This window comes from Phoxinus phoxinus (assembly GCF_949152265.1).
Source record: "Phoxinus phoxinus genome assembly, chromosome: 9".
NCBI classification, from domain to species: domain Eukaryota; kingdom Metazoa; phylum Chordata; class Actinopteri; order Cypriniformes; family Leuciscidae; genus Phoxinus; species Phoxinus phoxinus.
The window spans coordinates 16,006,633-16,078,581 of record NC_136884.1 but is presented as its reverse complement, the minus strand read 5'-3'; the positions used below and the strand labels follow the sequence as shown (position 1 = coordinate 16,078,581).

Here is a 71,949-nt window from a genome sequence, read left to right as displayed (position 1 = left end):
TGTGTTTACCTGTGTCAGCTGTGTTGTGTATTTACCTGTGTCAGCTGTGTTGTGTAATTACCTGTGTCAGCTGTGTTGTGTGTTTACCTGTGTCAGCTGTGTTGTGTATTTACCTGTGTCAGCTGTGTTGTGTAATTACCTGTGTCAGCTGTGTTGTGTGTTTACCTGTGTCCGCTGTGTTGTGTGTTTACCTGTGTCTGCTGTGTTGTGTGTTTACCTGTGTCAGCTGTGTTGTGTGTTTACCTGTGTCAGCTGTGTTGTGTGTTTACCTGTGTCAGCTGTGTTGTGTGTTTACCTGTGTCAGCTGTGTTGTGTATTTACCTGTGTCAGCTGTGTTGTGTAATTACCTGTGTCAGCTGTGTTGTGTGTTTACCTGTGTCAGCTGTGTTGTTTGTTTACCTGTGTCAGCTGTGTTGTTTGTTTACCTGTGTCAGCTGTGTTGTGTATTTACCTGTGTCAGCTGTGTTGTGTGTTTACCTGTGTCAGCTGTGTTGTGTGTTTACCTGTGTTGTGTGTTTACCTGTGTCAGCTGTGTTGTTTGTTTACCTGTGTCAGCTGTGTTGTGTGTTTACCTGTGTCAGCTGTGTTGTGTGTTTACCTGTGTCAGCTGTGTTGTGTATTTACCTGTGTCAGCTGTGTTGTGTGTTTACCTGTGTCAGCTGTGTTGTGTATTTACCTGTGTCAGCTGTGTTGTGTATTTACCTCTGTCAGCTGTGTTGTGTGTTTACCTGTGTCAGCTGTGTTGTGTGTTTACCTGTGTCAGCTGTGTTGTGTGTTTACCTGTGTCAGCTGTGTTGTGTATTTACCTGTGTCAGCTGTGTTGTGTTTACCTGTGTCAGCTGTGTTGTGTGTTTACCTGTGTCAGCTGTGTTGTGTGTTTACCTGTGTCAGCTGTGTTGTGTGTTTACCTGTGTCCGCTGTGTTGTGTATTTACCTGTGTCAGCTGTGTTGTGTGTTTACCTGTGTCCGCTGTGTTGTGTATTTACCTGTGTCAGCTGTGTTGTGTGTTTACCTGTGTCAGCTGTGTTGTGTGTTTACCTGTGTCCGCTGTGTTGTGTGTTTACCTGTGTCCGCTGTGTTGTGTGTTTACCTGTGTCAGCTGTGTTGTGTGTTTACCTGTGTCAGCTGTGTTGTGTATTTACCTGTGTCAGCTGTATTGTGTGTTTACCTGTGTCCGCTGTGTTGTGTGTTTACTTGTGTCCGCTGTGTTGTGTGTTTACCTGTGTCCGCTGTGTTGTGTGTTTACCTGTGTCCGCTGTGTTGTGTGTTTACCTGTGTCCGCTGTGTTGTAAATAATAAATAATAATAATTCATTACATTTATATAGCGCCTTTCTGGACACTCAAAGCGCTTTACATAGAAGGGGGGAATCTCCTCGACCACCACCAATGTGCAGCATCCACCTGGATGATGCGACGGCAGCCATATTGCGCCAGAACGCCCACCACACACCAGCTTACTGGTGGAGAGGAGACAGTGATGAAGCCAATTAGTATATATAGGAGGATGATTAGGAGGCCATGATGGACAGAGGCCACTGGGCAAATTTGGCCAGGATGCCGGGGTTACACCCCTACTCTTTATCGAAGGACATCCTGGGATATTTAGTGACCACAGAGAGTCAGGACCTCGGTTTAACGTCTCATCCGAAGGACGGCGCTCTTTGTCAGTATAGTGTCCCCGTCACTATACTGGGGCATTAGGACCCACACAGACCACAGGGTGAGCGCCCCCTGCTGGCCACACTAACACCTCTTCCAGCAGCAACCTGTTTTTTCTCAGGAGGTCTCCCATCCAAGTACTAACCAGGCTCAGCCCCGCTTAGCTTCAGTGGGAAACCAGTCTTGGGTTACAGGGTGATATGGCTGCTGGTTGTGTGTTTACCTGTGTCCGCTGTGTTGTGTGTTTACCTGTGTCCGCTGTGTTGTGTGTTTACCTGTGTCCGCTGTGTTGTGTGTTTACCTGTGTCAGCTGTGTTGTGTGTTTACCTGTGTCAGCTGTGTTGTGTGTTTACCTGTGTCAGCTGTGTTGTGTGTTTACCTGTGTCCGCTGTGATGTGTATTTACCTGTGTCAGCTGTGTTGTGTGTTTACCTGTGTCAGCTGTGTTGTGTGTTTACCTGTGTCAGCTGTGTTGTGTGTTTACCTGTGTCAGCTGTGTTGTGTATTTACCTGTGTGAGCCGTGTTGTGTGTTTACCTGTGTCAGCTGTGTTGTGTGTTTACCTGTGTCAGCTGTGTTGTCGATGCCTCGAGAGAAAAGAAAGTGCAGAGCGCGAAAGCACCAAAGTGACTGAAGGATTGCCGTAAAGCATTATCTCTGGTCGTACGATGTGTATGACGTCATTGACATTTTAAAATGCTTTTTAAAGCAAATAAGTGACTCTAAAAAATCTAACACCCAGCAATGTGTAATTTTTTTTGCATCTCCTTTCGAATGCAACATTCAAATTATTAGACAAAAAATTATATCCTGAGAAAAGTGGATTTTGAGGGGTATAGCTCCATAGACCTCCATTCATTCTGCACTCGTCATGTGAGCGCCCTCATATGGAACCAGGGGCGCCGCTAGAAATTTTAGGCCCTATGAAAGAATATGAGGTTGGGCCCCCCCACCGCACCTATTCCATTAATAAAATCAATCTCTGGGGGCCCCAAAAGTGCGTGGGCCCTTAGAATCGTCCTAACTTTTCCCCCCTTAGCGGCGCCCCTGTATGGAACCAGAGTGGAACTGCAACCAGTTCAGAAGCCGGAAGTTTACTGAGAGTGGCAGTTCTCCCCTTATTAGACATTCTCTGGTTTTAGCCTTTTATGTTCAAACCGGAGTCAGACAATGATGGAGAGACTCAAGAAGAAGTGACAACATGAAGCAACGGGACATTTCTGAATGGTTAGTTGATGAATTTATGTAGCTTATGTGTAGTTATCTTCTAGTCATTGATTTGCATATTCTGTCTTGATAATCTATAAATGGTGTTCCCGGGGGCGGGGTTTATGTAAATTTTAGGGTTGGTGATGTCACTAACCCAGGAGGAATGTCGTGTAGTCCCTACCAGCCGTTTGTTGTAGTCCTTAAAAAGCGATTTCTTTCAAATAAAATATCTCCCTTTGCTTTGAGCGTTGTAACTTTGCAGATGTTGTTTGCTCAAACAGCAACATTACACACTAACTGAAGTCAGAAAAGTAAAATCATACTCAACCATCCCTTTAAATCTTTTTATACAGATTGTGCCAGATTTGGCATCTGTGATTACAATTGTGTTGGTTCTGGCATATCTTCTAACGGAAATATTTGTAATGAATAGCAAATAATATTTTGATGTTTTTCCCCACACCAAACAATATGGCTTCAGATTGGAGCCAAATGGACCACTTTTTTTGGAACTCAAAATAATCAAATCAACCCTTAAGCCCATTTTTATCTTTTAGCATCTGTCTTTGACATCTCCTCTCAAAGCCTCCACATACTTCTCTCTGGACTAATAGTGCATCTTGAAGACCAAAAATGCTGAAATCTGCAAGCCATTTTCTGAACGTGAATTGAATTGTGTATTCATGTTGCTTTAACATTTTCTCCATGGAGAACAAAAATAAAATAAAATAAACTTGCATCATATACAGTGAAAGTGGATGGGAACCATGACTATTTAAGGGAAAAAAAGCTGTCTCCAAAAAGTGCTTAAAATACAGCAGTTCTGTGTGTCACAAGTTAATAAATATGAAATTAGTCTTTGTTTGAAATTGAATGGAGAATGGCTTTGTATGAAAAAGCAGCATGAACATTCCGTTTAATAACTCCTTTCATAAAATACTTTTTTCATATAATGATGCTAATAATTATAATTATTATTAATTATATTTCTGAAGTTATTCAATATTAAATTAGTCTCTGAGCTTGCATCCAATTTCATTGCATGGAAAAGAGCGGCATGAACATTCTGCTTAACTCCTTTTTTCCCAGTATTAATAATAACAATCATCATTACAATCATTATTTTTTTTTAAGCCATTAAATATTAAATGACTCATAGTTTGAGCATGATAGACAGACCCCATCCAATTTCATAACAATTTTTGGGAGAATTATGATTTTTTTTTTTTTTTTTTTTTTTGGTGATGGTGGTTTTCTGTTGCTCACGTGAAATATTACGTACTATTTTTAGATGATTACTTAAATCTATTTTTTAATGCAGACTATTTGACTCCAAACCTAAACACCTGATTATTGTGACCTCTTTAACTTTTCAAAACCTTGTCTACAAAATAATTACTTGAGATATTTTATACGAAAATTATCCCTTTAAAATATGCACGCATCTATATTGTTCAGCTCTCTTCCATCGATGGAAGTTTTCAAGATGTTTCTTCATGTTTGATCAGGTTGATAAATGCGCACACACCTACAGGCACAGTCCTGAAGTGAAGCTTTGCTTGATTCTTTTTCCATGATGAGTCATTTCACACAATGTCAAAGATATAAATATGACTAATAATTATGCCTTTGCATTTTCCAAAAGCCCATTTTTATTTGAATGCATGTGTTTTTTCCCTCCAGATCTAAAAAGGGACAAGGAACAAGGGTTATTACATTCACCTGTTATTAAACTGAAATAAATGTGATGCAAAGGCTGACCTAGAACCAGCAACAAGTGCATAAAGGCATCAATTATAGAGAGTATTCTATAGATACTCTATAGGATTACAGATTTCCATAGCAGCGTGTTTAACTCGATGTTTGACGCTGATATACGAACACCCTAGCAACACCCTAGCAACCATTTAGAACACATTTGGAAAGTATCAGTTCCGATTGCACAAGCTTTCTGTTTGATAAAAAATAATAATAATCCGATTAACTTGGGTTTAATTCAGTTATAACACTTTATAAAAGAGCTTAACTGTACTGTATCTGTACAGACTGTGACCTGTAAACTCGGGTAATTATGGTTTATTTTAGTGTTGCGCTTTATTTTAGTGTTGCACAAAGTCAGCTCTGCGTGCATTAGGCTTCCTACACCGTAAACTAAACACAGTAACAAACAATGACGATTTTACCATATCAATCCGAGCGCGAATCCGATGATGAAACACTAGAAAAACTAGTTATTCAACCCGAACCTCCATCGCAAGGACGACCCGAGCAGGACGTTTCAGTGATACGCTACTCAGTTTGAGGTACATTATGAGATGTTGCAATTCCTCACCATCAGCATTAACAAGTGCATGTCCATCAACCGATTATTTTACTTGTACTCATTTATTTACAGAGTATGTTTCAAATATATTGCGGTGAACACGTGGAAACTGTATCAACAGTGCATGTATGCAATGTATCCGTTAGCCGAGCTCTAGCGTGAATGACTGACTGATGTGACATAAACATTGGTAAAACAAATCTTGCTCCATGCTTAATCTTTCCTTAAAGTAGTGAGAATGACAGACAATAATCTGCATTAATAGACAGAGTTTTATGTAATAGTCAGTTAGCAGGAGACCTACACAATGTAAAACTCCAAACTAATATTTTGAACACTGTCTTTCAAGAGCAAGCGGTTTGCGAATCCTGCATTGAACTCCGAGATTTGAGAAGCAGTCTTCAGTAAAATTAAGGGAACACAGCAAAAGTTTAGGAAGATTAATTTTAACCATTGATTCTTCACATGCTCGTCCTTGGGCAGTGAAAAAAAAAAGTATTTACCGTCACATTGTAGAGCACAGCATCTCCTCGACATGATGCTGTCCAGTATCCACAGGAATCAGCGGCCGGTTTGAGGTTTAAGTTTCCCTGGTGTCTGCGCGCGCAATAAGTGGACGGGCTAATGTTACATTTTGACGTCACGACGAAACGGCTTATGACTCGTTTGAAAAACAATTCATTTCATTGATTCTTGAAAGACTTTTGAAAGACAATAACTTTATATACGGTGCACTTTCAGATTTAAAACTTGTTTTTACAGATGTTTTTATTCACTTAGAGCTATGTTACACACTACATGAAAGGTCATTTTCAAAAATCCACAATAGGGGCCCTTTAAAAATGTCAAATGCAGTTGAGATTAGTGACATCTACAGGACATTGGTATTGGATTAGTTAAGAGGATGATTGCAGTTAATGAAAAAATATATATATTTTACCCCCCACCACTTTGCGTTTGCTTGCAAAACATTTGCGTTCGCTCGCAAAGAGCTCAAAAAGGTAAACGCAGGGTTTCTTGGGGGAATGGAAATATTTTACAAGCAAACACAAAGTTCCTCGATGGAATGGAAATATTTTGCGAGCAAACGCAAAGTTTCTCGAGGGAACTCAAATGTTTTGCAAGCGAACGCAAAGTTTTTCGACGGAATTCAAAATGGTTTGCGAGCTAACGCAAAGTTTCTGAGGGGAGCGCAAACATTTTGCAAGTAAACACACAATAACTTAAGTGAAATGCAAAGGTTTTGCGAGCGAACGCAAAGATTCTGCGAGTGAATGCTTTTGCAAGCAAACATAACGTTTCTTGGAGGAACGCAAATGTTTTGTAAGCAAACGCAAAGTTTCTGCGAGTGAACGCAAAGTTTCTTCAGGGGAATGCAACTGTCCAACTTGATCTCACGGGAAGACATAACTATGTTACGAGATAGTAATGTTAGTTGTACAAAAACATACGATCATTAGAAAAAATATGCAAAGAAAAATATGCATGACGGACCCGCTCCTAAACATACCTATCACTGGCACGTAAGCAGATCATATGAATGAGATTGTACGAATTCGGCAAAACTGAAAAAATATTGCCATAAAATTGTTTTAAAGTCAGTAAGGAGTACGCTCATCATAATGACCGTATGAATGAGATTGTACAAATTGTTACAAATTAGCCACCAATTTACCAAAATGTAAAATAGTTACAAATTGCCATGAGAATGTGTTGCAATAATAATCATATTACTTTATAAGCAGACTTTTATTGCCACCAATAGATTTTAGCGAGTACATTTCAACATTAAAACAGGCAAAATATTAAGCACTCATGGAAATGCATTTCATTTCAAAGCAGGTGTGTAGGTCTGTTTCGTTTTTATTGCACCTTTTAACTCCATTGCGGTAAAAAATAAGTAGAGAGAGTCGTCCTTGAAGCTTTATCTTGATTTCCGATTGCATGCAAAATGTGCAAGTCTTAAAAGGAAGCTTATTTCAAAGGAGAAACAGCAGCCAACAATTCAAAACTAGCCCCCGTCACCCCCCCTGAAGGTCCTACGTGACCCAGTTTCAGGTGTGTTAGTATGAGAATCAGCTTTGCGGTTAACACATGCAAGCAGCTTTTTTTTTCTTTTTTTTTACTCACACAGGCACACATACACAGTATCGTGTGCTCCCAACCCCTGATAGTATCTGTATAGACTGACTCATACTCATAATCACACACATAGTATAACAACGCCAATCTTACAGAATAGCTAAGTCAGCAATGGCGGACCACAAAGAAACCTCATGGGTTTAATGAAAAGCTTTAAACAGACAGGTGTTTAAACGTCCATAATGCACTGATATTGGAGTCCAGTTAGCATACTGGTATTATATAGGTTGAGGATAACTTGCAGATGTTTTTTTTTTTGTTTGTTTTTTTCTGTGACTGTACAAGCACCTGCTACAACATAAAGTATGAACAACGTCAGCGCTCAACACTTTAAGTTTGAAACCCCTTTTGTAAAGTTTTTTTTTTTTTTTTTTTACAGAATGTGAACTTAGTTGTCTAAAAAATGTGTAATATGAGGTTACTGCATGGGTTAATATTAGGTTTAGAGGTAGATATCTAGTTATTACCTAGTTATTATTACTAGTAATTACTACATATAATGTACATGTTGAACTGGACTGTATAATAAAGCTCTACCCTGTTTGCTGAAAACTTCCAACAACAAGTTCCAGGATTGTGTGCAGAACTGAATTAAGAATGCCTATTAAGTTCCATTTAACAATTCTGAATTCAATTTAAATTGAGGTAGTGAACAAGATATAGATTTGCATATAAGGAAGTAGAGTCATAGTAAATTCCAAGCAATTCACACAGCTGTAATTTTTGCAACCTAATTTCGATTACATTTCAATTACAAACTGCCGCGATATGTAACACCAACGTAATAAAGCATTGCCAGAATTTTTTGTTCTGAGTTGAACGAAAGAGAGACTGTAAATTCAAACCTGATGACCTGACAAAGTCTTTGTTTTAGTGTTTTGAAAAAAGTTAAAGCTAAATGAATACGTTTAAAAAGGATAAAATGTTTATAGTCCTGATGGATAGTTAGATGGATGGATAGAGGGATGGTTGGTTGGTTGTATGGTTGGTTGGTTGGTTGGTTGGTTGTATGGATGGTTGGTTGGTTGGTTGGATAGACAGATGGTTTGTTGGTTGGTTGGTTGGTTGTATGGACGGACGGATGGATGGTTTGTTGGTGTGATGGATAGATGGATGAATGGATGGATAGATAGATGGATGGATAGAGGGATGGTTGGTTGGTTGTATGGTTGGTTGGTTGGTTGTATGGATGGTTGGTTGGTTGGATAGACGGATGGTTTGTTGGTTGGATGGGTTGGTTGGTTGGTTGTATGGACGGATGCATGGATGGTTGGTTGGTTGGTTGTATGGACGGACGGATGGATGTTTTGTTGGTTGGTTGTTCGGTTGGTTGGTTGTTTGGTTAGTTGGTTTTATGGACAGATGGATGGATGGTTTGTTGGTTGGTTGGTTGGATGGATGGATGGTTGGTTGGTTGGTTGGTTGTATGTATGGACGAACGGACAGACAGACAGCAATAGAGTGTGCTCTAAAATTCCTTTAAATGAGAATATAATCATTAATGAAAATGAGACCTGATTGGCTGAATGGGCGAGTACTGAAAGGTTGTATTTTTCAATTGACTGGAGTTTGTTTAAAAACAAGAACAGTACTAACCTTAAGGAGGATATCCACAACCGTTTCCATAAACAAAAAAGAAAAGAAAAAAATCTGCAGCTTAACAGTTAAGTGACCCATAGTGCTGACGTCTATAAATGCATTGAAAGGGTTTTATGAGGCTTCTGATAAATACTGTGAGTAATAATTTAGATCCATTGCAATGTACATAGAAAAAAATCTGAAGATACTGATGACGCAGTGTTAAGTATTAACATGACCTGTGTTTAATTTAGTTGCTGAACAGACTCATTTGGTGGATAAAAGATTTCCTCTCTTATTGTCCTCAAAGAGTGGTTGTCAATGGCAATAAAATACAGGCCCCATAAAGAACAATTTTATCACCTGTACTTTTTTCTTTGTAAATTAATGAGTTAAAAAAAATGGTTTTTGAAATGCGGTTTTAGATTTCTCACAAATGTTCATGTGGGCCTCTCAACCATCAGAAATATATCTCGATTATGGTCAGACACATCACTGGTGAAGCCACGTACAGCATACCTTTGAAATGACGTTGCCTGGCAACCAAAGGTTCACAGCCAGACTCAATAGAAAACACTTAATGGTCATAATGTCACGCTTCATGAAATATGAAAAAGATCATTTATACAATTTACGCAGTGCAATGAATGATTTCTCGCTTACAGCAGTTCTCCTTATGGCTGGTCTAATGTAGATTCTGGGCCAGGCGATGTGTGGGTTCCCAACATGTTTAACACAATGTGCAAAGATCATTTCTGGTAATGAACTGTGAAGATTTATGATAAATATATCTAAAGTGTCTAGACCCATTTTGTATGTTACAACATAGCAATATTGATATAAGAACCTAATTGGATGAATATCACATAACCTCTCAAGAACATACCAGGTTCATGTTTTACACCAAAATCAAATAAAGAAAGAAAAATTAAATATATTTTGCTGAAAGAACTCAATACCCATTTTCAGTAGCATTATGTTTTTTTTTTTTTTGTATTGTGACATCAAGCATAAGCACATTTGATCACAATTCTCATTACCATGATGAAAAAATTGCATATTTAAAGTGCACTTTTTTCTTTTTGGAATTGTCACACTACTTGCACTATTTATACTACAAAACGACATAGAATAGTGCATAATACGTGAAATTAAACGATTATTTAATAAAAAATAAAAAAATGTATTTGCTAGTTTAAACAAAATTGTGCTATAATCATGTTTATGGCATAAAAATTAATAAAGAATCTGAGAACAATCAATGGGAATCCCAAAGTTTGAAAAAGTCTGGACACTTTAATGAGGATTGTTGGAGAAAGTGTGCTTAAATGTCAAGATCATAATGTCACAATGGGGGAACAAAAATGTTTTTTTCTTCTTCTAAAAATAGTAGTGAAAAGTTCCCTTTTAATATCTTTAGTAATTCTTATGAATAAGGCCAGAAACATACTATATACAAGAATGCAGATGCAACTGATTAGCCAATGCATACTAAGTGTGCTGTCCTGTCATGCATACTTAACTTGCATACTTGTACATACTTAATGTAATTGTACTCATGTGGTTAATAGAGGTATACTATATCCATCATGTAGCCCCGCCCCTTTTCAGCTCTGTGCTCGTTGTGTTCTGTCTTCTGGTTTGTATTTACACAGCATGAAGGTAAGATCTTCCGGATTTTTGAATGAACCGCTCTTCCAATCTAGTGACATTTGTAATGACTTCCGCTTCAAACATTATCGTGCTCATGATAACTTTAGTTAACTCTACAATAAGTAAATACACTTCACAAGCTAATTACTCTTCAACAGCAATGTCATGGAAATATACAGAGCTACCGCAAAACCGGAAGTTCAAGACAAAATTTTAAAGATGGTTGCCCGCTTGTTTCTCTGGCTCATAAGGTCTATATGTACAAAAGTATTGGGACACCTGAACATTACACCATCAGGGACTGTAATGGCATCACATTCTAAATATACAATAGTATGGAGTTGGCCCCCTCTTTGCAGCTACAACAGCTTCCACTCCTCTGGGAAGGCTTTCCACGTGATTTTGGAGTCTTTCTGCGGGATTTTTTTCCACATTCATCCAGTAGAGCACTTGTGAGGTCAGGTACTGATGATGGACAAGAAGGCCTGGCTCGCAATCTCCATTCAAGTTCACCTCAAAGGTGTTCGATGGGGTTGAGGTCAGTGCTTTGTGTGGGCCAGTCAAGTTCTTCCACACCAAAATCACCCAACCATGTCTTTATAGACCTTGCTTGAGCTGAGGCACAGCCATGCTGGAATAGAGCAGGGCCTTCCCTAAACTGTTCCCACAAAGTTGGAAGCATAGCATTGTCCAAAATGTCTTGGTATTGATTAAATATTTATTCATCCTAAAACAATTGTAGAACTAGTCGTGAAAGAATGAGACTATTATTAAGAGGTGTGAAATAAAAATGTCACTTAGAGGCTTCTTGTCTCTGGAAAAGAGTTGATTCTCCTTGGAAAATGTTACATCTTGCCTCTGAGAAAGGGTTGACCAATCAATTGGCAGGATTCCACAATTGGAGAGAAAGGCGAGGGAAGTACAACTTAATTGTGGGAAACAGGAAGGGGGAATCTTACCAGAACATTAAGTCACTTGGTTATTGTGAAATAGCAGATAAGAAAAATGTATAAGAATAGTGCCCTGGCCAGAGACAAGTTCAGATGTCCTGCAGGCATCTCGGCTTTGTTCAATAAAGTCTGAACTGAATTTTGAACTGATTCTGCGAGCTTTATTTGCAAGAAAGAGATGACTTTTCTTCACAACAGTATGCTGAAGCACTGGAAGTAAGGGGCTTATAGCCCAACCACTGAAAAACAGCCCCGTACCTTTATCCCTCCTCCACCAAACTTGACAGTTGGCACAATACAGTCTGACAGGTAACGTTCTCCTGGGATCTGTCAAACCCAGACTCGCCATCAGAGAAGTGCGATTCATCCCTCCACAGAACACGTTTCCACTGCTTCAGAGTCCAGTAGTGGCGTGCTTTACACCACTCCATCCTACGCTTGACATTGTACTTAGTGATGTGAGGCTTGCATGCAGCTGCTCGCCCATGGAAACCCATTCCATGAAGCTCCCGCCGCACAGGTTTTGTGCTGATATTAATGCCAGTGGTCTTAGATTTAGCTGTATTTGGCTGAGCAGTAGTTTGGGTGGCTCACCAATGTATTAGAGAAATAAGTAAGCTTGACCAGAGTTCTTGTGGGGAGAATAATTTATTAAAGGTAGTAGTGTAGTAATTCTTTAGCAGAAATGTTAGCGTCAGACTGCAAAGATTCTGTGGAACAGATCTTTATACCTGCTACGAACAATAGTACATCTGACTAAAGATAACTGAAATCCACGTAATCTTTCAGTGGAAGTTTGGAACTGATCCGCGTTGGTGACTTTTTCGCTGCATGCTCCTCAGCACTCAGTGACCGGTTCGCTCTGTGACTTTACGCGGTCTTCCGTTTCGTGGAAGTTGCTGCCATTCCTAAACGCTTCCACTTTCCAAGAATACACCTTTGGCAATGGGTCTGATTGAAACACCTGAACTCAATAATAGGTGTGTCCCAATACAACAACCTTCTCTTAGGGGCTATTTACACGACACCGTTTTCAACTAAAAACATTTCGTTTACGTGACAACGGCGTTTTGGGTGCCCGAAAACGCAAACTTTTGAAAGCGGGTTTCAAAGTGCAAGTTTTTGAAAACGGTCTCCGTGCAAACAACAAAAACACGATTCTCTGAAGACGATGACGTCACGCACATGCGTATTACGCGTTCAGTCTATAGTATTTCATCGCCATCTTCTGGCCTGGCAGCAAAATATAACGATTTAGTTGTTTTCGTGGATTTGTGTAAATAGGGATTGTTTTGACAATGGTGTCGTCTGTAAGCGGCATATCGTTGTCGTGTAAACATACCCTTAGAGAAATGTTCATGGCAGAAAAAAAAAAAAATCCAGTAGTTATGTAATATCATCTGAGTGTGTGAGTGGGATGTGCTGTAAATAGCCCACATAACACTGCCTACTGTTTCCTGGAAATTACTTTATGTTCCCATTGGGGGGAATAACTTTCACATTTGTTTAAAATTCTCTGGAAATCACAGTCAAGAATAAACTATGCAGTTGTATACTTTTATTATTGAAGGAATGTTCCGGGTTAAATACAAAATCTACGGACAGCATCTGTCGATTAGCCACAGAAAATAATTTTGACTGTTCTGTCGGTTTGAAAAAATAAGCAAGTCACATTTACATTGGAAATCTATGGGGCAAGACATTGCACTGAGATGGACATTAAAATACACACTGTTACTAATGTTCAGCAACTACTAATAAACATAATACATGTTAACAGAAAACTCGCTTCTTGTTACTGCCTTGTCACATAGACTTCCATTGAAAGTGCACTTCACATGCGATTTTTGTTCATTTTTACAAACCAAGTCAAATTTTTTGTTTGTGGCAATGGGCATTCTGGTGTGGTTTACATTTGCGGGTATTTCAAATATTTGCAATTTTTAATTGCAATAATGGAAATTAATACGTTTATGATTGCAGACAATATTTCAGCAGTTAATCAAATTTGAATACATTCTACTTGTGAAGTGATCCAATTGTGTCAGAAAGCAGAGAAGTAAAAAATATATCACTATGAAAGTGTTTACAAACAAAAAAATATATATAGAAAACATCCAATGTTGCATAGATCAATAACACATTTACATAAAATATAGATAGGCCATGACAAAAGGCAGCTCTTCAAAAATGAATGTGCCCTTCGATTTTAAAGAGAAACAAATGATGCGTTACAACAGGCATGTACGTTTGGGAAAACAAATGTGTGTATAGTTATGTATGCAGCCAACATTCACGCACACATACATGTACATCTCAGCATACACACACAATATGTTTATATCAAATATCAGTCCTGATATCAATAATAGTCCGTAATTCATAATGCCCAAGTTGCCCAAAAGTCGATTTAAAGGTGTTAAATCTCCACTCACCTGACGAACACGACAAACTTTATAAAAATAGTTTATCCGAACAAAATAAATATTACAAATATATTAGTTCACTTCCGAAGTTAATACTTCATATATAATTCGCCATTATAAATATAATTTGGTCTTGAAATATTTCATATAGTTCTGCAGTGAACTCAGGATGTTTTTTTTCTTCACAGTTTAGACGTATCCTCGTTCCCTCTCGTTGTCGTCTTCCTATAGAGACTTTCTTCTGAAACCGAACCTAAACCTCCACTTGTTTGGCAAGTCTTCTTCAGGGATTCAGCACACCTCTTGAAGCTGAGACCAGTTAGTCTGGTCTATTTAGATGGCTTTAGAGAGGTTGTGGGTACTTGACCAGCAGGCCAACCAGCGAAATCAACTAAACACCAGTTCGACTAGGCCAGCTTGACCAGCAGCCTTCGCCTTTAAACTTCTTTCTTTAGCAGGGAAAGCATATTCCTCGACTCAATCTCATATTCCAATCCATTCGGTAAGAGGCAACCTGAGGTTTCCTGATGGATGGAATGACTCCTTGCATCCCCTGAGTATCATAGGTGTCTGTTGGTTTGCGTCCGCCGAGGCTAAAGGTTAGCTTAGTTAGCGTACTGGGAGTAGAAGGCCACTTTGACTCGCTCGATTTGATGGCAGAGTTTGATGGCGGGGCCGAGCTTTAGGTCCATGCATTCTTGGACCGTAGGAAGTGTCAGCAGCAGCAAGGCCTGTCCATCAATGTCCTTGAGAAAGAAGAAAACATGCACGAGTTAGCATAAATATCAGATTTTATTTGACAGATTTAGCTTGTTCTTGTTTGCTTCAGTTGCTTCACCACGATAGTACATGTATGATTTAAAATTTTGGGTTGTTTTTTAATTTGCAGTAGACCAAGAATGTTTATTAATTAAGTAAAAAGGGTAAATATTGATTTCATGTCGGCGACATAGAAAGCAAAGCATTCTAGATGCACGCTGATTAGCCTTTTAATACAGACTGCAATATTTTATAACATAGACATAAAATTAACATAAAATACTAATCAAAAAATACAGTGACAATTTAAATTATGAAAATATTAAATAATAATAATAATAACAATATACAATTCATTTAAATTAATTAAGCTGTCGACAATACTCAAATATCAGTCGTTGAGTATTTAGTAAATAGGAACACTAATGAAATAAATAATATATAATCAAATATATATAATAAATAACATTAAATTATGAAAATAATCAAACAAAACAAAAATCCCATTCTTTGACAATTTAAATTATGAAAATTGTAAAATAAGGAAACATTTTTGTTGTTGAATTAACTAAAGTCTGCAATATTACAAAAATGTTTGAATTCAGAAACAATAAAGGAAAATAAGAATAAGTAATAAAAATAATCAGAATCTTCGACAATTTTATTATAGCCTGCGATATTTAAAAATAATACCGATAATGATCATTTTAATAATGAAAATAATAAAAGAACATAACTAAAATGAAAAAAAAAAAAAAAAAAAAAAAAAAAATATGCTCATTTAGTTTAACTGAAGTCTGCAATATGTAAAAAAAATTATATAGTTGAATTCAGAATCTAATAAAAGAACATTAATGAATAAAAAAATCATAATATTTGACCATTTAAATTTAGAAAATAATAAAATTAAATAAATGGAAAAAATATTTTTTGTTTAACTAAAGACTGCAATATTAAAAATAAGTGAGTGTTTGAATTCAGAAAATAAAATAAGAATACTAATAAAAAACATTCATAATCTTTAACAAATTAAGATTTAAAAAATAATAAAATAAAAGAATAAAAAATATTTAACTGAAGACTAAAATACATTTTTTTTTTAATTCAGATAATAAAAGAAAAGAAGTTACTAATATTTTTTTTTTATCTTTCAATCATTTCAGTCAGTTCACTAAAAGTTCAGGAAATAATCTATAAGTTACTAAAATAGACTACTTATTGAACTGAGAAATCTGATTTAGACTTTGAAAACTTGATATGAATTAGGCATTAAAAGCCAAAGAAGAGCCAGGCAAAGGTGTGTGTCCTGTACCTGCTCTTGGAATATCTTTGCTAGTGAGGCACAATCTGTGGACGTGATGAACTCAACCACATCAGACACACTCCACTCCAAAGGATTCCTCTCCAAAACCAGACGATCTTCCTCTTCAAAACTCTCCGTCTACATATATGCACACAAGCAAACTTCACTTTAGCTAAGATCATTTGACTCTTGAGGGAGTAATTCACACGGAAGGTTCTATACTGTAAGTGTGTGTGGACACTTTACCTTTGTGTTTGTGTGGTTTGCCGTCTGGTTCTGGATGCAGGAAACCGAGCGTGTGGTTCTTCTGGGAGAGGACCTGTCGGAGGTGTCCGGATGGGTCGCCCTCCGCTGAAGAGCAGCGCGGCGGGGAGGTCTTCCTCTCCTCGGGGCGTCCTGGAACGAGTGGGCAGAGGCCTCCTCACGGAGCGAGTTGGAACTGGCCTCACTGCCCCACTCTTCAAAATCCTCTTCCTCGTCATCATAGTAATAATCACTATCCTATAAAGACACAGTGGAGGAACAGTGTTACACTGTCTCTTAAGTTCTCTTAAATTTACCTTTGCTTGGCAAATTTTTGCTATTTGAATAGGATTCTGCGCAAATGGGAATTTGACATAAGTGTGTAACATTTCCTCATGCAGATTCTGCATCAATTTACATTCATTTGTCTTCTGTGTGAGCGATGCTTTGTGCATTACACTATTGACAGTGGACTTTTTTTTTTTGTACCAAATTTTGTTAATGTGACTTAACCAGGTTTAATGTGCTAAAGCATCAATTAATCATATTTGTTCATGTTGGTCAGAATTTGTATTCCAAAAAGTTTTTTTTTCTTTAGTTGGCTGGTTTCTTTGTCATGTATCACACTACATATATATATATATATATATATATATATATATATATATATATATATATATATATATATACATATACACATATATATATATATATATATATATATATATATTTCCATTCAGTCATTGATCAGCATTTTTATCTTAATTTACACAAACAAAGAGAAAATATAAATTTACTTTTTACTTTTACTTAAAATTGTTCTCATCAAGTAATAAGTAAGATTTAAATTAATTAACTGAAGTCTGCAATACAAAAAAAAAATCAATCTTTGAGAATTTGCATTTAGAAAAGTAAATAAGAATACTAATAAAAATTTTAATTATGAAAATAATAAAAATGAATAAGCAAATCATATTTTTTGACTATTTAAATTATGAAAATAATAAAATAAGGAGAAATTATTCTAGTTGAAGTAACTGAAGTCTGCAATATTTATAAGACTTTTTTCAGATCATTATTTTCTGACTACTTTGTTTGTTTTAGCATACGTGTAAAACTACATTTACGCTTAAAACAAGAAAAAAAAGAAAATATATTATAATATGCAAATTTGCTTGAGTAAATTTTTTTATTTTATGGATGTTTAGGTATTTTTACTGAAAAAAAGACTGATTTAAATAATTATTTAAAATAAATGATTTTTACAGAGCAATTGTTAGCTCCGCCCACAACAAATCTAATTGGTCCAAGTACCGCCTTGCATACAGCAGTTAAATAAACATAAAATATTCTGTGATTTTGTCACTTTGTGCAACATTTACTGTTTAGTGTGCAGGTGCCTCAAACATATACTTGCATACTAGCATACTTGAGTAGGTTTCACAAGTTACAATTGAAAGAATGTGTTTCTGTCAGGCTTGATAGGGTTCGGCAGACCTGAGGTGACTCTGTGGTGTGGTATCCCACAATAGAAGAGCGCCGTTTCTTCTGGACAAAGATGGCTTTGCGTTTCTTTCTGCGTCGCGCTGGTTTGGTCATGTCACCGTCCAGAGCATTCTCTCCTAAACTTGGGCGACCGACTTTCCTCTTCTTGTAATATGCTACATCAGGGATAAATGTACATAAACACACACAATTATCGACAGTTCGATGTAAGTCTGAGTGCATCTGCGTGTGTTTTGGGAGAAAATAATACCTTGCGCTTGTGAAACGTGTCATTTTAATTCCATGTTAGAGAAAACATAACTTTTCGTCATAGAGGAACAAAAAGACTCACTGTATTTGGTCTTGGTCTGACTGGAGCAGTTTTCAGGGCACGTGTCGGACACGTATGTCGGGCCAAAGAGATTCTGACAACACTGGAGTCTCTCGCATACTCGACGGCAAAACTCCGACACTTGATCTGCCGTCCGGACGATTCTCATCGTGGAGCGATAGCTTTTCCCTTTATATCTAGAAGCAAGCAAACGTGTTTCACTGCGGTGCTAGTTTCCACGATCAAGAACATTATGAAAATGAAACATTTTACACATTCCCCACACACACATGACTATGCTAATCAGCTGGCTTAAAACCTCATTATGCAAATGAAGGAAAGCTCTCTGGTCATTATGATTGCACAATTTAATTCTGTTTGTTTGCTAATATATCAGTAATATTGTAGTTTTTACACGTACTTTCCATAGACATAATGATTTTTATACCGTACAAACTGTATATTCTGTCCACTAACCCTAAATTTACCATCACAGAAAACGTTCTGCATTTTTACATAAAAAACAAAACAAAAAAAAACAACACAATTTAGTATGATTTATAAACTTTTTTCCTTCCTTTTTCTTTTATTGATAGGATTTATCTGTGTAAATTTAAATGAGCTTCATGGTAAAAACGTGTGTGTGTGTGTGTGTGTGTGTGTGTGTTCATACTTGGCTTTCAGGGTTTCCTCCTGACAGTTCCACTGTGGGTCTTCCACCATCTGCAGTTCTCTGAGCACACGGCCGGGTTTATATGCGGAGTTTATTAACATTGTCAGAATCTGCAAGAAAATACCATGATCAGGCTATTTATTTCATGAATCATGCTACATAAATACATACAAACAAATTCAGACACACAAACACATGCATATACATATACACTAAAGCTAAAATAACTTCTGTAATATGACGTATACATGCAAGTTGTCAGTGTGGCAACAACTACAATCAAAAACGATATTAAATAACTAGGGCTGTCGAGCGATTACAATTTTTTAAATAATTAATTACACAATGTGGTGATTAATTAATCTAATCTAATCTAATCTAAATTAATCTAATTAATCAAGTTTGAAATGACCCTCAAAAGAGAATTTAAATTCATTATTGTGTTAAATGAGAAAAGCATTAAATAGACATTACAAAAGGTAGCTTTAGAAAGAAATATTATATTTGACTCAACATAGAATTTAGTACATACACTTTTGACAGTATATGTGCTTTACGCTTCATGTTGCTCACCATTCAAATGTATGAAATGTAAGATGTAGGTCTAATCATTTTGATACGTTATTTTTTCCATAACCAATTAATTAAATTATCACGTTAAATCGCCACAGCCCTATAAATAACATCTCACTTGTTCTTGTATAATTGTTCTGTATGTATAACCTTTATGACCTCATTTTAATGAAATCATACAAATATTTGGTCACACTTTAGTTAGGGTCCAATTCTCACTATTAACTAAATATTAACTATGACTTTTGCCTCAATAAACGCCTAATTACTGCTTATTAATAGTTAGTAATGTCGTTTGGCCTTTATAGACATTAAAGAATGTAGAATATGGTTATGCAGAATAAGGCATTAATATGTGCTTTATAAGTACTAATAAACAGCCAATATCTTAGTAATATACATGCTAATACGCAACTTGTTAATAGTGAGAATTGGACCCTAAACTAAAGTGTTACAAAATATTGTAATAAACTATTATTTTTTCCTTATACATTCATGTACATTTTAAAACTAACAGAAATCTTCATATTGCTTAAACATTTGCAGTACGTCGATTTCCTATATAAGAGATGACCGTACCTCTTTGAGGACAACGGCACACTTTCCGGGCCCCACGGCCTTTGGTAACTCGGCGATTCGGCCCTTGTTGAGATACGGACCAGAGAAACAGCGATGATTGATGAAGAGCTGAGAACAACAGTACTTTCCATTCACCAAACCTAAACAACACAAACACACAGTCGATTAGCGACATCAGCACAAAATCCATTTGTGAAGACAAGACAGTGGTTATATGACAAATGCAAAGGTCAGGTGAAGTTATTGGTAGAATATGTAGTAAATATGTCAAACCTGTATCCATGGCCATGGATGGGCACAGGTTAAGAGGGGCATCAGGAGGCTGTGAGGGAGCCAACCTAAAAAACCAATCAATCAATCAATCAATCAATCAATCAATCAAGTCAATCAAGTCAATCAATCAATCAATCAATCAATCAAAATGATATTATGGACAACAAAAACAACAGAGTAAAACAGGAAATAGATTAATCACATGCATGACGTTTAGGTTAAAAGTCCCATGCTTTCTAGCTACACAAACACAAAGGCTCATGGGTAAAAATGTCCACCAGGGGAGTACATCTACTCACTGTTTCTCAGGCTGAACAACAGCAATCTTCTTCTGGGGCAGACCTGAAAACACCATAACAAAATAAATAACGCACAGGGCAACATAGGGAAGTTTCAAGGATTTTTGTGTGTTCTCTAAAAAAAAACAAAAAAACACCATGAAATTCTGAGAAGTCTTGTTTGGATTACTTTCAAGGAGCAGAATAAGATATGCACCACATAAGTACTGTATAAATGACAGATGTTTTTGCTTTTTTTATATATATCATTAGCAGCCAGGACAAGTGACGTACAAAAGGACATTATAAGGTTTGCTTGGTTTATATTGCCATCATGTTGCACTGATCATAACTATGAAGCATAACTATGAAAATATACCGTGCGTTCAGACCCCTCATTTGAACAGATCCCCCTCTGCGAACGCAGGAGACCGGAGACGCAAGATCATGGAAAGAAGTTACAGAGATATCACTGCATTCCAAAGTTCGAGTTTTGTGAACGCTGACCTGCAAATTCATATCATGTGAAGATAGTAGATCGATATGTCATGGCGTGAATTCTTAGCTGAACGGTTTACGTTAAAGTGGAGTAGATTCTATATTTTTACCTTTAGGATTTAGTATTATTTATTTTGATATATGGTGAATTTTTGTTTTTAAAAACGTATTATAAGACCATTGCAATGTCCATCAATGTCTAGTGTGACCACGGTTTTATTCTAAAATTCTTAAAAAAAAAAACTAAAAAAAAACAAATTTATTAAAATATATATATATATTTATTAAGGAATTTTTTCCTTTTATCTTTCTGTCGGTCTCTTTCAGTTTGCAAAGTTATTAGAAATCAGTTTTTTGCTTGGTTATTATGAAATATGGAGTGAGGTTGATGTTAAAAACAAAATCATTGAAAGCATTTTTTTTGCATTAGGCTGCAACATAACAAAATATGAAACAATTAAGGGCTTTGAATACTTCCTAGAAGTATTTTTTATTACTTTTAAAGATGTAATTAATTTCCATGACTTTTTGACAGAAAATTTCAAAATGATAATTTTAGAATTGGCTGATACTTACTGTTTATTTGTTTTTTTTTACGATTGTCTGAACACTAAAATACTTTCTAGTTGATACTATATTCTAATATATTTTCCACAGGCTAGACCCAGAAATATAATATCTGGTTATATATATATATATATATATATATATATATATATATATATATATATATATATATATATATATATATATATATATATATATATATATAATGTTTAAATAACAGAATTATGCCTTTTAAATATATAAATTGTATCCATTGATATCGCCAAATTCCACACCAATCATTTTGCAGCATTTAATATGTTTTCTTTTTGATGAAGTAAATGTTAGACTCAAACCATTTGTTTCCATTTCTGACACAAATGAATCCATTAGTATGTGACACTCACAGACAGTCTTTTGTACATGCGTCAGTGGATAGCCGTTCGCTTCACACCAGCCCACAGGGAAGATATTCATACTCTCAACGTCCACTATACAATCTGGTAACGGCTTGGTCAGACCTATAGACAAAGAGAAAGAGGGGAAAAAAAAATGTGTGTCAACATGTCATTTCTTTTGGTATTCACTGTTAGGTCATGTGCTCTAAATATTTCGATTAAATAATATGAAAAGAATGTGAACATGAACTCTATTCATTCCTACCTTCCAGTTGGAGCCAGAGAAGCCGACCTTTGACCTGAGTGATACGAGTGACACAGAGTTCAGCAGGTTGATGTGGATTCACGGCTTCAAGCCACATATCCTTACAGAAGCCCTTGCTTTGAGACGCCTGATCGCACGCAACGCAGAATAAAAATAGGTCAGTGGAAAAGCCTCATGTGTCCAATTACACAAAACAATGAATATTACAGTAAATGCAAACAAACAGGATAACAAGGGAGATGTATAACCATGAAAATTGCTTTTTAACTGGAAACGTTTTAATGAATCCACCAAAATAATGGCGAACGCATTTATAGACGACTTATCGCCATTTACATCCGATAATTGGTGCAAAGTGAACGACAAACAAGCCTCGCAGTCATAGCTTTTATCTCGAATCCCAAAATAATTAGTGGAATTTGGCTTTAAAATGCCACTGCTGGATGCTGATTGGTCAATGCATCATTCCAATTGTCCAAACACCCACGATACAGTAACAGCTATGATGCAAAACATTAGTTAACATGACATTAATTAACCTTAGTTTACATGTCAGGGACTAGGAATTTCAATGTTATAAACAATATAAACACTAAAAACATGTACTTTTTTCTGGAGAATACAATATTATACACACACACATCATAAAATGAAATGAATGGCGACTCACATTAGATAGAATTGTAGATATTAGAGAGAACTAGAGATTTTTTTTAAATTACATAATTAATATAAATATTGTTACTAAGCAGCATTAATTTCATGATTTGTATAATATATATATATATATATATATATATATATATATATATATATATATATATATATATATGTGTGTGTGTTTGTGTGTGTGTGTTTATATCCATAATGCTGTTTAGTAATTAAATTTATGCTGATTATATAGTAAAAAATATACACTATTAAAAATATTAAGGTTTTATTAAATAAACAATAGGAAGACAAATATACACTGTCAACTTGAAACAAAAACATATTTAATTTTGCAAGTACATATTGTCTTTAAAAAAAAAAAAAAGACACTTTATATATTTACTTACATATTTTACTATTCGACGAAAAGTAAAATTGATCAACTTTAGAAAGTTTTCTTGCAAGGAAATCATATTTTAAAGCCCCTGGCATCAAAAACGTTTGAAAACCACTGTTTTTCGTGAAGGGACGGCACTCCATTTTATTAAACCTAATGTGAATATATTCAAAATATAGCGCACAATATATTTTAACCTTATTGTTCAAAATAGTCAACTTTGAACTTTATGAGGAACTGGAAACACAAGAGGGGAGGGGTATTTCTCACAAAAACATAGCTATCTTTTTTGCATCTTGTGCGTGTCAATGTGACCAACATCGCAATGGGAAAACCCGATAGCTGGCACACTTTCAGCAGACTTTATCAAATTATCAAGAAATCCCCAAAGCCTCTTTAAGATAAAATCAAAACCGCACACGTGGTCATCTGAAGACGAGGGGAAATCAAGAGAAAGTGCCTTACGTTTGGGAAACACACATCTGGAGCAGCTTCGGTGCCACCGTGTTTGAGATAGTCCGCCCAATCGAAGTCATGTGACTCGAAGCCTGACAGAAAATGAGACATTGAAAAACCAAATGAGACCGAGGGAGATGCAGAGCGAGCGAGTGAGAGAGAGAGAGACATAAGCAAATAAGTTAGTTATATGCACTGTATTTTCCTTCATCCTTAATTATTTTTATATCAAATATATTATAGCAAGCAGCGATGAAAAGGGCCCTCGCACCCGTGCCACCGACACCCGGCGGCTTTAGGAAAACAGAGCACGGTGGGCAGTATGTAAATATAGGAGGACTATGTTAAAGTCATTTGTATTTGCCTCACTTCCTGCTACCAGCAGGTTGCGCTATTACTATAACTGAATATGAGCACGGTCATGTGTTCAGGATAGGACTCTTATCAAACATGTGAAGTTTGGGGCAGATTGGACATTGTATGCCTGAGTTACTGCAGGCTGTCTGTGGTTGCCTAGCAACCTCGGAACTGCAAGCAACATTCATATAGAACTTGTGTTCACATCTACATTGTCAGGCCGCAGAGGACACACCCTTTGACGAAAACTCAAGATCTTCGCAATTTAACGTCTCAAAGGCCTTAAGATTACACTTGAAGAGGATTCAATTTGAAGAGGATCAGATCAAAACTGTAGGAGGAGTTTGTTAAAGTACGAGGCCTAAAAATGGCAAAAACTGCACAAAAATCGGAGAGGAAATTCAAAATGGCAGACTTCCTGTTGTGTTTAGGGCTATGCTCCAAGATACTTTTTAGTAGGTATTGGGTCAGTACATGTATGTACCGAATTTCGTCCACGTACGTGAAACGTAGCGGCAGGGGCAATTAGTCGAAATATTTGTTTGCCCCACCCAATTCTGAAACCCATATCAGATGTAAATTTTGTCCACTTCTGACGCGTGTGCAAAGTTTTGTGAGTTTTCGAGCATGTTTAGGCCCTCAAAAAAGCGATTGACTTTGGAGAAGAAGAAGAAGAAGAAGAAGAAGAAATGGAGCAGATCAAATAGGGTCCTCTCACACCATCGGTGCTCGGGCCAGAGTGAATTTGTATATTAATATTCATGTTTATTCTATATTTTATTTTTATTTCTAACTCAAGTTTTCTTCTATTCCAATGTTTTTTTTCTTACTAACTTAATCCTCAAATGCTTAAGCAATACAGATCCATTCTACACCAATAAAGCACACTAAACTAAAAATAATAGTGAGATAGATCTAAGGCAAACAGCATTGATAGACTCTTATAAAGTGAATATGAATTTAATAGTTAAAATCCCATTAGCACGCAGGGATATCACAGTCACACCCACCCCGTGGCCTCTCCAGTCCAACACCATTCTTCAGACACCACTGGACTGGCAGGATGCCCGGTGAGTCAGCGTGACACACCACAGAAGTGGGCGGGGCTTCGGCAGTGAGGTCATCAACTGTGATCTGAAAGTAGTATTCATTGTAGATCTGCAGATCAGAGAGACATGGTGTGAGACAGAGAGAGAGACAGGACGCCTGATGTCAGGGTCGGTGGCTAGTAATTATATCCTCTAGCATAATAACCCTTCATCTAGTGTGTGTGTGTGTGTGTGAGAACGTACTTTAGTTACAGACACAGGGAGAATGTGGAAGGGTTCCACTGGTGAGACCATTTCAAGCTTCATTCCTGCCCTGAAGGAGTGTGTGTTTAAGTCAGCGTGATCCTAAAACACACACATACAGATATCAGATGTGAATGTTATCAAGAGCTTTGTGTAAAATGATGCCTCACTCCTCCAACTTTCCCAAAACACACACACACACACACACACACACACACACACACACACACACACACACACACACACACACACACACACACACACACACACACACACACACACACACACACACACACACACACACACACACACACACACACACACACACACACACACACACACACACACACACACACACACACACACACACACACACACACACACACACACACACCTTGAAGACCTCCAGTGGAAGTGGACTGTTCAAGGCTTCATCTGTGGCTTGATCTAAAGCTTCAGTCCATTCTGAGCTGCTCCTCAAATCACGGCGATCTGAAAGAGAGAAACACAAGCTCATCCATCCATCTTTCCACATTTAATCACCCAACTATTCATCAATCCATCCTTCATCCACCCATTCTCCTCATTTATCCATCAATCCATCCAAATAAGTATTTATTCAACCAACTACTTATCAATCATGCATCATCCATTCATACAAGTATCCATACATTTATCTGTCCATCCGTCTGTCCGTCCATCCATCCATCCCTTTATCTACCCATCCATTTAATCAACTATCCATGGTTATCCATCCATCCATCCATCCATCCAAACAAGTATTTATTCAACCAACTATTTATCAAGCATCATCCATCCACTATCCATCCACTCGTCTATTTAACCAACTATTCATAGTTATCTATTTATCATCCATCCATCCAAGTATTTATTCAACTAACTATATCAATCATGCATCCTCCATCCATCCATTTAACCAAGTATCCATACAGTTATCTGTCCATCCGTCTGTCCGTTCATCCATCCCTTTATCCATCCATCCATCCAAACAAGTATTTATTCAACCAGCTATTTATCAAGTATGCATCATCCATCCACTATCCATTTAATCAACTATCCATGGTCATCCATCCATCCATCCATCCATCCCAGTATTTATTCAACAAACTATTGATCAATCCATCCATCAATCCACAATTATTCATCTAACCATCCAACCATCCTTTTAACCACCTATGCATCCAGTTATCCATCCTTTTACTGTATCTATCCATCAAAGCTTTTTATCAACCCAATTGTCATCCATCCATTCAGAACTAACTGTTGAGCAATATCCAGTAATGTTAGTGCCAATCAGTCATTTATATTACAGATAAGCAAACACACTATCTCTCTTGCACACACAGACACTCACAGACACAATGACCTTGTTGTCAACGCCACACAGATACACGTAATCAATCAAATATTTTCGCTACTGAAAGGCTACATGATTTTAAAATGTCATGCTATCACCTTGCTATTGAGACGTGTAGTTAAACTAATTGCTTGGCTATTTGAAGCATCGCTACCACTTTACCTGCATCTGCCGTGACTCTCAGCAGTGTTATCACACACTAACACAATCACACACTCTCTCTCTCTTCTCAAAACAACTGCGTAGACAGCCCAAGTAATCAATACTAATTCTAGAGTGACTTTTGAACTAGTAACTGGCTGAAAAATGTCTTGAGGTAAACATTTACACCTTTTAATACATCGACTGGTATCAATTATTTATTATGCATTACTTAAGCATATCTGTTAGAAATGCAATATCACGAGAAAACATGTTTTGAACTTATTTGCAAGGTTTCCTTTAGGGAAATGTATATTCAGATCCATAATCATTAGAGTGTGGAAGCCAGAAATTGGCAATGGAACAAGTTTTTGTAACTATCAAAAATTTGGCAATGGTGCAATTGAACAATTTGTATACAAAAGGGGAAGCCTCAAAAAAAAAAAAGTGTGACTATGACTATGCTTTAACTCAAAACTTTAAATGGAAAATTGAAAAAAGTAGGGACATGATTTTATTTAGATTTAAACTCCATTTATTTTGATTTAATAATTAATTTAACTTAATTATGCAATTTAATCAACACTAGCTACATTTTAGTTTAGTTGCAAAGTCATTTAGACCGATCAAATACAGGTCAATGCTCTCACCTGTGGGCGGTTTCATTGATAAATGATTCTCTTTGGCCCATCCCAGGGGGCGGAGCCTGTTGTCAAGGTAGAACATCCACCTGTAGTGGGCGGGGTCATTTAATCCGACGTAGCTGAGGCATAAACGTCCGCCGACGTTACACTGGACTTCTGCGGCCCAGTACACGCTAGGTTCGGAGTCATCTCGCACTTCCAAAACACAGCCTACCACGATCAGATCCACTGTGTTTTTACCTTTTAATGGCTGAGATGAGAGGATGAGAGAGACAAAGAAACAATATTCTTCATTTAGGTCAATAGCTTATCAAGGATTTTGCGACTTAACGTGTAACTCTTGTTTCTGCTGCTGCCTTTGAATCCTCCGAGGAAGACTTTTTGATGCGTTCGTTTCTTATTTAGCATTAAATGCATCAAAACGAAGAGTGAAAGATGGACATTGGACATTTTTCTTTCACATAACTAATATTGTCTTGCTGTCACAGACAATGATGGGAAATGTTGCGCAAGCCTACCACACGATCTATTACAGTCTTGTTTTCATTCACGTCAATTTTAGGCCATTCCAATTTCCTTTTCGCCATAATCCAGTGGATTGTGACCCAAACGTGATAGCCAATAAACAGAGTTATGGTATTTTGGTGCAGTTGTATCTGTCACTTATTGGCTGATACTAATACCATATTTGGCCCAATGTTTGTTCCATGTGCTGGTAAATCTCACTTCTGCTTGAAGCATTTCCAAAATTATTCATTAATGTTCTTGCACACTTATCAAATAAGTGTAAAATCACTCTCACCCCTTCAAGGAGGTTTGCCGGTGCCGTCCGTGAACCCGTGAGCTCTTTGATAAGAAACTCGGCCCAGTCACTGTACTTCTCTTTAATAGCTGAAATAGATCAAGAATGAGCAGATAATGAATTTCACACGATATAAAATCAAATACACAGACAATTCCATACTTTTGCCGACTGGAACTAATGCAATAAGTTCCTGTTTGATAGTATCTACCATGCAAATGTTTGTGTATCATTTCAAAAGATCAACACATGCAGGCAGACATACAGTACGGTCAGATTCAAACGGCAGAGACCACAGTGAAAATGTTTTATTTAGCATTTGTCTAATCGAGTACCAAATTGTTCATCAAATATTACAAAAGTACCAAAAAGTAAACATGAATTATATATATATATATAGTCAAAATGTCTCTAACATCCACAGATTTACAGTTTCACCGTTTAATGGACTTCCTCTCCCAAGCATCTTGCTACTTCATTCCCAATTGTGTCAGCCACATCAATTATTCATATATGCATTACGAATACATATAACAAAAAGTCACAACACAACGGACACAAACCTCCTGCTTTCTGCATAATTCTACGTGGTAGCGCCACCGAGAGAAGTGCTAGTTAGCTGCGTGTTAGAGACGAACAACAACACATTAATCATGTCGAGTTGTGCATCGTTCGCACAAACTGTACGTTTGCATCAGCAGAATTCACACTGCTGAAGTTCTACACGGTGGCCAGCGTGGTTGTTGACTGTTAGCTTGACTCTAAGAGCCGAATACTGTCTCTGTTACGTCACAACTGCTTCACTCAAAAACACATGACACCACTCACAAGGGTGTGAGCTCTGCCCTGAGAGAGAGAGAGAGAGAGAGAGAGAGAGAGAGAGAGAAAGAGAGAAAGAGAGAGAGACTGTCGTAGGGTGAACAATTGGCCAATAATCTTACTGATGTACTGTCATTTTTGAAGAAAGATCATCTTACATCAACACAAAAATAATGTTCGTGATTAATATAGTCTTGAACTAAAATCCTTAACTCGGTCAAATTGACCAGAAAAGCTAAATTGCATAAGATGGATCATGATGTGATTATTACATAATTATTATACGATTACTACATAATTATTACAATTATTTAGGCTTGTTCCATTTAGTCTTTTACAGTGTAAAAAGTGATCAGTTGACTTAAAATTATTAATATAACTTAATGCTTAATCGATAAAATGTATGTGGAATTGTCAAGTTCACATAACTTATTTTTTTCAGTTAAGGATTCCGTTTATTTACGTAATAGTATTAAGGCAATGGGTTTACTCAATTTTTTTAAGTTAACTGAACACCTTTTTACTGTGCAGGAGTTGTAGCACGTTATTAACATTTGAATAAACTGGAGTGAGTGATTGGACTGAGATATAGTAGAATTGGAGTGACCGCAGAACAGGTTTTTTTGCAGTATATTGAAAGTGTTTTCTGCTCTGTCATTGCATCGTCTGCCTTTCAACTTGACGTCTTAAAGACAGGAATAGATCAGCATACTTTAAATTCATCACCACACTTTTTTACAACAAGCCTGGTCAATAGATAGTTTAGGAATTTCCATTTAAACGATGCGATTGGTAAGCAAATGTTTCCATTTGCTTCTTTTAATATACTGTAACTGCGGTCTAGAAACAAAAAAAGATATTAACAAGATCTCATTGGGGTTTCCCCCCCCCCCCCCTGTGATAGTGTAATTATGGCTTCAAGAGATTCTACAAGAGATTTTTTTGTGGATGTTTTTAAATGTTGTAAAGTTGACTTAAAATCCGTTGTGGCGCATTTTCTTAAATTGCTCTTGGCTGAACAGACTTGTTCGGATCACATAAATAAATGCATAATTTACCACAACTCAAACAGACACATGAGCCGTTTTGCGTTTCCTTTTTTTTTCTGCACTAGGGAGTCTCTATGCAAATATTCATTATGCAAAAGCAGATTTGCATATCTTCCAACAACTCTTCTGTAAACAGCGGGCCAGATTTAAAGAGTTTCTCTCGCTCGTGTAATCAAGGCAATTATTCAAGAGAGGACGGGGAACAAAACACTGAGTTGAAGGAAGAGCAGCGTTGTGAGACTGACTCACTGCTACAGAAACAACCTGTCCTGTGTCTCTGAAGTGGATAACACGATTTCCTGTTTGCCTGCCAATAGTACATCCAGGATACTATTTTTAACAGCAAAAAGGTCATTGCTTAATCAAGTTAACTCAAGGATATTTGACTGGTTTGTGTTTTTTAAATAATTCATCCAACCCCCCACAAACACCCTATTCTTCAGTATATTTTATTTCCCACTGAATAAGAGTGACATTTAATCAGAATTTTCTTATTCTCTTCTTTGATTTAGTAGATTAAATCAAATATATATAATTATATTATATTAAATTATAAAATATATTATTGTTATTATTTATTGCATAGTAAAATAATGATACAGTATATTTGTCTTATTCTCTTCTTTGATTTAGTAGATTAAATCAAATATATATAATTATATTATATTAAATTGTAAAATATATTATTATTTATTGTATTGAAAAATAATTATACAGTACTATATTTTTCTTATTCTCTTCTTTGATTTAGTAGATTAAATAAAAAATAAAAAATAATATTATATTAAATTATAAAATATATTATTGTTATTTATTATTTATAAAATAATTATACAGTATATTTTTTCCAATTATTAAATGTTACGTTATTACGGAAATTGTACGTTATTATATATATACTTTTTACTGAAACGCATTTAGATTTAGTTGATATTCAGGGTTTAATCATTTATCTAACTTTCATATTGAATTTAATACAATGCAAAAATAATAATAATGCACTACAGAGTACGATTTTATTTAAATACCCACAATAAGTCATTTAGCCCCATAGCATTTGATTTGATAATCAAATCTGACCACAGAAATATATGAAGGATCTGTCTAACCATATATTCTATCACTATATAAAACCATCACAGAAGTAGCAATAAAATAATGTGAAGCATCACAGTAGTAGGCTACAATATTAGTGTGTATAAGACCTGCACTACTGTAATTCAGCTCAAATAGCTCCAATAAGAAAAAGTTGAGTCTGATTGTGTGTGTGTGTGTGTGTGTGTGTGTGTGTGTGTGTGTGTGTGTGTGTGTGTGTGTGTGTGTGTGTGTGTGTGTGTGTGTGTGTGTGTGTGTGAAAGAGTGCTCGTGGCAAAACGCCGCTGTGTCCCAGCGTGTAATCTCTGCAGCACGAGTGTGTACGCTAATCGCTCGAGTACGGGAGTGTGCGACCGTTGCCATGCCAACAACCCCCCAGCGTCTAAGCACTCGGCTCAGGCCGTGTGTTCGACACTCTTCACTGGAACGGGATCATTTCATCACATTAGCGCATGACAATGAAATTCAACACATATTTATGCGATTAATCTTAGGCCTTTAAATTCCATGTGTGCTTGAGTGTGTGTGTGTTTAGTAGCTTCCTGAATGTTTAATAGCTGTTAAACGTCCACCTTAATAAATGAATGAATGAATAATTGATTCAGTTTATACAGAGCACAGGTAAAGCGAAATTGACTCAGTCTTACTTTTTTAGTATCAAATTAGACCAAACCAGTCTACGTTTTTAACAAAAATGTGACGACTAACCTTTAAGACTAGTCTTAGCAGTTTATGCAACCGGCCCCTGTAATTGTTGTGCACAGATTTTCAGTCCAATTAAACAAAAAGTGTGAAATATTTTATCAAAATGTAATCATTTGTTGGTTGATGTCTATCAAATCGATCTATCTTTCCAAGTATTCCTCTTACTTTGCTTTTGGCCGCCTCTAGTCATTGCACAATTGAAAATATGTATACTGCCTTGCATGACGCCCTTATGGGCAAGTTCCCATTCTGCCCAATGACCCATATGCTTAATCTGGCCCACAACTGTAAGCCAATGTCAATGTTCAGTTCTTGAGCTACTTCATGCCAACTATGGTTCTTGTTCAAAAGCAGTTTGATTTTTTTTAAAGGGCCATGAACTGCATTTTTTGTATTTGTATATATTTATACAGTATATATGTATGTGTGTGTGTGTGTGTATTTATAATTTGTCCTTATGTGCACTGACTGTAAACCCTAATGCTCAAAATAATTAATTGGTTTGAGTAGGACAAACTTAAATTAAACTAATTAGTTCAGTCAAATGAACTTTTATGAGTATTTAGCAGTTTATTTTTCTTTCAAGTTCACAGAACGGATATATTTTAAGTAAACTGAACCGTTTCATTGTTTTGAGTTTTATGAAATTATTTATTTTAATTTTAGACGAACTTAAGTTTAACTGAAACGGCTGGGATGTCTATTTCCCAGCATGCTTTACCGATGGCACTCGAAAGGGAGAGTAAATGCTAAAATGAAGTGTAATATAATGCAAGATTAATGTTAAGTGTGAGATTTAGTAATGATTAATGTTTTGTTATGCTAATTTGGAAGAATTTCTGTTAATGTTGGTTTTAGTAACCATCATGGTGACAAGTGGTGCACGCTGCTTGATTTGAGAGCAAGTAATACCTTCATATTATTGCACTCATAGCAAGTGCTTCTGTATAACATACAATTGTTAATATGTTAGCCAATTAGTATGTTAGCAGATTAGCTTGTTAAAGCTAACTAGGTTTATACTAATAAAAGTGTTCACATTGAGAATACATGACAGTTATAAGTTAATTGTATGAATTAGTGTACTCATACATTTTAATTGTTCTTAACTTGAAATGTTTAAGTACAAAATAAATAAATTGATTGCCTTAAATGTTTTGAGTTCTGCCAACTTATTCGGGTTTACAGTGCTGTCAAATCGATTAATCGTGAATAATAGCATCTAACATAAAAGTTTGGGGTAACACTTTACAATAATGTTCATTAGTTAATCTATTATATTATTAACATGAACTAACAATGAGCAAAACATTTGTTACAGCATTTATTAATATGTTAATGTTAGTTGATACGATGTTCATTGTTTGTCCGTTATTTCACATTTCATTAACTAATGCTAACAAATACAACCTTTGATTTTAATAATGTATTAGTAAATGTTGAAATTAATATTAACTAAGATTAATAAATGCTGTAGAAGTATTGTTCGTTCTTATTTCATTATTGCAAAGTGTTACCGTGTGTGATAATGTATACATTATTTATATAGCCTATATAAAATCGATTTAACAACACTAATTTTTACATCAAAAATGTTCCTAATTTATAAATAAAAGCTAGGTAATGTTACTTAGTTATTAGTTAGTTAACCTAGTTCTGTTTTCATGGACTTTCAGTTTTGTTTTCATCAGTCACGTGTTTCTTAGTCTTAGTTTCCCGCCAGTCATCAGTTATCATGGACACTCATCGGATAATCAAACATATTCGTTATCTCCTCATTATCATATGCATGTTTGTTCAGTTCTATTTATGGGTTCTTCCAAAAAGAGAGAGAGAAAAAAAACTGCCAGGACATTATCCGTTAAGTTTATGGACATTTCATTTAACCCTAAAATACAACACAGTGCAATGTGTAATATGGGTAAAACACCTGTGAAAAATCAAAATGGCTGTTTTTGTCATTAGTCCTCAATCTGTTCAGCATTTTTTTTTTTTTTTTAATAAGACAGATAAAGGTTATTGGTATCACCTTGTTTTACAGTCATTTTCCACATAAACATACAATATACTTATTATAGTAATAACAATAACTGGGTAAAAACGGTACTAACCCTTATTTTACGCAGTACTTTCCTAGGTAAGTACACTGCAAGTACACATCAAATAAAGTGCAAACAAGTTCTTTTTATTTAATATAGCGATGAATCATTCAGTTCTGTTTACTCTATTCTTTTTATTGAAAAAAATCATGCTAAATGGCTTGAATCAGTCGAAACTGTCCTATAGTCAAATTGAAACCAAGATGCGAGAAGTGAGGGTGCACTTTCTTCATAAATAGTTTCATTTACACATACAGTCTTTTTCTAAACTTTACATATGCCTGGTTCTTAGTATCATTGTGTCTCCTTGAGAATCAATGACTGCTTGCAGCCCTTTGTAACAGTTCTGTATGAGTCCTTCAATTGTCCTGAGTGCCAAAAGCTGAATCTCAACATCATAAAGTCACTGTGGGGAAGAAATCAAATGTGCAGAGCATGCTGGGAAACCAACGGACTTACAGGACCTGGAGGCTTTTTGTCAAGAACAGTGGGCAGCTTTGCTACTCAGGAGAAACCGAGGACTCATTCATCACACAAGACTATAAACAGAAAAGGAGAACCAATGGTATGTAATTATTTGAACAGAATATTTTGTTTTAATCAGTTATTATTATTTGTCTTGTGGAATATATGAATAATGAATGGTAGGATTCCTTTTTTTTTATTAAAACATTTTTAAAATGATAAATATCTTGCCAATTTTACAATATGTATTTACATTTTTGAACAGAACTGTATAGTTTATTGACCAATGTTGTAAAAATATTTTTTAATGGAAATAAAGCTGATCAAAACATAAATATTACACAAAAAAACTTAAACAAAAATTAGAAATGTTGCTTTGGCAACTAAGTGAAATAAATGTTGAAGTAAAGTTACTAAAAGTTAAATAAAATGATATAAATATTTAAATAAAATATAAATAAAAAACTATTGTCAAATGACAAAAGCAAAATTACTATAAAACTAAATTATATGTATATAAAAAATTATATTAAAAAAAACTGAAAATATAAACAAAGTTCATTCAAATAATAATAAAAACTAATATAATAGTATATTAATACTAAACACTGTTATAGATCCAAAATATATTGGTATCAAATCGGTTATCAGCCTATATTAGAGAGATTTTTATTTATTACATGGATTTATTACCCAATTTTAACATGTACATTACGATTTAGGTTGCCATAAGCTAATACACAGAGTTAATAATAATAATAAACACTCATAATTTAGCTCTTCAGCATTTAAAAAAAAAAAGTTGAAGTTGAAATTGAATTTCCGTCAATGGCGGGGAAGCGTTGTGTCAGAAATGATGGAAAATTCCTTTAATGGCAGAGAAAAGTTAATAACAAATAATAAATGTAATCTTATCTCAACCAGATGTCATAATAAATATTCATATTTCATAGTATACATTATAATTTTACCTATATTTAAGGATTAAATCAAATTCATTTTAGCTTTTATTTTTATTTATAATAAGTAGTAAATTGATTTTATTATTTAATTTGATGTATATAATTTTTACATTTTCTGGTTTAAACCTTTCTCTTTATGCACGGTTAAGAAAGTTGCTGCCTTAAATTATGTACAATCAACTTGGATGTTTAAGTCATTTCAACTTAAATTACATTAAACGGACTTAAAACATTTATAGTTGAATCTACTTTTTAAAAAATAATGTTATATAATATTTTGATGAGTTAAAGCAATGTAAAAACATACGTTGTCATAACTTAATGATCATATAATTTTTTTGCAGTGCGATTCCCCTCCCCCGGCAGCTGCAGAACTGTTCAAATTAAAGTGTACCAACCGACAAATGCATGATATACGAACATTTAACTCCATGGCCACAGAAACAGAAAAACATGTTTAAAATGATATTCATGCAAACGTGTGCGTGCATCTAGTAAGTGAAGCATGCCAGGCTGATAGCTTTACATATGACCTCCAGAGTCGCCTTAACTTTGTGCGTCTCAGCTACACACAAATGCATGCAAATACACAAGCTCACACTGACACTATACCATGAGCTTCACACCTCTCTCTCACACACTCGTACATGCGTCATCTAACACATAGAACTCAGCAAACAGGCATAAGGAACAAGGAAGGAACATAGACAGAAAATGAAAAAGAAGAATTCGGGAGGATTTCTGAGATGGGGCAAGAGATTGGAAAAGATTCAGAACAGGATAGACATAGAGACAGATAAATCATGCGACTTGATACATGGGCGTAGATTTGGGTACAGTTGTAAAGTTGAAGAACTAGACTTCCGTCCATAGAACACAAAAGAGAGCAATTTCGAAAAATGTACTGGTCGCTCTTTTTCATGTAATTATAATGAATATCATAAATGTTGTCAATATGATCAGTGTGCCATAGTTCAAATCTTCTGAAGTCATACAATTGTAAAACAAATGTTGGTTTAACTTAAAAAAGCAAGTTACCTTGTTGCCTTAAAATTTTGAGTTTGTTGTAATTAAAAATTTGAGTTAATACAATGAAGAAGAATGGTTTAATAAACAGAAACTCAAAATAGTATGTTATCTTCACACATAAGCTATCGAAGTTGATTCGACAAAAGATAAAAAGTTGTGATCACAAATCATTAAAATATTTTTTTACAGTGTAGTTCTAATCTTCCCTTCTGAGAAGTTCATCATGTCGTGTGTTGAATTTCGAGAACCGGAGCAGTTCATTTAGAAAACAAATCAATCGGACAGGTTTTGTGAACTGGATAAAAAACAAAAAAAAAGGAAAAGTAAGAAGAATTAGAAATAATAATAACAATTTGCTCATGAAAAAGGGACAGACAGACAAGAATTTCAGTGAATTACAACTTCAATTGTGTCTGTTCATCAAACAAAACTCGAGTGAACTGGAATTTTCTTCACAATTTCCCATTTTATGTTTCCACGGAAGAAAGAAAGTCAAACAGGTTTGGAGGAATTTTAATTCAGCCATTTAAAAGAGACTACTGAATAATAATAATGCAGTTTGTTTAGTCGGAAAGAAGAACCATTCTGACCTAATCGTGTTTTTAACAAAGCAAGCGATCATTATTTTTATTGCATGGAAAAGAGCAGCTTTGAAATTTTGATTCCACAAGAAACACAGAGTGGTTTTATAGAGAAGAGATGGTGACAGAATTTACAGTAAAATGTAAATGATCTGTGGGAATTGTAGATTGCCCCATTGTTTTAGACAACACCTTTTTAATTTATTCTAAAGATACAAATAATTAGCATTGACATAAAAGTCCCTATATATATATATATATATATATATATATATATTTAAGATTATACTGTATAATATAAACAAGAGCTGTGTTTACAGATTTATTTTTCAATAAAATCAGCTTAAGTGTATACCTACTTACATAGGCCTACTTGTACAGTATATAAGTAATATTTCTGAGCAGTTGATCAGCTAGCAGCATCATATGGTGAAAACATGGTGCTTCTGCTTATTTGATTTGAAAATGTTAAAACCAAAGCTATGCCCTTGGTCTGAGAGAAGAGAGGACAGAGAGAGAGAAAGAGAGAAAGTAGAGGCTCGGCTTACCTGCTCTGAGGTAAACGTTATCTGAGAAATAAACAGACAGGAAAAAAAGATGACCAACAAATACACACTAAACATGCACACTCACACACGTACAAACGAACCACTGCTTTTTTTTTTGACGCTAATCAAACATGGTTAAACAAACAATATTCCTGGCTGCGCCTCCACATTTTTTAATTAAGCCTTTTGTACACACTATAAAACCTAATTAATGGGGTTTACTCACATTTGCACGAGTCATTTCATTTAGTCATATATCTTCTGGCACTCACTGAAATTAACTTTGCTAATGCAAATGGTTCATGATGACAATTGGTTTAAACCATTTGATTAAACGCTAAAGAACTCTATTTCTGTTATCAGTTTCTTTCCTGTCAAAACACATGTTGCAGTTGTTCACTGACTGAATGATTCAAATGTATTATGATGTCACATCCTCCTCTAAATCACTTTAAAGTCTTCCGAAATCGCATATCGTGAAGCAGGTACAACATTTGGTTTAAAATGGAGTTTGCGACCGTGTATAGTATGATGCACCACATTCGCTTTGTCATTGTCATGTGACCTACGCCGTCATTCATAAATCCTCTCCTGTGGCCTCATGGGATAGTAAAGTGTCCATCGAATGCGCATTTCAGAAACTCTGAAAGTAGTACACGAAAAAATAAAAAATTGATACCTTACATTTTTAAGTAGTTTCAACTTAAATTACATTAAACTGACTCATTCAATGAGCTGAATCTTGTATAACTTGAATTTTTTTTGATAATTGCTTAACTTATTTTGATGAGTTAAAGCAATGTAAAAGCATGTTGTCATAACTTATTGATCATATAATTTTTTACAGTGTACTTTTTGCCTGCTGTTTTTCGAATGCTACGTACTCTGTTGGCGTACTGTTTTTCACATATAGGGAAGTGTTTCAGTGCATGTCTGTTAGCTTTTAGGCTAACATCTGTATGCTAGAAGTAATGCCCAATAAAATAATCTCTACAAAGAAAATTACATCTTAACCCTAAATTATAAATGCGTAATAAATAAATAAATACCATCTGCCCCTGACATAAAACAGCCAATTATGGTTTATCTCTGCTTATGCTAATTTCATACATTATTTCATGCATTCCTTCATTTATTTATTTCCGTTCCCAACCATTAATTGAAAATTGAATTGCAAAAGAAATGCATTTCTGTGCTTTATCGAGCTGTGAAGTAAACTAACACATAGTGGCAGTTACAAAAAAAAGGTGTGGGGGGGGGGGGGGGGGGGTGTTTTGGTATGTCCCGCCCCAACTTCTTGTTTCAACATATCAACACAGGAAAGTAAACAGCACGCGTAAAACCTTTTCATGGGTTCTTTAGGTTCTATTTCTTGAACATTACAGTTCCATTTTAATATTTCAACCACAAAGATTCTATATATTTGAAGTATGAGTGTGAAAGTTGATGGTGTTTCTCTGTCAAACTTCATCTTATCTTTGAAATGCAAACACAGATTTGATCTATTTCTTCTGAAAACACACACACACAGAGAGAGAAAAACAGACAGGCAACTTTACACTAAAAAAGAAATAAAGAAATGGCCATAAAGTAAACCTAAATGCATATTCATTTGCTTAGCTTTAAATAAAAAATAAATATGTAAGTGCTTATGCACACTTTCATATACATTAAGTTTGACTATTTTAGTAATGTTTCAGATTGATTATATTTGATACAAAATTATTTCTACAAATGTACTTTCAGTGAAAGCCTGCAACCGTATACATCCATTTTTTCTTTTCTTTTTCAGACTGACATAAAAATGAAGTTTTTTCAGTGGTAATTAGCTATGTTTACATCCAAAGTTGTGAATTTAACTTGGAACGTTGCATAAAACATTTGCGGATAAAGCCGCGTTTCCATCCAGTGAGCCGAAGAGAACAAAATCATCACTTCCTGTTAAACTGGTGCTAAATATCACTAAGGAAAATGAAAGTTGCTGCAGTAGGAGAGGCCACTGTGTATTATAGTTTTGTATATAGTAAATAACTTGCGCCTCAGAGTGCGAAACAATAAAGTTATCTTGCTTGCTGCTTTGCTGTTTGGGAATGCAGTTCTGGAAGGTAATTATCCCAAAGCACTTTGATGACAGACTTTTGCTCAGGCATTTCAGAATGACCAAAACAACATTTCAGATGCTGTGCAAAACGAGATCAGTCCCGCTGGTTGGTTCAGTTATGCCGTCCCATCGCCAAAGTCACAAGTCTTTCTATTTCCATCGTAGTTTATATTTATATTTTCTCATCCAATAAAACATTTTTCCAAATCAGTTGAGTGCATACGTTTTTTTTATGCGCATTTTTAGAATTTATGCGCATTTTGGCCTTTCCATCTAGCGTATCTTTTATGCGATATCCCAAAATGAAAACATATCTACTGACACCTTCCACAAATGCTTTCCATAGAGTTAAATTTGTCATTATGCGTACTGTATTCCATAGAGGATTCATCATGGAATACTGTTTTAATATGAACGATTGAAGGATTTAAAATTAAAATGCCAAAAATCCAACACTGCAGTCAAATGGCATACTTTCCTCATTGTTGAAGATATGCATCCGACTAAAAATATACAGTCAGCTGGTCATTATCGCAAAATAAACCCCTTCAAAATGATTTTGCAATAATCCCAGAATGCAACTCATGACTATTTCCGATCAAGTACATGACATGTATAAGGTTGGAAGAGAAAATATGAATGTGCGACTGACACACACACCAAACCTTAAAGGGTTAATTGTAACATAAAAAAGTCTGTCAGCATTTAACCAAAGTAGGTCACCAAACAGTTTTGGTGACCATTGACTTCCATAACAACAGATTTCTTAATTTATGTTTCATATAAGGAAGTAAGTCAGAGGTTTGAAACGAATACATGCTGACAGACTTGTGTGTAAACTATCCCTTTAAAGGCCCGAGGTGTAGTAGCACATTTATTGACTGACCACCATTGTACTATTTAGAATTATTCAAACACAGTGGTTGCTTCAAAGCCAACTAGAATCAGACATGTTAAAACAACGTGCGCTTATTAATTATAACATAATATTCTGTCATAATTGGGATCAGCCTGTTATTGTTGTTAGACCTGTCAAGCATGCAGCTGTCCGTGGAAAACTTTGTTTGACAGATTATCTTTATAGTTCGCAACCTTTTCTGCCAAAATAACCTTTTCTGATATGAGCAAGACGGGTATGGTCAGATTCTTCTAGAATAGGTATAAAGTCTCAATGAAACAGAGGTTGCGATCATTTTTTCTTTCCTGTACATGTAAAATATATATATTCATTTTTAAAGATAAATACTGTTATGCTAGCTAGAGTAAAACTGTTGACTGTAAGTTACCTTACTATGAAAAACTGTAAATGGTATAACAGCACAATATATGTAATTTTACTGTAAAATCCAGACAAATTTATGTTTTTTGAAACTGTAAAAATTTTATTTAAAAAAAAACTTAAATTTTTAAGTAAAATCAACTTGGTCATTAAGTCATTTCAAATTAAATTACATTACACTGACTTTAAAAATGTGTTGAATCTCGTATAACATAAAAAATTGAACATTTACTTATTTTGGTGAGTTAAAGCTATGTAAAACAACAGTTGTCATAACTTGTCAATTGTTTTACAGTGAATTGAAAACTATGAATTATAATAATAAGATAAAAAGAAGTAAAAGGACATTTTCTGAAATCCCTGCATTACAGATAACCTATGATAAAAAAATATTGAATTAATAATTTTGTTTATTTTTATTTTTGGTATCAGTAATGTACATTAGTGTGTTTTTTGTTATATTTTATGTTATTTAGTTAATGTTTATTGCATTATTGTAGTGATGTGTGTTACTCTGATGGTGTTTTGTCTTTGTATGACAAAAAACTTTGCTCCATATACGAGCATTGACCATGTTTTGAAAATCATGTCATGTGACTTCTATTGTGGCACCACTGTTATTGTGGTGATTATTGGTACTCGTTTGTGATTTTTGAAAATAATTTTCTAAAAAGAGCTGAGCTGGTCGTTCACACAGAATGCGTTTTTACATTCCACTGCGCAAACTTTCCCATTGTTTATCAATGTAAACACGACAGACAAGTTTGACCACTGCGCTTGCGTCTCCCGCATGGCACTGCGTCCAAAAAAAACGCGCCGCTCAAGTTAAAATTGCTATTTTTAGAAAAAGCGTCTCAAAGCAAAAACACATTGTTGAATGGCCCCTAACTAGAAAGAAATTATATGGAAATTTCCATGACTTTTAAAATTTCTACAAACATGAAAATCACAATATTAAAGTTCTGATCCAAATTTCCATTCAATTATCAGTTTTTTTTAAATAATTTAAATATTTAACATTATACATAAACATTTTTTAATTTCTCACATTATTACTACTATACTTGTGGTAGAAACCTAAACATATTATTCTTTATAGCAACTGCAATTATAGTAATTGAACAATATTTAATTTTTATTTAAACATTAATAAAAACATTCAAATAATAACTTTTATTTTTATAATAAATTTCTCCCCCAAGTAGATATTTATTCCAATAAACCCATACCGGTCCTTGCTGCCTTAAATGTTTAAGTACAACTTGGATGTTTAAGTCATTTCAACTTAAATCACATTAAACTAACTTAAAAAATGAGTTGAATCTTGTATAACTTATAAAAAATGATGAGTTATTTTGATGAGTTAAAGCAATGTAAAAACACATGTTGTCATAACTCATTGGTCATATAATGTTTTACAGTATACTACTAATCTTGACCATTTTTACAAGTCGCAGAGCATATTAACTCCACAGTCAGACATTTCCAAGAATTTCACTTCTAATTCTATTTCATTCTACTCCAATTCATCTGCTGGTCAGGATGGTGAGCGTCTTCAACAAATAAGTAACTTGTGTTCTTAACAAAACATTTACCTGACCAGTTTCCATTCGAATAGAACATTTTACGTACCTTTACCCGTCTTTAACTAAGTTTGGGCCTCTATCCTGCCATGGACTGTCTATAGCAAGGGTGCCCAATCCTGTTCCTGGAGATCCTGCAAAGTTCAGCTCCAACCCTGATCAAACACAACTGAAGCATCTAATTAAGATCTTCAGGAGCACCTGATAATTGCAGACCGGTGAGTTTGATCAGGGTTGGATCTGAACCTCTCCGGGAACAGGATTGGCTATCCCTGGTCTATAGCAAACAAACAATTTGACCAACATGACAAAATAAACATTGAGTGCAGCATTCAACTATACTTCCGAGACTACAATAAGAGCTTCACCAATAGCAGCAAGTGACACACTGCGTTTGCGCGAACATTGGTATCAGGGTTAGAGTTCATGAAGAAATGATACGGCCCACTGGATAACATTGATAACCAGAATCCAGTTCCAAAGAATCAATCCGACCGTTGGGAGAAGATAATCCATTTAAACCTAAAGACTTTCCAGCTGTTATAGAAGCTACAGTACATGAAATCTCACAATGGAGGACAATGCATGTATTTTCATACTTCAACTTTGCATTGTTTGTTTATTATTAGTATTCAAACCCTTTCTGCCGCTGATTATCAGAATAAACAAGTTGGGCCGCTCTAGCACGAAGAAATGCATGTGTGTTTTTAACGTCATTTGTTTAGACGGGGAGGGACTGTTTTAAAATGAACTTAATCTGTGTTTAAATAGACATGTATCTCTGAATGCGCGTTGGACTTAGTTTGAGTGCATTTGCGCCTTACCTTCAGGTGGCTGAAGCGTTTTGTTGTTCTGAGCGCACCAGCCGACAGGATGAAGTTCGGCTGTCATGACGTCACACCAGAAATCAGCCTTGCGGTCGTCTCCATAGCCACAGTAGCGTAACAATAGCAACTGACCACATGTGGTTATGATGGTGGCCACCCAATAAGTATCCACACTGCCTTTATTAGCTACTTCAAGCTTCATTCCAGGCTGAAAACTGCTCTGAAGACTGAGCTCCACCTGTGAGGTTCAATCAGAACGGGCATGACAAATAAGTATTAAGTATATACACCATGAAAAAAAGTATGCGCTTATTGATGGCTTTAAAAAGTAAAACAAACAAATCTAATAACCGTTTTAATGGGTGTGATTCTCAACTGGATTTGCTTCAGGGCTCAAATTTGGCATCAAGTAGCAACCAAATCTAACCTGTATTTCATGTTGTCTGGGTTGTATTTGTAACCTTGCTCACTCGCCAGCTCATGTATAGTATCTATATAAAGTAGTCAACATTTGAAGTGGATCAAAACCTTGCATTAAAGTTATACATGAATTTTGAACAATAGCCGTTCTTGTCTTTGGAGAACTTTAATGAACTTGTTTGATCCACTTCAAATGTTGACTACTGTATATATTTATATATATATACACACTCCCCAACCAAAAAAAGTTGACGTTTGGATTTTAATACACAGGTTTCTTGTATACAAACAATACCGGATGCGCGCGCATCCAAGAGGCAAGACCGCTATATGTTATGCCGAGTTCTGTAAAAGAACATTGTAATTAACGTAGATTTCGCATTGTTTGTAAATTCTTGTTGACTCAATAATAAACTGCAATTTCAGAGTTGGATCTATTTGCTTGTGTTTCATTTGCATATTAATATAACATTATGTAAAACGTTAGTTACTTGACTAGAATGAAATTGTCCAACTAAGTTTGCGAATCATAAAAACCTGACATACCCTATGCATTTAGGTTAGTTTACAGCACAACAGCTCCGCGTCATCTCTGCTTCTGCTGGATATAGCCGTAAAGACTGTTGCTTTCTGCCTCTTAGATGCGCGCGCATCTGTGTGATGACGTTGCACAGAAACCCGTGTATAGGGAAATGCTTAAGAATCTATGATTGGATCATTATTGCAGTGATTATTATGTTTCTAGCATGTTATACGTTTGGCAACAGTTCTTCTAACCCTAATTGATGGAGTGTGTAGCTTTTCATGTAGGAAGACACATCATGGCCATATTTCAGGATGACAAAGCCAAGATTCATCAGTCTCAAAATTGTGAAAGAATGGCTTGGAGGGAGCATGAAGAATCATTTTCACACATGAAGTCCAGACCTTAAACTCATTGAGAGTCATTGGGATGTGCTGGAGGAGACTTTACAGAGTGCTCGACTCTTGCATTGCCAATACAAGATCTTGACCAAAAATCATTTTCGAAAACAACATCACAACCATTGGCTGTGGGTGAACCCAGGCTAGATATGATTCCCCCTTAAAAACACATTTAAACAGAATGTCATGAAATAGTTACGTGTCACCTTTCAACAACCTACACATCCCAGCATAAACGCTCTTGTTATTAAAGTGGTTATGTTCACAAACTACTATCATTGGAACAGGCAAGCATATGCGTGATTTGGCATGGCAACCAGTTTGAATAATAAATAGCCTAACCATTGCCTTAACTAATGCAGCAAAGCATACGTTTTTCTTCAAATTGTGGATCATCACCTAGAAAGCGCGCATAAAAGCGTTATAATCACTAAGCTGTCACTCATCTCATTTCATCAAAATCTCATAAAGTTCTGCTAATCGATTAAGCTGACTGTACAACTATTAACTTATTTAGCCCAACACAATGTCTACACTTTTTTGTTAGGTAAATTATAACGCGAGGATTTGAGTGTGCACATCTCAACTTAATTCTAACTTAAACGCGACAAAATTGGCCATTGCGTGCGTTTTTAAATTTGGCTACATTGCTTAACGCTGCAAAAAAACATGTTGTAAATAGAAAATCCTATTAATCAAATTCATATTAGTTTCTACGCTCTCAAGCGCACAGTCACCAAATCTGTTTATGTTTATCGGTTTATGATGAGATGAGAGTATTCGTGAGAGTGAACAAAGCGAGCACTAAACAAAACTCCGGCGGTTCAGCGATTACTAATCTAAACGCCTCTGATTGGCCATTACATTCTTAAGCTCAATACGGTCGTGTGTGATTGGTTACAGCGTGCAACCCTGTAAAATGCGTAAAAAAGTATGATGCGAGATGCACGCTCCGACTATGATCACAACATTTATTTCCATCAAGAGGTCTGGTGCATCAAATTTTTGTATAATTGATGTATCAATTATATAACATGCTAGAAATAAACAATAATCACTGCAATAATGATCCAATCATTGACTCTAAAGCATTTAATGCCATATTTAATGCATCCTTGCTGAGTTATACATTTCGTTCAATAAATAAATATGTTGAGACTGTGTTCTCACATGTCTGAATGAAGTGTGAGGTGCGGCAGTGGCTCCAGTCTCTTCGAGGTACTCCTCCCAGTTAAAATCCACCTCCTCCTCTGCACAATCCATGCCTGTTAGGAGACAAAGAAAGAGAGTTTGTATATGCATGCATGTTAGAGTTTGTGGTTGGTAATGTTGATATTGGTATGGTATGGCTGGAAATAGGACGAAACATTATATAATATGCAAGTACACGAATTACATGAATCCTAAGTTTCTAACTAGCTCGATTTCATGTGTTATTGTGTTCCAAAACGTCCCAATGCAATTCTTAAAATCCCCCTGTAGTCATTCATTTCGTCCCTTAAACTCAACTTTAATCACCAAAATGGCATATTTTAAAAAAAATTCCATGGAAAAACAAAATAGTCATGCCTTAAAATAGCTTGAATTGAGCTATACAACCTCGCTTCATTTAGTTTACGCGATTCTATGAATATGCAAATTCACTCACTCGCACCAGCTCAGGGATCCACCTGATCACACATTGTCGTGATTGGGAGTTTGTGACGTCAGAAACGCCAGCGATTTCAAACCGTGTTTTTGAGACTGTCTTTGGTTCGCTGCAGTTTTAAGGAGAAAATACTCAGCAATGGTGTTGACTTGTGAATTTGCACATGGTTTGTCTTAAAGCACATTAAAAACACCACATAGACATATAAACAACATTCAAATCTTGATTTTCACCACAGGGGGACTTTTTAACTCATAGCAAATAAACTGTGAACCCATACGGTCAGTTATCTGATCTAAATCTCTCACGGCACATTTCAATTCCTCATTAAATCAAACTCAAAACCTTTGTCTGTGTGCATTGAATATGTTTCACTCAGAAATGTGACACGATGAGGTTTGTTAATTCACATTTGTGTACGTGCTTATAGTTTGTTCCTGGTCTTAAAGAAAATGGTCTGTGATCCATATCACTAATCTTACAAGATTGTGGAAAGATGTAAATGCAGTGATGCGTTTGGATGAGAAAATGCGGGAAGAATTCAAACAATTTTCAAGAGTGGGATTCCTATAACTGCCACATCTCTTCTGATATAACTAGCTTGACCAAAGAGCTATTCTCATAATTATAACAAAATACACCAATGACATAAGGTTTTAAATTAAGCCATTTATGAGTCATCACATGTTTCACCTAGAAAAAAATAAACCGTGTGGTAAAGTAGTGTGTTTTCCCAGCAGTCAATGCTGAGCATGCACTGCTGAGTGATTGTTCATTAAAAATCCTCTAAAAGATTCAAAATAAACCCCACTTTTCTAGCATTCTGACTAACAATTTTCACCTGGCAGACAATAAAAGTGAGAAAAAAGATCCCATAGATTTACATTGATGAATGTGTTTTTCTTTTAGATGTTTACAGATGGCAAACTGTTTTAAATTCTTTCATTTGGAAAGATCAGATCTATCTTTATGTGCCGCTTACTCCCAAAACAAATGGACTTTTCATTGCTCAACAGGTGTTAAGACATCCACTCGTAATATTTTATCATGCTAACTAAGACTAGCCACAAAGGTTAGAAAGCAGTGAAGCATATCTAGCAAGATAAATGATTGTACAGCACAGTTAAACATAAATAAACGTAAAGAATGTTGCATTAAACCTAAAATTAGATCAAATCTTCTCAAAAAGACACAAACTTATCACAACACAAGCTACACCTTGTTGCCTTTATATCAAATCAAACGTATTGTTCACTCCATTGTTCACTCACATTAAATTAAATACAGTTTATATCCTGACTATAACCTATAGAAATGCTGGATTGTTTACTATGTTAAAAAATATATCATTTCAAACAAAAGGGCATAGTAGACAAATAGACTATCTTAAAATATTGTAGATCATCTAAAGGTGAGAAGGACTGTGGTTTGGATCTTCTGCACTGAGATGTCATTAAAATCTCTTGTATTTGAAAAGCTGATGATCCTTCAAAAAATCATACTCAAAAGATGCAATCAAAAGATCAAACATACTGAAGTCTTCAATAAAATTGCATGTTGTGGTTGCTTCCACTTTTATTGGCTCTAAAATTGAAACATGGTTGGGGTAATGCTACTTTGACACTTTTAACACATTTATTATTTATTTTAATTCGGACTCTCAACAAACAAAATAATGACCAAACACGCCTTGTTTGGTCATTTTTCTTTTGCTTTGCTTATGCTAGTATAGGCCTACATTTAATCAAATTAATTAAATTCCCAATACACCATTCTTTAAAATAAAGCTTCCAATTGGGAAAAAAAAAAAGGTTTTATGAGGTCAAAGAACTTTTTATTCTCTAGTTCTTTAGAAAACCATCTGTAATGGTGTTTACTGGTACTGTACTGGTTCATCTGTACAGCATTAACTCTTTCCCTGCCATTGACGGAATTTCCCAGTTCCAACACTTTCAAGTATTGATAAAAAAACAAAGCTAGGATAAAATGTTTAGTTTGTTTGTTTGGTTTAAAAGAAGAGGCTCGGTTTCTTTCTTTTGACATATTGCAAGTTCAGATATCCATTAAAACAAAATATTCTGGGGGCCATGACATTTTTGTGAAAATTATCAAAAATGCTGCTTGAAAAAAAAAAAGGTGGGGAAACCCCAAGAACCCAGAAACCAATTTGCTGATCTGAAGAACCTATAATGTATCAAGAACTTTTCGCACCTCAAGAACACCTTTGGTTCATTATAAGAAAAGAAAAAAAAGTGAACCTAAGGTGCTCCACCAAATAACCATTAAGGAACCTTTCTTTTTCGAAGTGAAGAGCAATAAATAATGCATAGATTGTGACACTAATGTATTTTTTCTTCTATTGAAGTCCTGGTTTCAGATGGAACTATGAACAAGAAGTGCACTTTAACACCGAAACCACTTCCTTGCAAATGACTCACTCAATATTTGCCATGATGACAGTGTATCGTTATGTGTGTGTGCGTGCGTGTGTGTGTGTGTGTGTGTGTTGTGTTATAAACACAGCAGATGAAAAATATTATGGTTCTGTCACTCATTTCTGAGATATTTCTGGCGGTGTTCCGCACAACCCCGATCAAGAAAAACGAGATTCAAAGTGGGAATTGACATGACAAGGAATCACTGTGACTTGAGTGGGCTTTAAATGAGGAAAAAAAATTTTTTGTTCCAGTTGACAAGAATCTGCATCCAAAATTCTGTCAGAAAGAAATGCGATTCATTTCTCATGAACTGGGCAAACAAAATAACTCCACAGGGGTAAATATAATACTGACCATTATAAATATAAGCAAAATTTTACATTATTAGTATCAAAATGTTTGCTTTATTGGCGATGAGTAATTTTCGAATGACGAACAAATATATTCATTGCTGCTGTCATTTGGATGTCTTGATTCGTGTGGGTTCTTTGTGGTTCAGCCAGCACAGTTGGGCCTGTGGGTGGAAAGACACCTCCGGATTGAAGATGCGGGATTAAAGTGAATTATCAACCCTAATCTATGATGTGGGCTGTTTCAGAATAAATCCAGATTTTAGGCAGGCCCGTCCTATCGATTAGCTCACATTGAGCCAGATGCCCCCTCTCGCTCTAATCCAGGACTTGTTCAATTGTGGAAGGGGGAATTAAAGGCTTATTGGAACACAATGTAGTGCTGCGTTTCTTATTAAAAATAAACGGCTCTGGCCTTTTTCAGTCTCAGACGCATTTAATAATCCATTTTAATCGTGCAACTCGAAGAGACGAATTGTTCAAGTTTAGCTGAGTGTTCATCTGTCTATTGTTTAGTTTAGCAGGTTACAATACTTTTTTTTCCCTGATAATATTACACATCAACTTGAAAGCTTGAGTTTTCAGCACACAAATTGCTTTTATTCGTGATTTGACTACGTGCTTTATTTGCCTAATGTTTTCCAGGAAGTTCCATGCTATTAGGAATGTAGGGAAATGCGTATGGCAAGAGCCCTGAAATGGCCCTGTAAAAATGATTCGAACGGATAGAGAAATCTATAAATTACAGTATTCAATTACGCATGTATATCAGAACGTAAAGCACAAACTTCAATAATGGTGCAGAGTGGGGGGAAAAAAGAGCTCTGCACTCTTAGACAAAACGGTACAAAAGCTGTCAGAACCCTTTAAAAATGTTGCTTTTGGATATGCTTTTGGATACCAATATGTTCCTTTAAGGTAGTAAAATGTACTCTTGTACAAAGGTGTCCATTTTGAAAGGGTACCAGATGTTGTCTTTTTTTTCTGAGAGTGACAACAACAGCACAAATAAAAGCAGCAAACAATAAAACTAACAGTAATCTGTATAATTATTAAAGCTGCAGTGCATGTTGGGAACTCAAGCAGGCATCTATCACAGCTATGGTCAGTCCTCTGTTGGTGCTTTCTTATATATTAAATGCAAGTCTTCAAGCGTTGCCATCTTTAAAATGTGGAAATAAGTGTAAAATAGCAAGTTTTATTTCTCTCTTTTTACACAATGTGCCACACTTAGCGATAAGTTCTTCATCATATCTAATCCAATCTCTCTGAATTTACTTCAGTCAAGTTGAAACTCATAGCATCAAGTGTGAATGTCAAAGATGATCATGATAAGTAAGATGAACAAGTTGAAAGCGAACAAGTTGGTATAATATACTCTGAAAGTATTAGAGCATCTTATCAGGCCACTGAAATATGATGGCATCACTTCTCAAAAACACAATGGCATCACCAATTTATTCAGTTATTTACGCTTCACTGCACAAAGAAAAATACCCATGACATCATTCTCTGTAAAAACACCCTTTTGACCTTATAAAGGGAATTTCATGCTGTTGGCCTAAACTCAGAGAAGTGATGCTAATGCTATAAAACGTCATGTAGGATAGTACACACAACTATATTTCCCAAATAAACATTCATTCCTGCACTGCAAGCCAATGTGTTTACCGCGAAACATAAAGTTCCCTTTAACTTTTAAAGTTTCCCTAAACCTACTTAAATGTGTAATTCTGTCTAATTAGTTTTGGATGCCACGCCATCTATGTTTTCACGCTCACGTCGTGACGTCCTTTGACATTACGTCACAACGGCCTGAATGTAAATGACATAATTCAATCCACAACGAACGGTCACCCGATCTCTGCGACCCGAGGCTAAACTATCTGATTACCTTATGACATATCGCATATCTCAGCTCCCTCACACTGCACATCTAGAAGTGTTTGTGTGTTAACGATGCTTTAAATATGGATTACCAGTCCTTGTCCTTTACATGTTACATAATCACGACGTATGAATTATATAGCCTGCAATGACTTCCAGAGACCTTTCAAAGCAAGTTCAGCCTATTCGCTGCAACCCCAAAACCCTCCACTGCTACATTTGTGTGGTATGTAAATCTATATGATCATATATTTTGTAATAAATAGCCTAGGGTAGCCTACTCACTGTCCGAGACTGAACGTAGGTAGCTAGGCTACTCAAGCTGCGTACTGTTGCTATGGTTACCTCCTCAGAGGAGAGCAACTTCTGTTTACTAGCTTATATTTGGCCGCAACATGTAACTGGTATAGCCTAAACTTGTGTGGCCCCTGACAAAGTTGTAGCCTATATAACGCTGGTATACCTGTCTAAATATATATAGCCTAATATTTGGACCACCCATCCATCTGTTTTTGACTTAGCCCACTTTCATGCTCTTATTAGCGGCTCAACCTCTTCTCGGTGTCGCAGTATGAACTCGTCTTGTTCTTCTGCACTTATTTTTTTTACCATAATGAAAAAAATGTGTTCTGTCTCAACTGAAGCCACAATCGATTCAGATGTCAAGCTTTATTGAAGCGTACGTCAGGCTGCTTCAACATATCGAAGATTTGATGAATTTCATGAAGGCTATTGTGGAATTGTGTTATGGCTACTTCTCATACAAATGCTCCTTTAATGGGCCTGCTATCTATATATGATAGTCTAAAAAAAGGCTACAAAGAGACTTATTCGAGCTCATCTTTACCAGGTCAGACAGAGAATTAACGGGAAATATCATTTCATATCAGTTCATCTCGTCGTCATCAAATGCGTGACTCCATTTCCCCTTCATTAATGCTGCGAGTTTAATCCGCCCGTATGAATTAACGGATAAAACCCTCACGGATTTACGGCGACATCCACTAACGTAAAGGCTAATCAAATAAATAACTCGTATTTTTATGAATATTATTCGCCTTTAATTAAAATTCACCATAATCGATTTTATTTAAAAAAAAAAAAGGCTATAACTTAGGCTATTCATTCGTCACGTAGGCTAAATAGCTTCTTGAAACTGTGCGGGTCATGAACTGTTTGATTAAGGAATAATATGTGAATAAAATGTTGTCTCCCGCATTCAGCACAGCACAAAGCGAAACAGGAAATATTGTATGAGCATGTGAGATACTACACTTTACACACTCTAAAAGTATTGCAGCGGAAAAAAACGACACCGACGTCGGCAAACGACAACTTTAAATTTAATTCATTAAACCACGTCCAGGTGCAGCGAAAGAAACGAAAACGGGATGCGTAAACAACGCAGTTTTATTTTTTCCTTCTTCAAAGATTTTGCATGGCAGTTTTAACACACCTTAACCCGCCATGTTGAAAGTGGATTTGACACATGAGGAACGAGGATTTCGGACCATATTCCGCGCACCTGAATCGCACGTACACCGACCGGGTTCGTGACGTTCAAAAACATTTCTATGAACACCACCCGAATGTGTAAACTTAAGTGTTGATATTCACGCGTGAACATTGTGTCCTTTGAAATCGAAAGGAGGTCAAATGGCAGTTTGAAAATAAAGTCAATAGTAACAGGGCGAGAGTATCTTTGAGGAAGAACGCGACACGAAAATATCGCTTGTTACATAAACGTTATTTTTCAACGACATTTCCAGCGCGCGTCTCTTCAGATCGTAAATATTTTTATCGACATAATCGAAAGTGCGGTCGCTCGACATTCACCTTATAAAATAAGGTTACTTTATTGTTCGGACCGTTTTATCAACTCTTGCGCAGAAGCTCGTGTAGCCTATATTTCTGACTGTTACAAACAACCTCCAAATGTTTTTAACGAGGAAAAAGCGTCTGTACGCGGAAATTCGCGCATAGAAGCACGAGTCCGTGTCAGACACGATCACTATTACAGAACGAAGTTCATGCGGATAATGTAGTTTTTACCTTATGCGAGTTTTTTTCCGTCTATCCGAATTGAGTGATCCGGTGTTCTGGTTGAAGCAGGAGCGGTGTGTGTATGTGTTTGTGTGTCCAATATGGCATCATCCCGCATCTGCGCATGTCTCAACATCTACAGATTATTTTCAAGCCGACTCCTTCATTGACCTTTACAGTTGCAAAATTTGTTCTGCCCATTATAAATAGAAATAGGCCCGAGCCCCCGCCTCCCTTGTGTGGGGAAACTCATGGCTGTGTCTAAAATCCTTGCGAGCCGTCTGAGTGGACAGCATTTGGGCATTCGGCGCGTGCAGCACTTTTGGGCATCAGTGACGCATGCATCATTTTTTGGAGCTATTGAAAATTTGATGGCCAAAACATGCTGTCCAAGAACGTGCGAAAGAAAAAAGGCTGATAAAATGCTTTCTATGTAGGTAACACACTGTATTTAGAGACACAGACAGTGTAAACAAGAGAGGGCTGCTGTTGCAATCTTGTTTTCACTTACGCAAAAACAAATTGAACGCTTTACATCTTCAAGCGTCTTACTGACACATTTTAATGTATGGTTCAAAGTGATATTTTATGCTGAATCCACAAAAAAGAAGAAGAAGAAATAACAATACCCTTTTGTTTCTATAACTTCCATCATATAGCCTAAACCAGGGCAAAATAAAAGAAAACCTTTACAAATATAAGTAGAAAAATTATTTAAAGTAATGTTTTTAGTTCATTAGAGTCAAGTTATTAAAACAAAATAACTACTGTGTAAGTTTAGTCATTAGAAGAAAATACAAAAATTGAAGTAAAGTTTCACAGAAAATGAAATGGTTATCATATCATTCATCACTTCACTTTTAAAAATAAAGGTGGCAATTTTTCAATTTCAATGCCATTTTCCAAGAACCATTACTGGTTCCCCAAAGAACCTTTCAGTGAAAAGGTTTTAAACTAACTTTTTAAAGTGTACAAAACTAAATCTTTCCCACTAAAGAACCTTTTGTGCAAAGGAAAGGTTCCATGTTAAAGGTTCTTGAACCATCAATGCCTAAAGAACCTTTGTTTTTAAGATAAATAAATAATATTATGTAGACTACACTGTAAAAAGTTCTAACATGCAATCCTAATGGTTTATACGTTTGTTGTGTAACCAATGAGGTTTAATATGATAACATGATTGATGTTTTTTTTTTTTACTTTAATGAAAGCTTTTCATTTAGATGTTACGACACAACATTTTTTAGGGTTAACTAGCTAACACTGCTTATTCTAATAAACATTACAGTATATCTTTACAAATGTAAATTAACCGATGTATAAATAATAATATATTATTTTTATTAACACACAAAGCATTCATTTATTATTGCAATAATGCTGTTTAGTAATGACCCATCTCAGACATATAAATTCAGTTCTCATATTGTCCTCCGTTGCCCTCCTGTGGTAACCACATTTATTGCTGTGTTGAATTTAAAGCCACATCAATATAGTTGACACTATAAATAAGTGCACTTTAATGACTTTCAATAGGACTGGTGCAGACTAAGTAGGGGGTTAGATTATCAAGCAAAACCATCAACACTCACACACACATATAAACACCCTCGTACACATTCTGCAAGATGAAATTTCTTGTCCAGTAAAAAAAAAAAAAAAAAAAACTGATCTGATCTAATAAGCACCTCTTAGTGATGTTACAGTAACAGATGGTTCATGCCTTGAGCTTAATCTACAAGAGGAGACTTTGACAAGCTCTTCCAGGGACAGATTACCACGAGACCTTGTGAGAGGAGATAGACAATGTGGGTCAATGCTTTATCCTCTCCATGCTGTGGTATAGGACTAAAAAGTTTTGACTAGGAAATTAGCTCTGGATATTATCTGGTTAGCCCAGTTGTTACTTTAAAGAGCTAACGCTCTTAAAGAAAAAGGGTTCGTTGGGTTTCTATGACCTCTTGACCTAATTGTAAAGAATCATTTATGCCAAAAATGTCTTAATGATTGTATAGGCTAATACTTTGAATGAGTTATTTACATTTTTTCTAGTGATAAAGTATGTTTTTGAGCTGTTTAATTCATACAATTCAATCAAAATAAATTAAATTAATTGAAACAAAAATGTATTAATTCATTCATTAAAGCTAAATCCATAAAATGATCCCATGGGAATATACAGTATGAAGTGCATGGCTGACAGAACCGTTTAGGGTTAGAACCTTTTCTTCTGAGTGATGAAACCCTTAAAATGACTTTCATCTTGTGTAACCCAATCAGTTTTATTGTTATATTACAGTAAATCATTTTTGGCTTTAATAAAACTGTTAATTTAGATGTTAATAGATGAAACTAATTAGGTCATCTGAACAAAATTTGTTACTGTGTATATTTGCAGCCATTTTCTCTTATGATCACCTCCATCAAAATCTCTAGTTTTAGTTTGCATATTTTATGTGCAGTCTACAAAATGTGTAAAAAATTGGGTCATTAAGATTTTTTTTTTCTTCTGTGTAGAAGTCAAGAGTGCGTTACAGAGTTAAAAGAAAATTGGACACATTCAGTCCAGCTGACATCCTACATAAATAATTACTTTTATTCCACAAGGATGTGTTAAATTGATCAAAAGTTACAGTATACCTGTACTATTATAATGTTACAAATTATTTCCGTTTCAACTGAGCAGCGCGACTGTTTTCAACATTGATAACAATAAGAAATGTATCTTGACCACCAAATTAGCATATTGAAATGATTTCTGAAGGATCATGTGCTGTTTTGGGGTAATGCGAGTTACGTAATAAGATTACTTTTTCAAGTAACTGGTAAAGCAATGGTAAATTTACAACAAAATATCTGTGTCAGTTTTTCAAATAAGTAATGCAAGTTACTTTGTTTTCCCATTAATTGACTGACAGATCTTCTGACCCCTTGTTGAAAGAAAGTTAAGTGCCCTGTGTGCGCTGTGTGTTAACATGATTATTGTAGTTTTAGATTAAATATGAGCATGCACAAAAATCATCTCACTCATCTCACTTGCACAAAAACAGATTCAGTATTCCTCAAAATGAAAGAAAAAAAAAACAGTAAAATGCAAACTCTGAATATTACGTAATCCTCCCATGATGTCAAAGCTCCCCTATTATGCTATTTTAAAGGTTCCTAATTTTTTTGGGAGGTCTCAAGACTTATATGCATCAAAGGTCAAAAACACTTTCATTTTCTCATAATAATATACATTGCAAGTCACCTAATTTCTGAAAACGGTTAGATTCAGTCTTTCTCAACCCCTGCTTTCCGCGATCCTACTCTGCTCGGATTGGTCAAATGACCCGATCTGTTCACTGTAAAAAATAAATAAATAGGATCAAAAAGTTATGACAACATATGTTTTTACATTACTTCAGTTTAATGTCATTTAAGTTCAAATGACTTAGCTCAGTTGGATCCTGCTCTCCCTCGTCTCTGGGTCACAAAACTTTACAGGATACCTGACCAATACCCATGGATCCAGCAGATTAGCTTGTGTGCCTTCAGCGGAGGAGGGACACCACTGAAGGCTATACAGGGCTCTTTTGTGCTCTACCAGCTGTGTGGACTGGGAAGATAAAGTCCTTGTATCCCTTTGGACTCAACAAGCCTGTTAAATCATGTCTGCCAAAAGGCAGATGTGACTTAACATTGGAAAAGTAAATTAATTATGCTCTAAGACTCTGCCTCTCTTCCTACAGGGATACATTGCTTCTGCCACATTGGGACTCAGCACTTCCCACCCAGTGGTGGCACCCTGTGCTACCTCATGCTCACTCCTTATTATGGCTCAAAGAGGAGAGGGAGGAAGCTCCCTAGCCCGGTGGTCTCGGTGTTCCCAAGTCCAGTGGTCCCAGCACTTCCTAGCCTAGTGGTCCCAGCACTCCCTAGCCTGTTGGTCCCAATTTAGGTGGTCCCAGCACTTTCTAGCCCGGTGGTCCCAGTGCTCCCTAGCCTGGTGGTCCCAAGCCTGATGGTCTCAGCCCCCTAACTCCAGTGGAACCAGTGCTACCTAGCCTGGTGGTCCTTACACTCCCTACCCCAGTATTCCTTAGCATATTAGTCCCAACACACTCAAGTCCAGTTGTACCAGCACTCCATTACCCAGTGGTAGCAATTCAGGTGGTCCCAGCACTTTCTTGCCCAGTGGTCCCATTCCTTAGCTTGTTGGTCCTAATGCTCCCTAGTCCGGTGGTACCAGCACTCCCTTGCCCAGTGGTCCCAATTCAGATGGTCCCAGCACTTTCTAGCCCAGTGATCCTAAGCCCGGTGGTCCCAGTGCTCTCTAGCCTGGTGCTCCCAAGCCTGATGGTCCCAGCCCCCTAACTCCAGTGGAACTAGTGCTACTAAGCCTGGTGGTCCCAGCACTCCCTAGCCCAGTGGCCACATAGGTCTCAAGCCCTGCAGACTTTGCTTCAGTGGTCCCAGAGTTCCCAAGTCTGGCGGTCCCTGCTTCGGTGTTCCCGGAGAGCCTGTAGTCTTCTGATCCGCCATGCTACCCGTTTCTGCCGAATCCATCTTGTCTCCGTCTCAGCAGGCTTCACCATGGAAGGCGAAAAACAGTATGCAAAAGAATATGTCCAGTATTCACGAAACAGTTTGCAAAAAGTAACCGGATGACTTACTACTTCTGTCGAGATTCTGAGGTGCAGCTGACCGACACTTTACTATCCCATGAGGCCATGAAGCGACGCAACTGGCACTGGTACGTCACATGACAATGACAACATGTCTGTCCAGATTTCATTCATTCTACACATTCATACTATATAGAACGTTCTTTTTTAACAGTCACAAAAGTAATTATTCAAAACAAGAGAGTATGCGATTTCAGACACGGCAAAAGACTATGAACTTGATGGTAAAATAATCCAAATAAATTTTTTATGATTATGATTCATATTTATGATATGAACATCAAACATAATTTAACAAAATCTACACAGACATGACAACAGCTCCTAAAATGCACATGGTCTTCTACGCCGCATTGTAAATAAAGTCAACCTAGTGAAAAATATACCAGTTTACAAATTTAACAGTTTACATAGTCAATGTTATTTATTGTAAACTTGTGTGATTTCCTATGGGATATTTTTTTCATAAGCAATAAAACAATTGTGATTTGTAGTTGCTGATTAAGATAAGATAAGATAAGATAAGAATCTTTATTGTCATTGCACATCAAGTATACAGTGAAATTGCAGTGCCACTTCGGCCAGTGCATAATAAAAAGAGAGAAGTAAGCAATATATACATAATTTACACATCATATCGCACGCACACTTTATGAATTCAGGGACCCGATGGCCCAAGGAAAAAAAAACTCATTGACACCTCATTGTCCTAAACTGTATATGTCCTATGAAACAGTTTAATGTCTTTTAAGTGAAATCTATTTATCTGATTTTGAACCATATGTATTTTTTTTCTGTTTATTTACATGCTTCAGTTGTACCCCTGCTCCAGTTGTACTCTATGCTCATTTGTCATGTTGCATGACTTAATGTCTTTAGAGTTATGGATCAGTGAAGCTGAAACAACCAAGCAGTCCCACCCCATTACACTCCTTTTACTGTGCGTCACGGCTGAGAAGAGGCTTTATAAAAAGAAAAGAAAAGAAAAGAAACGAAAAGAAAAGAAAAGAGGACCATTGAATATATATAGGCCTACCTGAGATGCAGCTAATGTTTTTATGAGAGGTTAGTTGGCTTGGTATCTTCTGATAAACAACGATTTTCCAGTGTTTCGTGAATGGTTTACTCATGAAGATGAATTTTATAAGGTTCAAGACCTGCGCTGATGCGTCACACAGGTACAGTAGGCTATGCTAACATACAGTGGATTTGATTAGAACAACAACAAGTCAATAACTTGTATTTTTAGCTATTGATAAATATAGTACAATATTCATAAGTAGGCATTATGAAACTTTGTCAATTCCATTTTCCATTCCAAACATTCATGACTAATATCAATTTATATTGTCTACAGTCAGTCAGTGTAGTCTGTAGGTCCCTCCTCACTACTTTCATTCAAATTATATATATATATATATATATATATATATATATATATATATATATATATATATATATATATATATATATATATATATAATTTGAAGTATAGGCTACATATAGATACAGATATATAGCCTAATATATTCTAAGACACTATCTAAAATAAAGTAACTTGTCCTGATATGCATTCACATCAGCACATGATGTGTGTTAGGGGGACAAAGGGCTCCAGGATATTTCAGCAGCAGGAGGTGACGTCAGCAGAGCCGCTTTTCCCCTTGTTGACTCAATAACAAGAAAGAAAGAAGGAAAGAAAGAAAGAAACTGACCTGAGGGAAATGCTTTATCTTATGCCACATCGGTCAACTTCAATACGAGTTTAACAGCTCGAGCGGTGTGTACATGCGATCTTGGTTCATCAGTCTGCCGTGCGGATTTCTTTGTCTTCTGGCTAGTGAAGTTATATGGAAAACCCGTTTAAGTCGAATTCCCGAGGATTTCTCTCCCACAAAGGATCCCATGACTCTTGTTCTGGGTTTCAAACGCAAACATGTTCGTTTTTATGAAGAGCAGAAGAAATATGAGTGATTTGGTGAACCCGGAGTATCAGGGCTGTGTGGACGGATCTCTGATGGACGGATTCAGTGTTTTTATTCAGGGTCTGTTGGCTGTTCTGGCTTTCAGCACTTTAATGTGTAAGTTTTCTCCGCATTTTAAACTAAACCGCAAATGCGATAATGTTTCCGTGTGTTGTGATGGCGTTTTCTTTTAAGAATATGGTGCAGCACGTGGCATGTGGGTGGGTTGGTTTGTTTGTTTACTTTCTGTTGTATTAGTATTGCGGTACAATGGAACAGTGTTGTGTGAAGTATATAATAGTTCAGACCATTTTTACTGTAGGCCTACTGTCTAGTGTAGACTATATTGTAAAATAAATAACTTAATGTTAGCTACCTTAAGCACTTGATTTGACTTTTAAAATGACGTTCGTTAAAGTTAACAAAACAAAAAAATACAGTGCAGAGATATTTTGGATTTAGTTATTCTGGTTCAATAGGCTATGTCTGTGTTATTTTTTTTATGTTCATGGTAATATTTTGATCCATTCACTCTTCTCGTTGTGTGCTAGTTCAGGGTCTGAAGTGTTTAATCCTCGAGCAATAAAGAAACGTCATGACATTTAATCAATAGCGCTGCACGTTACAATACCATTCACCGACCAAAATAAACACAGTATGAGACCGCATACACTACACACCCATCTAACATAAAGTTGGGCTGTATTATTTTCTTTCAAGTAGCCTATCTTAACATCATATTTCAGTTCTTTCCTCATACTCTACATCATTACCGGTATTTTCAACATGACTCATGTTCATTTGAAATGAGTGACCAGTAGCCTATCTAATATTGCAGTCACCTGGCAACAAATTGTATTTGCAGTTCAAACATTGATGGAAAACGTGCAAACATTTTAATTAATTAAATATACCTAGTTAATGAAGACTTGAAAATGTATAAATATTTAATTTTAAAAAAGTAGTTTTATATCTATTGAATCTTTAATATCTATTATATCTATAAAATATTACCAATCACAAACTATTGGAAAAGTCATGGAAAGTATTTGGCAAAAAGCAATGTGGGAACATTATTTCATAAAATGTAGTTTCTAGTGCATCTAGTAGTCCAACATAAATAATTGCCTAGACTTTTTCACTCAAGGTAAACGTGAATTAGGCTATAATCCATTTGATTTCTGTAATGTAGGCCTAGTATCTCTGAGTGCAACAGGACATTCAATGAGAAAATATGCAGGGCAGGAGTTGATTTTATCAACTGGGAATTGATTGGATCATGAACAAACCAGAGTTTGCATAAACAAAGCTTAAAGAGCTGATTGATTATTGATTGATATTATCCAGTAGCCTATAGTTAAGAGACATCAGCAGAAAAGGAGGAAGATTAGGCCTAAGTCTAAGTTATTATAAACTTATGTTTTTATTGAAATAACATTCACCAATCATTCATTCAAAATAAGACCAGAAATGTGAATAAAGGTGTCTTCATATTAGATCAATTTTGTGGGCAAAAAAGAAAGAAAGAAAGGCGCCGTTATCTATTGACAATAGTTTAGCGAATCACAGATGACACCTTTAAACCAAGCATCATTGAACCTGTTGTGAAATCTGTGTGAGGAAATATTTCACGCATCATTCCCGATGTAGACTCCTGTTGAAATGATGTCGGCCACGAGCATTCGCCAAACAACAGTCAATGAACGCACCTTAAAAAGAAAACAGCATTTCACTTTCCACACACACACAAAAAGCCTGTTCTTCTGAGGTAAACGCGTTAAGATTCCTCAGCTGTGTGATAGCGCACGATAACAGCATTCACTCCTGTAGCTATGCTCCGACCCCAAACTCAAGCTATATTCTCCATTTCAGCTGGAGGGTCCGAGACCGAGTCATGTGACCTGCAGCCTTACAAGTTTGAACTCTACGCTCCGGTTCAAAGTTGTTTCTTACCCAATATTTAACTTTGTCATGTGCTCATGCAGTCCAAAGATACAGTATAGTGTTTTCTTGGTTAATATTTGGTAATTGTGAGCTAATATAACTCAAGCTTGTTACTATTTAGTGAATGTGGTAGTTGTAAACAAAGCCTTTTTGCTAAATATGCTATTTACAAAGGTGCTAATTTGGTGATGCTGTATAAGATGTGAATAAAACCTTAAACTTGAGCATGTAACTTGTCCCACATGGACATGAATGATAATTCAATGTGGCTTGTTGAGGAGCTTTGGGATGTACACCTGCTGGATGATAAAAGAAGGGAAGTTTACAGTGTATTCAGAGACCAAAATGTAATAAAGACGTGCTCTTTTGACCACCAACTTACTAAATACCACAGTGGTGGTGAGTTTGGTATCGTTCATATTTTCGTAAGAGGAAGTAAAAATGAAAGTTTTCTAATTATTTTTCCCAAAAGCAGTTTGTTTGTTTTGTAGTCATGCACTGGATAACCCCCAAAACATGGTAAATTACCTTAGTTACACATTACAATGAATCTTTGCTGTTCCTGTTTATTATTAAACTTTCTGCTGTACAGAGACAAATACCCTGATCGTGAATTATTATCAGAGGACTGATTTTCATTTATTTATTTGTTTGTCAAATGCCCGAAGTTAAGTTTTATTTGTGTTTTCAGGAAAGGCGAAGAGAAAACAGGGAGAATTTGTACTTTGTAAACTCTTGGCCTGTATGCTTGTGTTTTTACTGTATGCACTTCCTCTTTGTTATTCTGGGCACTTCCTGGCTTCTTTTTTTATTTTTTTTGGCTGCTTATCTTTGCTGACGTCATCGCTGTTAGTTTCCTCAGGCATTCAATAATCATGCTTCTGTTTGGCTGTTGATTACAGACTAACCGTTTGTGAAAACATCCCTTAGATATGTCTTGCAGCTTCGGGTGTGTAGGTTTGTGAGCTGGTTTGAGACAGAGTTTGTGTTAAACACAATTATCCTCTCCCTTGAAAGTCATTTAATTACTAATTTTGTTTCCGTATAGTTCAATTTCTTTGATTCGGTGTTGGGATATGTGTGCTAGACTATTACAAAACCAGTGATGTTAGTCTCAACAGAACTTTATCATGAGTTCATCCAAGTGTTGGCATTTCCAGTTTTGATGTTCAACATGTATATATTCAAATGAGCAGTATTGATTGATTTCTGAAGGATCATGACACTGAACACTGGAGTAATGACGCAGGAATAAATTACATTTTAAAATATATTCACAAAGAAAACAGTTCATTTAAGTTGTATTAATATTTCACAATATTACCGTTTTACCGCCTTGGTGAGCAATATAGACTTCTTTCAAAAACATCCATGTGAGTTTCACTCTAAAATATGGTTTAATATAGCATGATAACTTTAATGAATACGTTAAATTAATTAATACAATACATAAATTAATACAATGCATTAATACAAACATTTGCGGTTGGTATTCACAATGATATTCACATTTTTGTGACTTTATCTGGATTTAAGTTATATGCTATTAAGTTATCATGCTATATTAAACCATATTTAGAGTGAAACTCACATGGATGTTTATAACTTAAACATTATTCATGCTAACAATATCTTTGTCTTCATAGTGAAGAGGTTTCGTGAACCTGTTGGAATTAGAAGACCTTGGAGGATCTGGTAATTAATATTAATCATTAAAGTATTATGATAATATAATAGCACAAAACAGAGCACGCTCTCATTCTTTCGTTTTGCCTGCAGGATCTTTGATACGTCGAAGCAAGCCATTGGTGCTCTTTTCATGCATTTTGCCAACATATTCCTGTCCACACTCACCAATGAAGATCCCTGCTCTCTGTGAGTCGGTTATTACTTGTTTGTCAAGTTTTATTGCTTTAGCCTGCAATTACACTAACCGTATTACCCTTTTCTGTTTTTACAGGTATCTATTGAACTTCCTGTTGGATGCCACATTAGGAATGCTGGTGATCTGGGTGGGGGTGAAGGTTGTTTCCAAGATAGTGGAACATAAACACCTAACACTGCTAATGTTCGGAGAATATGGTGAGTTACATTAATGGAAGCTAGTCGTAGACTTAAAAAAATAGTTGTTTACTGATATATATGGCTCCATTCCCCTTTCGACCGCACAAGAGGGTCTTTATAGCGGGAAAAGGTTCTTTAGATTTTCAAAATGTCCTTCACACTAGAAAAAAATGGCTCTTTAAAGAACGGTTCGCTTAAAGGTTCTTTGGGAAACCAATTGCTGCAGAAAAAAAAATAGTTTTTTGAGTGTTTTGGTTGAACTGAAGTTTAAAAGGGTTTGTTTAGAGTTTAAGTCTGCTGTCATAATGACCAAAAAAACATAAACCAAAGATTTAAAAAGAAAAAAGAAACTATCATGCATCGGTTAGCGTCAGTCTCATGTCACCACCAGAGGGCGCCGTGTGATCTATTTTTCAAACGTGCTCGGGTAGTTTCCCCACACTTGCTTTTTCCCCTCTCTGGGATTTCCTTGGCAAAAAAACACCATAGCAAAAGAAAATTACACACACACATTCACATGCACATTCTGTGCACATGCACGTAAGGCAGATGGAAGACGCCCATCGTTTCACATGATTTTGGCCAAACAATTGTTCATGAATGCTTTTCTGCTTAGGTCAGCTTTTGAATCCCTGTTTTGACACTTTGCCATTTTAAATTTACCAGAACTTTTGGAAGCTGACCACTTTAAAAGGGCTTACATGCTAAAATAAATAATATGTGAATAAAAATACAAACATTGTTACATGCGTTAATGTTAAATAAAATTATTTCGCAAAATGTCTTTTTATATGGAAGAAAAGGAGTGCCTTATAAATAATATTAATTTCATTAAATGCATCAATATATTTGCCAATCTATCTTTAAATTAATAATAATCAATATAATTTATCAATAATTAAATATATAGCCTAAATATGTTAATGTATATTGAGATAGTGTTAATTAATATGCAACTTGCAATCTTCTACATTTACATGTTGTTTTACATCCATGTGTTCTCTCTCATATATTAATTTCATACTCAACATTTGCATTGTTTACCTTGCTATGTTGTTCTTTTGTTTCTTGATATTTATTTCTTGCATTGTTATTTGATGTCTTTTGTTTGATGTGCTTTTGCTATTGATGCCTTAGCAACTACATAGCAATGGTGACGGTGTCTATTTTTGTAAATAAATCATAATTCACTCTAGAATGTCTCTTTCTCTGTTTTAGGTGATCCTCCTCGGGTAGCGGCCTGGTTGTCTCAGTGCTCGGTGTATTTGCTCATCGTTGCTCTGGAGAAAAGTGTGGTCACTCTGGTGCTGCTCGTTCCCGGGTGGACCAATGTAAGATAAACATTCACACACTCAAAGTTTCTGTTATTGTTACGCAGACTCACCCCATGGGCATCATTTCCCTCTACAGTGTTTAGCAATACCAGGATGGACAGAACTAAAATCTGTCTGAAAAATGTGAATATCGTGCAGAAGTTCATTTATTTCAGTAATTCAACTTAAAGGGTGAAACTAATATATTATATAGACTCATTACATGCAAAGTGAGATATTTCAAGCCTTTATTTGTTATAATTTGATGATTGTGGCTTACAGCTTATGAATACCCCAAATTAAAAATTAGAATATTGTGAAAAGGTTTTCATAAGCTGTAAGCCATAATCATCAAAATTATAACAAATAAAGCCTTGAAATATCTCACTTTGCATGTAATGAATATAAATTATATATATACATATATACAGGTGAAACTCGATTTTTTTTATAAAGATTCTATAAACATATATATATATACTGTATATATACAGGTGAAACTAATTTTTTTTATAAACATATTAAACATTTTTGAGTTTCACCTGTATATATATATATTAGCATAAACATTAAAAATAGTAATGTTTCCAAACTTTTGACCAGTACTGATATATATATATATATATATATATATATATATATATATATATATATATATATATATATATATATATACTATAGTCAAACTGGTCAAAAGTTTGGAAACATTACTATTTTTTATGTTTTTGCAAAAAGTCTCTTATGCTGATCAAGCTTACGTTTATTTGATCAAAAATACAGAGAAAAACAGTAATATTGTGAAATATTATTACAATTTATAATATTTGAATATACCTTAAAATGTTTTTTATTTCTGTGATGCAAAGCTGAATTTTCAGCATCGTTACTCCAGTCTTCAGTGTCACATGATCCTTCAGAAATCATTCTAATATATGCCTATTAACGTCCTTCGGATGAGACGTTAAACCGAGGTCCTGACTCTCTGTGGTCACTAAAAATCCCAGGATGTCTTTCGAAAGAGTAGGGGTGTAACCCCGGCATCCTGGCCAAATTTGCCCAGTGGCCTCTGTCCATCATGGCCTCCTAATCATCCTCCTATATATACTAATTGGCTTCATCACTGTCTCCTCTCCACCAGTAAGCTGGTGTGTGGTGGGCGTTCTGGTGCAATATGGCTGCCGTCGCATCATCCAGGTGGATGCTGCACATTGGTGGTGGTTGAGGAGATTCCCCCCTTCTATGTAAAGCGCTTTGAGTGTCCAGAAAAGCGCTATATAAATGTAATGAATTATTATTATTATTTATTATCAACGTTGGAAACAGTAGTGCTGCTTAATATTTTTTTGAAACCTGTGACATTTTTTCATTGATGAATAAAAAGTAAAAAAGAAGAGCGTTTATTAAAAATACAACATTTCTAACAATATAAATCTTAACTATCACTTTTCATCAGTTTAACACGTCATTGCTGAATAAAAGTATTAGTTTCTTTCAACAAAAAAAAAGAAAGAGAAAAAAAAACACAGACCCCAAACTTTTGAACGGTGGTGTATCGTATATTGTTACAAAAACCTTATATTTGATATAAATGCTGTTCTTTTTTTATCTTTTTATTCATCAATGAATCCTAAAAAGGATCACAGGTTATTAAAAAATATTAAGCACAACTGTTTTCAACATTGATAATAAATCGGCATATCAGAATGATTTCTGAAGGATCATGTGACACTGAAGACTGGAGTAATGATGCTGAAAATTCATCTTTGCATCTCAGAAATAAATAATATTTTAAACTGTATTCAAATCGAAAACCATTATTGTAAATGGTAATAATATTCCACAATATTTTTTTTTTCTGTATTTTTGATCAAATAAATGCAGCCTTGATGAGCTATATTTCCAAGCTATATTTCCTGATACATTTGACGAACAGAAATGGTGTGGATATATTCCCGTCTAATGCAATGGCGTCCGTAAGCATGACTTAAGTGCCAAATATTGTCTGACCATCGAATGTTTCAGTGCTTGTGGTTTTCCTGCTAAGACAGAACACGAGGTCAAACACCCTGCAATAAAACAATAAAACTCACTAATCTGAAGAGGAGATCTCAAAGAAAGAGCGCAGGCCTTGCCCAAACTTCTCTCCCCGCGTATCTATGCATACCCCTCTTCCTACTCCGTCACCTTTCGCCCTGACTCGGGTCACTGAAAGTTCACCAAGAATGTCTACATGCCACATATTATGCGTCTTGTGACACTATTGTTTTATGCCTTTCATGTTTGGTATCATTTTAAATGTCTCAGTGGCCCAATGAAGCGAGCTCCATCTGGGACCTTTTGTTAACCGTCTATCACTGACTTAGAATGCTGTATAAACGTGACTATGAAAATTACACTTTTGTGTGTGTGTGTGAGCATGCGTATAGTAGCTTAATGGAAATAGTTAACCCTGCACCCTCTGACTAAGATAAGAACTGGCGAGTCTGTGTCCGTGAGAGCCGTCCCGACTGGCTCGAGACTCTGAGACACCGGGTCCTTCATGAACGAATAATTGAAAGTATTGGATACCCAGAATAATCAAATATATCAATAAATGCATAGTTCCTAATTAGAAACACAGTCTAAATGTAATAATCATTTGAAATCCGAGTCAGATTAAGCACAGAGCTAGAATTAAATTAAAACTAAACTTGAATAAATTAAGTAGACTTTGCAGAAGTGCGAGTAAAAGGCCGACACTAGCATTGGATTCTGTCGCTGGGCCTATGGGTGGACAGTGGACCTTGCACGTGTGTGAAGAAATAAGTCATTAAGATACAGTCCCATCGATATCTTTTGTTCTCTTTGTTTATGAATGAAAGCATATAGACTTATTACACACTGTTTTGACGTCTTAGTGTGGAAGGGTGAAATGAGGACATGTGGGAATAATGAATAGATAATCTGTTCTAGTTCCTCTATAGAATTGTTTTAATTTCAGTGAAAAAATGTGTTTAACTTTAGACATTTATAAAGTATAAATATAAATTGTACATATATAAACCAGATTTCATCTATTATTATTATTTATGAGAAGGATATGCATGTTTATAAGTGCTGACCGCTGGTGTTTGTGTGTGTTGTAGCTGGAGGAGGTGGTGCTGGACTATATCCCAAACCCACAGCTGGAGTTAGCCATCGTCATGCTGATCGTGCCTTTCATTGTGAATGTGAGTCATTCAAGAATAATGCATAATATCTGTCTGTCCGTCCATTCATCCATCCATTCACTTATCCATCCATCCATCCACTTATCCATCCATCCATCCACTTATCCATCCATCCATCCACTTATCCATCCATCCACTTATCTATCCATCCATCCATTCACTTATCCATCCATCCATCAACTTATCCATCCATCCACTTATCCATCCATCCATCCATTCACTTATCCATCCATCCATCCATCCACTTATCCATCCATCCATCCATCCACTTATCCATCCATCCATCCATCCATTCACTTATCCATCCATCCATCCATCCATCCACTTATCTATCATCTGTCCATCCATCTATCCATCCACCCATTCATCCACTTATCTATCCATCCATCTATCCACCCATCCACACATTCATCCATCCACTTATCTATCTATCCATCTATCCAACCACACATCCATCCATCCATCCATCCACTTATCCATCCACCCATCCATCTATCCACCCTTCCATCTATCCACCCATCCATCCATCCATCCACTTATCTATCCAACCATCCACACATTCATCCATCCACTTATCCATCCATCCATCTATCCAACCACCCATCCATCTATCCAACCACCCATCCACCCATCCATCCATCCATCCATCTATCTATCCATCCATCCATCCATCTATCCATCCATCCATCCACTTATCTATCCATTCATCCATCCACTTATCCATCCATCCGTCCACCCATCCACCCATCCATCCATCCATCCATCCATCCACTTATCTATCCACCCATCCATCCATCCATCCATCCATCCATTCACTTATCTATCCATTCATCCATCCATCCACCCATCTATCCATCCATCCATCCACTTATCTATCCATTCATCCATCCACTTATCCATCCATCCACCCATCCATCCATCCATCCATCCACCCATCCATCCATCCATCCATCCATCCATCCATCCATCCATCCATCCACTTATCTATCCATCCATCCACCCATCCATCCACTTATCCATCCATCCATCCATCCATCCATCCAAATAATATAATGCAACTTATATATGTAATGTATGTGTTTCAGTCTATAATGTTCTGGGTGGTGGACAGTTTAACAATGCGGAAATATAAGAAGATGACCTCTCTGGAAGACTCACATGACTGTCCAAAGCTGTCCACTTATCCATCCATCCATCCATTCACTTATCCATCCATCCATCCATCCATCCACTTATCCATCCATCCATCCATTCACTTATCCATCCACCCATTCATCCACTTATCTATCCATCCATCTATCCACCCATCCACACATTCATCCATCCACTTATCTATCTATCCATCTATCCAACCACACATCCATCCATCCATCCATCCACTTATCCATCCACCCATCCATCTATCCACCCTTCCATCTATCCACCCATCCATCCATCCATCCACTTATCTATCCAACCATCCACACATTCATCCATCCACTTATCCATCCATCCATCTATCCAACCACCCATCCATCTATCCAACCACCCATCCACCCATCCATCCATCCATCCATCTATCTATCCATCCATCCATCCATCCATCCATCTATCCATCCATCCATCCACTTATCTATCCATTCATCCATCCACTTATCCATCCATCCATCCACCCACCCATCCACCCACCCATCCATCCACCCATCCATCCATCCATCCATCCACTTATCTATCCATCCATCCACACATTCATCCATCCACTTATCCATCCACCCATCCATCCATCCATCCATCCATCCATCCATCCATCCATCCATCCATCCATCCATTCACTTATCTATCCATTCATCCATCCATCCACCCATCTATCCATTCATCCATCCACTTATCCATCCATCCATCCATCCACCCATCCATCCATCCATCCATCCATCCACTTATCTATCCATCCATCCACCCATCCATCCACTTATCCATCCATCCATCCATCCAAATAATATAATGCAACTTATATATGTAATGTATGTGTTTCAGTCTATAATGTTCTGGGTGGTGGACAGTTTAACAATGCGGAAATATAAGAAGATGACCTCTCTGGAAGACTCACACGACTGTCCAAAGCAAGTAGAGGTGTTGCCACATGAAAGCAATGATGAAGCTGAGGTGAGCATATTCATGACGTCTCAATAAATGCACATAATAGTTGAATTTACTCATTTTATTGAAGCTGAAAATGTTTTTTTTATATGACAGATTCAACCTGGATACTGTACATTACATTACACCAATGAAAGTTGTTTTTAATGGTAAGACTAAGATCAGGTATAAATAGTTCTTTAAGGTAACAAATGCACATTGTCAGTCCTTCACGGACGACTGCCGCTTAAACTAAAACAAAACAACAACATAAATTCCTGGTCCTCTCTCGTCTTTCACTGTTGTCACCCCTTTTATCCTTCTGGAGCTCCTCCGTGAGACTCAAGGTCGAGGCTCATTAGCACTCGCGCCACCGGCCTCGATCCTTTCCCGCGGCTCATGGCCCCGCCCTGCTTGCCACACAGGGGTTGAACCCACAACCTATTTTTTTAGTCACTAGATTACACCAGCATAAACATGTTTTGAAGATATTTAATTTAATTGAAAAAGCTGTCATAATATCATCACTCATGTGCATGTTTTATGCTGGGTTTAGCAATATGGAGATCCAGGAAAACATGAGTCAGTATCAATCCCTTATGACCTTGTTCCCCATATCTGTCCCTCTGGGCATTTCATCCAAGTTAAGTTTAATTCAGTGGTTCTCAGCTGGTTTGTCTTTAGTCTGTTTTGGCTGGGTTGCATAAAACAAATAAAAGCAAATAATAAAACGCAATCATCCATATAACAATAAATGGATTTACCAACTTTTAAAAGGGAGGAGAGGACATCTTAGGTTATTGACTTTAAAGAGCATGCATTCAAACAAACTCCTATGGAATTTTTGTGGATATTTATCATCGATTGGTAAAACCTATTTGGACAAATTTGGAACTTATCCTCAAAAATCAAGAAAAAAAAATACACAACACAAAAGGAATCATGACTACATTAAATACAGATTAAAATGATAAATGTGTTTTCTGCAGTGAAATGTTTGCTGTGGAGATCAAGAAACCATCAAAATTCAACATACATTTTCCAATTCAGCCTACGTTTGAATAATAATTTAGCATATTGCAGTTTAATGGTAATATTAGTAAATCAAAATGTTTGATTTTACAGACATGGTTTTGTTTTGTTTAATAATTTTGATTATTGTGTTGGTCTTGGTCACCACTTGATGTCCAATATAAAACCTGGGTCCTGACGCAAAACCATTTGAGAACCATTGGACTAATTTTAGTTTAGTTATTATTATTTGTGTATTAGTTTGGCTTAATTTGTGCATATCATTTAAAATGAAGTCTCTCAGCTGAGATGGATGTTTTGTTTCTGGGGCTGTATATGAATAGTTTGATTGTGTGTTTGTGTATTGTATTCTTCTTCTTGAATGGTGGGATTGTGCTATATGAATATGATTACAGGACAACTTTTATTTTTTCTCGCCGTTTGACCAAAGACCTTTCCAAAGGCCGCTGGCCTCTAGGGTCAAATTATCTCCATTTGTTGAGCAATACGGGGTCTTTCCCATCTCTTTTACTTTGTTTTTCTCCTCT

General features: G+C 36.0%; 2 protein-coding genes across 5 annotated transcripts in view; one reads left to right on the top strand and one right to left on the bottom strand.

Moving 5' to 3' along the window:
• Positions 1-13,051: 13,051 nt before the first annotated feature.
• sfmbt2 (Scm like with four mbt domains 2) lies at positions 13,052-53,291 on the bottom strand. 2 transcript variants are annotated; one of them, XM_079624222.1, is made up of 21 exons: positions 53,124-53,255; positions 45,919-46,013; positions 43,402-43,642; positions 37,615-37,635; positions 28,263-28,351; positions 27,467-27,710; positions 25,692-25,789; positions 25,298-25,399; positions 25,016-25,163; positions 23,658-23,740; positions 22,145-22,271; positions 21,889-22,002; positions 20,459-20,501; positions 20,160-20,224; positions 19,887-20,026; positions 18,735-18,844; positions 18,083-18,258; positions 17,743-17,906; positions 16,249-16,503; positions 16,012-16,140; positions 13,052-14,686 (listed from the first exon to the last, which is right to left on the bottom strand). In XM_079624222.1, exons 2-21 carry the CDS (start codon positions 46,009-46,011, stop codon positions 14,546-14,548), a joined length of 2,583 nt encoding a protein of 860 aa, XP_079480348.1. In that variant the 5' UTR covers positions 46,012-46,013; positions 53,124-53,255; the 3' UTR covers positions 13,052-14,545. The 2 variants fall into 2 exon arrangements, with proteins under 2 accessions (XP_079480348.1, XP_079480349.1); XM_079624223.1 differs by lacking the exon at positions 37,615-37,635 and having other exon boundaries at positions 53,124-53,291.
• Positions 53,292-58,856: 5,565 nt separating this feature from the next.
• The window catches only part of tmem110l (transmembrane protein 110, like), a 15,835-nt gene continuing 2,742 nt past the window's right edge, over positions 58,857-71,949 (top strand). Inside the window, exons 1-8 of one of the 3 annotated variants that reach the window (XM_079624225.1) lie at positions 59,391-59,862; positions 63,336-63,384; positions 63,469-63,564; positions 63,650-63,771; positions 64,972-65,084; positions 68,192-68,275; positions 70,289-70,417; positions 70,508-70,560. In XM_079624225.1, the coding sequence (XP_079480351.1) occupies positions 59,718-59,862; positions 63,336-63,384; positions 63,469-63,564; positions 63,650-63,771; positions 64,972-65,084; positions 68,192-68,275; positions 70,289-70,417; positions 70,508-70,558 (789 nt within the window). In that variant the 5' untranslated portion in view covers positions 59,391-59,717 and the 3' untranslated portion in view covers positions 70,559-70,560. Of the gene's footprint in view, positions 58,960-59,369; positions 59,863-63,335; positions 63,385-63,468; positions 63,565-63,649; positions 63,772-64,971; positions 65,085-68,191; positions 68,276-70,288; positions 70,418-70,507; positions 70,561-71,949 lie in introns of those variants that run through there. The other 2 variants (XM_079624226.1, XM_079624224.1) reach the window with 2 other exon arrangements.

What these genes read in the sequence shown, in the direction of transcription:
- sfmbt2 (XM_079624222.1), bottom strand. Translation starts at nt 46,011, where the DNA reads ATGGATTGTGCAGAGGAGGAGGTGGATTTTAACTGGGAGGAGTACCTC. An exon ending in ATCAATGAAACCGCCCACAG is followed by an intron (nt 25,790 to 27,466) that starts GTGAGAGCATTG and finishes TCTCTCTTTCAG; the next exon opens with ATCGCCGTGATTTGAGGAGC. An exon ending in ACACCACAGAGTCACCTCAG is followed by an intron (nt 16,504 to 17,742) that starts GTCTGCCGAACC and finishes GTGTCTTTATAG; the next exon opens with GATAGTGATTATTACTATGA.